This window comes from Elgaria multicarinata, chromosome 12 (assembly GCF_023053635.1).
Source record: "Elgaria multicarinata webbii isolate HBS135686 ecotype San Diego chromosome 12, rElgMul1.1.pri, whole genome shotgun sequence".
NCBI lineage: Eukaryota > Metazoa > Chordata > Lepidosauria > Squamata > Anguidae > Elgaria > Elgaria multicarinata.
In genome coordinates, this window is record NC_086182.1 from 26,285,353 (window position 1) to 26,357,441 (window position 72,089).

The following is a 72,089-nucleotide window of genomic DNA, read 5'->3' on the forward strand; positions in this document are numbered from 1 at the left end:
ATAGGTATTAAAATATCCAATGTACTGGTTTGCTTTGGAAATCCTTTTTCTTTTCATTGGAAAGTTTTAGAAGATCTATTCAAAGCTAATACAGGATTAAAGCGTATCCATCAATTATCAAATTTGCTTATCAATAATTGCTTATCAAATTTGCAGATGACACCAAATTGGGTGGGATAGCTAATACCCTGGAAGACAGAAACAAACTTCAAAGTGATCTTGATAGGCTGGAGTGCTGGGCTGAAAACAACAGGATGAAATTTAATAGGGATAAATGCCAAGTTCTACATTTAGGAAATAGAAACCAAATGCACAGTTACAAGATGAGGGATACTTCGCTCAGCAATACTACAAATGAGAAGAATCTTGGAATTGTTGTAGATCGCAAGCTGAATATGAGCCAACAGTGTGATATGGCTGCAAGAAAGGCAAATTAATAGATTATCACGTGAGGTACTGGTTCCTCTCTATTCGGCCCTGGTTAGGCCTCATCTAGAGTATTGTGTCCAGTTGTGGGCTCCACAATTCAAGAAGGACGCAGACAAGGTGGAGCGTGTTCAGAGGAGGGCAACCAGGATGTTCAGGGGTCTGGAAACAAAGCCCTATGAAGAGAGACTGAAAGAACTGGGCATGTTTAGCCTGGAGAAGAGGAGATTGAGGGGAGACATGACAGCACTCTTCAAATACTTAAAAGGTTGTCACACAGAGGAGGGCCAGGATCTCTTCTCGATCCTCCCAGAGTGCAGGACACGGAATAACGGGCTCAAGTTAAAGGAAGCCAGATTCCAGCTGGACATCAGGAAAAACTTCCTGACTGTTAGAGCAGTACGACAATGGAATCAGTAACCTAGGGAGGTTGTGGGCTCTCCTACACTAGAGGCATTCAAGAGGCAGCTGGACAACCATCTGTCAGGGATGCTTTAGGGTGGATTCCTGCATTGAGCAGGGGGTTGGACTCGATGGCCTTGTAGGCCCCTTCCTACTCTGCTATTCTATGATTCTATGATATTTTACCCATTTTTGTGTTTGGATGTGCATCTACTCTTCAGCCCTTTATCACTCCTGGAGGTGACCCATTGGTGTGGCTCTTGTGATGGCTGATGCAACAGCACCACCAAGTGTCCATCACAACTTTCCACCTATATTTTGAGGAGGAGGCAGGCAGCTCCCTCTAGTGACTTATACTCAGAATGGCCGAGAAGGCAGAAGGGGATGCAAGTACAATGACAACTTGGGCCTGTACTATATTTGCTCCCATTTTCATGGGCCGTAGCTAGACCTAGGGTTTATCCCTGGATTGTCCAGGGGTCAAACCTGTTCATCTAGGTGACACACAGGGGATCCAGTGCTCAGGCGGGGGCGAACCCTGGATGATGATGTACAGCACCATGTACATTGATGGTGCTATATAAATAATAATAATAATAATAATAATAATAATAATAATAATAATAATAATGATCCCAGGATAAACCTTAGGGCTAGCTGTGGCCATGTTTGCTTCCTGCAAACATCTTTAGCCCAAGCTTGTGAGGAGAAAATACTTCTCTCTAGCTGTACTTTATTTTATTTGAAAATGTATATATATTGATGGGTTTCACATGACACAAAACCCCATCATGGATAAGTTAGCCACAGTGAATTGTGTTGTCATCTGAACTCAGACACATTTCCCACAGGGAGCAAAAAAAATTAACTTGATACCCCATGGCTTATTCTAGGGTTTATTTTTACCCATAGTCCGTTGGTGTGTCATCCAAACCCAGCAGAGCTGACCCATAGTGGGTTGTGGAGAGCTGCTCAGCAAGAGAAACAACCCCCCTCTCAATTTTCCCAATTGCACCTGCCCATGCAACCTCAAGCCTCTCTCATCAGTGACTACTCTTCCAGTGATGCTAAAACAGCACTTTGGAGGGATTGCCATTTGTTCACCAACACCTTTAAAAAATAATCTGCACAAATAGGATCATAATTTGTTAAATAATAACTAATAACAGAAGTAACATCGGGGCCTGCTCCTGCTGGACTCTTCCCCCCCCCCCACAGGGCAAACTGCCATCTTGGCCCTGTGGGGAAGAAGAAGGACCGAGGAGACAGGAGCAGGCAGAAGTAACATCGGGGCCTGCTCCTGCTGGACACTCTCTCTCTCTCTCCTCCCTCCCTCCCTCCTTGACTCCTTTTCCTTGTGTGTCATGTCTTTATTAGATTGTAAGCCTGAGGGCAGGGACTGTCTTTTTTGCTAAGTGTAAGCCGCTCCGAGAGCCTTTTTTGGCTGAGGAGCGGGGTATAAGTATAATAAATAAATAAATAAATAAAATAATAAATAAATAAATAAATAAATAAATAAATTGCACAAATAGGATCATAATTTGTTATAATTTATTTTGTTGGTCTTTCAGAGGTGCACAAGTGCACACTTACGGCTGTGCAATATGTACAGCCTTGCCTTGTCAATGTTTTAACTGTCTTGAGAAAGAAATACAGTAGGAAAAATGCCAGGAAATTGACAAGGTGAGACTGAATAGAGGCTACATTCTGGAAATTGACAGTGTTAGGTTGGAAATAGGGGAAAGCTCAGGAGAAGTAGGTCCACCAAAAGTGGTGGTGGTGGTGGTGGAGACAAGGTGATCCTCTCGGTTTCAAGTGTTCAACTGACACTTGTCAGTGTCCTGCTTCCATTCAGCAGTATCCGTACCAGTGGTTGCTCCGAATGGGAGCTGCGAAAATGGGGGTTCAAATGGTCTTTGCAACCCACATTGCATAGCTTATTCCTAGGATGGGTTGTCATGTCAAGCAAATGAGATCACATCACTGTCTTTGTCTTGGTATCAGCATCCAAAACTATTTAACAAAATAGTCTGTGTGGTATATTTGGTTCCGGGCATTGTTCTAAATGCAACACCAGACTGGAGACTCCAACAGCCTTATCTTCTATACCTGATTTCAGCATTGTTGTCCTGCTAAGTTAATGTTCATTCAGGGCCAGCCCTACCATTAGGCAGAGTGAGGTGATCACTTCAGGCAGCAAATCCTGAGAGGTGACAGAAAGGTCTTGGTGCAGAGAGCTGTATGTCACACCCTTGCGCTGTGTCTCCTGAGCTAACCTGCTACCTTCAGGTGTTGTAGAGAAAGTTACTCCATTGCCAGTGCTGAAGAAAGACTCAACTTTCAGTCCAGCCTGCTTTTGCACATAGTATGGGAAGGAGTCACCATCTTGTTCTTCGCTGCAGGCAGCAAAATGTCTCAGGCTAGCCTCGTTGAAATTTCCGTCTCCTTTTTACCCATCCTGTTCCGGTGAAATTGCTAAAGATGTTCACAGCTGATTGCAAAACAATGTCATAAAATAGGTCCAAGGGTCAAAACTGGTCAAAGCTGTGAGGTGTTTGAAAATTAATTTTACAACCCTTTCAAGTCTTTTGTTGCTGCCTCTTAAATTTCATTTCCATGCCCTTTTAGCCCCGGTGTTTAAAATTATTTTTCTTTGTACCTAGTGTATATATACCTGCTAACTGATGATAACACTTCATAGAATCATAGAATCATAGAATAGCAGAGTTGGAAGGGGCCTACAAGGCCATCGAGTCCAACCCCCTGCTCAATGCAGGAATCCACCCTAAAGCATCCCCAAAAGATGCTTGTCCAGCTGCCTCCTGAAGGCCTCTAGTGTGGGAGAGCCCACAACCTCCCTAGGTAACTGATTCCATTGTCGTACTGCTCTAACAGTCAGGAAGTTTTTCCTGATGTCCAGCTGGAATCTGGCTTCCTCTGACTACATCAGCTCTCCTCCATGAAAGTGTGTATGCCATAATAAATCTGTTAGTTTTTAAGGTGCCACAAGACTCTTTCCTGAAACAGTTTCTTCTTCCGGACATCTAGTTTTCTGTGCAGACTCTCCTTGTATGTTTCTACAAGGAGAAGTAATGTTATTGACAGTCCATAGTGCTCTAGTCCAGGAACAGTTTTATCACTGTGACAGCTGTCAGACTGTTGTTTAGATGCAAGAGGCCGCAATCAGAACAGGATGCAAAACAGAATAACTTCTTCCATCTTGGTGCTCCATCAGCCTTAATGCTGCTGTATGAGCAAATTTAAGAGTTTGCATATATTGAACCAATTAACGTATGCAACTCACCACTGGTTGCCCTAGAGAGACATAGAATCATAGAATAGTAGAGTTGGAAGGGGCCTAAAAGGCCATCAAGTCCAACCCCCTGCTCAAAGCAGGAATCCACCCTACAGCATACTTGACAGATGGTTGTCCAGCTGCCTCTTGAAGGCCTCTAGTGTGGGAGAGCTCACAACCTCCCTAGGTAACTGGCTCCACTGTCATACTGCTCTAACAGTCGGGAAGTTTTTCCTGATGTCCAGCCGGAATCTGGCTTCCTGTAACTTCCTGTAACCCATTATTCTGTGTCCTGCACTCTGGGAGGATCGAGAAGAGATCCTGGCTCTCCTCTGTGTGACAACCTTTCAAGTATTTGAAGAGTGCTGTCATGTCTCCCCTCAATCTCCTCTTCTCCAGGCTAAACATGCCCAGTTCTTTCAGTCTCTCTTCATAGGGCTTTGTTTCCAGACCCCTGATCATCCTGGTTGCCCTCCTCTGAACACGCTCCAGCTTGTCTGTGTCCTTCTTGAAGTGTGGTGCCCAGAACTGGATGCAATACTCTAGATGAGGTCTAACCAGGGCCGATTAGAGAGGAACCAGCACCTCACGCTATTTGGAAGCTCAGTGATCTACTCCTATTGTGTTTGCTAAACTAGCATTTTTGGAGGGCTTCAACCACAATCCTATGCAGGTTTTCCCATGCAATCCTGTGCTTGCAACTCCTGGCTTCTGCTGTAATAAGGCCCCATAAGGTTGTCCAGCTCAAAGTGCTGGAGAGGGGCTCTCATCGCCTCGTGGGAGGATGTGGATGTCAGTGACTTGCGCTAATCAATTAACACTATTAAATATCAAGTATTTCCCATGAAGCTGACATTTCTAATCCCCTTTGCTGCCTTCTTTTTTCACACACCATTGACTGAGGCCTTTCCCCACTGAGAGGGGGCTTTTTTTCCAATTTCTCCAGGCTTATGGCTCCCTCCCACTTCAAGATTAGAGTTAAAGACATAATAAAGGGTCCTTTAACTAGAGGGGGAGCGTCGGGTGAAGGAGGTGGAGGGAGGGACGGAGGGGGGACCCTCACAAAAAGGCAGGTCCCTTGTTTGAGCTCAAACTTCATCTACCTCTCCCTGTGGAGAATAAAGAGGCCCTTTCACCCCAGCAACCAGAAGGTGTGAGCTGGATATGTGCTTTCTCGATAGGCCATAGCTGGAAGCTGCCTACTTGTGGTGACATTTTTACCGCAGATTAGACAGTGAGCCTCGAAACACATTAGAGACATGGCCTGACCGGTTGCTGGGGAGATAGGCCCTTCACACGGTCACAAGTTTGAAGGAAGCCGGCTGTATCTATGAAAACAGCCCTCACTGCGGCTTCAGTGTCTGCGTTTTCTCCAGATTAAGGTTAATAAGGAGCCTTCGCCTGCTATCGCTGTATATCCACACTTTTCTCACAGTGGACACACTAGACCTAACAGCGTTGGGAGTCCAACGCTTCTAATATCCCCACCGGAGAGCCTGTCCCTAGTCTGCTTTTGTCCTCGGCTTATTTCCCATTATAAATATCCTCCCTCATAATGTGAACATGGGGGACGCGAATGGGGAGGATTAAGCCCACACAATGAGAAAGTAAAAAGCCCCACTGGCTGCAGAATCAATAACCATCGGACTCCAGTTCATAAAATCCATGCCGATTTATACAGCTCTGAAAAGAGTTGTATAAATTGGTATGGATTTGCTTCAGTCACTTTCAGAAGTCTGGGTGAGTGGGTAAATAATAATAACCAACAATGAAAAGGATAAATTAAGCTCATGATCAGGAATAGGATGCAGTCAATCACATAAATTATAAGCAAAATGTGACTGGCAATTTTGAGATATGTAGTGAGTTATTTAGGGCAGCAGAAGTAAACTCCAATTTATTGCTGTAGTTTTAAACGTATGTGTATTTTGCTTGTTTTTGTGGTTTTTAATCTTTGTATATTGTTTTTTTAAGTGTTTTTATCTTATGTGAACCACCCAGAGAGCTTCGGCTATGGGGCGGTATATAAATGCAATGAATAATAATAATAATAATAATAATAATAATAATAATAATAATAATAATAATAATGGGGTCGTGATTGAAGTGACTTTAAAAAGTGAAACTGCACATGCTCAGAGTATTATTATTATTTTTAAAATCAGGGTTGGCAAACAAAGTGATTCTTTTGTTGTAATATATCAGAAGGAGCTATAAAGCAGTGAATGGCAAGAGTAGTGAGGAGAAATGAACAATCGGTGTGTGATTCACACATGGCCATCCAAAGACACACACACCCTCCCAAATAATCCCATTATATCCAGGGTCTAAAATGACTTAGCTGCACTACTGCCCAGAAAACCTCGTACAGATCACTCTGGCCTTAGCTAGACCTAAGGTTTATCCCAGGATTGTCCCGGGTTCATACCTGTTCATCTAAGTGACACGCAAGAGGATCCCAGGTGCAGGCAGGGATGACCCTGTGACGATCCCGGGATAAACTTTAGGTCTAGCTAAGGCCTCTGTCTCTACCAGAATCCCTGGCGTTTGTGTGTTTGTGCACATGTATGTGTGTGTGTGCAAACACATGTGGCCTTTGACCCCTGAAGTCTGTGTCAACCCTGTGGGTTGAAAAGGCTGTACAGCCCAGCATTAGATGATAGTACAGCTAATCCTTGTTTTTCGGTTCTTAATAGTGATGTCAACTTGGTTTGCAACGCAAATTTCTCTAGCTCATAATTCTCAGATGTATTATGAACTGAGCATCATTTCCCAGTTCTTCTCTGGCACAGAATGTAAAATGAGTCCGTATATAAATGATGACCAACATTCAGGTGTCCAAATCTTACTCTTAATGAATCCCTCGTTGGTTGCTGTAATCTGTGTGACCAGGCCACACAGAGAAGCAGCTCTTTCTTCCTTCCAGTGGGGAAAATAACTTCTATTACGAATTCATTCTTTCAGTTGTTTCTTGTAAATGTCTTATGTAGCTGCTGTCTCGGATCCAGATATAAAATTCTCTTTTGTTCCCGTGCACTTGCTTTTTTGGAATGTGTGCGTGTGTGATTTTCATGTGGTTTCCAGCCCGTGGTTAGTGCAGAAGGCAATATACTAATGTGTACGCACTCTGCACCATCAGCAGGCATGTGCCGACTTAATGCGCCTGAAGAGAACTCTAAGAAAAGAGATGCCCATTTTCTGATTTTTACTAAGAAAGCTTGTAAATACAGAGACAATTTCAACTGGAAGCAAGTTCATCCATCTCTAGTTTTGAACTGAGAAAAACTGCCCTTGTCCCCCATAATTGTTAGATATCTGGGAAGCAGCAGGGCAAATGGCTGAGATATGACACTTTCCTATGTTTGCTGCTCTCAAGAGCTGAGACCTGAGAGTATCAGGAACAGCAAAGGCTAAAAAATGCCTAAGAAAAAGCCTTATGAAGGCGAACTTTCTATAAATGATACGGAGAGCCCTTCTAAAAGACCAAACAGACAACAAGACTTCTGGACGAAGATAGCCTAGCTACAGTTATCCACGCTCTCATAACCTCTCATTTGGATTACTGCAATGCGTTATACGTGGGGCTGCCTTTGAAAAAGGTCTGGAAACTTCAACTGGTACAAAACAGGGCAGCCCGTTTATTAACAGGGACTGGCCAATGAGACCGCATCACGCCAGTCCTTTTCCAACTTCACTGGCTGCCAGTCCAGGTCCTGACCTGATTCAATGTGCTGGTATTAACATTTAAAGCCCTAAACAGCTTGGGGCCAGGCTATCTGAAGGAACACCTCCTCCCGTATGTACCTGCCTGGACGCTAAGGTCATCCTCAGGGGTCCTTCTCTGTGAGTCCCTGCCAAAGGTAGTGAGGCTGGTGGCTACCAGGAGGAGGGCCTTCTCTGCTGTGGCACCCCGGCTGTGGAATGAGCTCCTTAAGAAGGTTCGTCTGGCATCTACACTATATTCTTTCAGACGCCAGGTGAAGACCTTTTTATTCTCTCAGCATTTTAACAGTCTATGAAATCAATTTTAACTTCGCTGTTTAAATTTGTATTTCTGCACTGCTGCTGATTTTATCCTTTTTGTACTTTTATATTGTATTGCATATCATGTTTTTATACTGTTAGTTTTATACTTTGAATGGTTTTAATTTTTGTGAAAAGCACACGAAGCTTTGGCTATTGGGTGGTATAAAAATGCAATAAATAAATAAATTCAGCAGCTGCTGAACTGTTGAATTAAAACATCTACTCTGGCCAATACAGATACACACTATCATCAGTTTTCAAACACTTGTCAACTCCAGATTGTAGAGTTTTGGGGTTCAGGATCTATTTGTTCTGGTCCGTTTTTATTCCCATCGCTTTCCCCTCCCTTTGCCTTGTGATTTTCACATGGCTCTTACGAGTCTTTGGCTCAAGAGTCGCATTATATGGGACTCTCCATACTACACTATAGTTTTTGGCTTTTCCCCCACCTAGAAAGGTCATCCCATATGGATGTTTAGCATTCAGCAAATAAAAGCAGAAGCAGAGACACTGAGAAGCATTTGTAAGGTTCCGGCTGTGAACTTCTCTGAGAAAATGTCAGAGTTGGGGCGGCAATAATAGACTTAATCTGCAGTACAACGGGATTCTCACAGGTCTAAATAATAATAATAATAATAATAATAATAATAATAATAATAATAATAATAATAATAATAATTATTTTAAAAAAACCCTAAAAGGAGCAGAAGCAGGAGGGGGCATGTGCAAACAAGAGATAGAGGGAACCAGTCCGACTGCCAAAAGGAGTTGGGGGAGTTAAAAACCCCAAAATAAAGAGTGCTGAGTTTTTAAGAGCTGCATCCTGTCTTGTATGAAATACGAAGTGGTTTACACAGAAATGTAGTCTCAGAAAGCAAACAGCTTTGATTTTACCCTAGGCGCTGAACGCACACACACTTACGCTCTTACGCCATCTCCAGTCAAGATAGGCCTACTTTGCTAGGCTTTGTTGATTTTAAAGCTAAAGAATGTCCAAAGACATTCTGTGAGCACTCAAGAGAAAATATGTATGCTTTGCTAGACCGTTTTTTAAAAAAATATATATTATTATTTAAAGGGCTTTAAATAAAGGTGTTTGTTGTCTTTCGTCCTCACCACTTCTGCTCTCCTCAAGAATGGCCACCGAGTGCTCCTCTCGCCCATTGGTTCTGAGTAGCTTGGGAACAGGAAAGAAGACTGATTTGGTCAAGTGATACTTGACCACTCTGTTGGCCTGGTTCTATGTATTAAGATGAAGCCAGGATGGAAGAAACTGTGGTGGGAACGGGAAACAAAATCTCTTTGAAGCCTCCTTACTTCAAATAATGCCCAGCTTTAATTCCTGAAGGTTCTGAAGACGAGGCCCACGACACTCTGAGGCCTCATCTATACCAAGCAGGATATTCCATTATGAAAGTGGTATGAATGTGGTATATAAAAGTCAGGAGACACACTGCTGCTTTATAGCAGAATTGAAGTGCACTGCAGGATCTACACTACTACTTTATAGGCGTACTGAAGTGCACTAACAACTGTAGGGGCCCATGACACATCTACACCAAGCAGGATATAACACTATGAAAGTGGTGTGAAAGGGGTATATGGTATGTGTCAGCGGGTCCCAACAGTTGTCAGTGTACTTCAATACCACTTTAAAGCAGTAGTGTGGCTCCTGTCTTTTATATACCTCTTTCATACAGCTTTCATAGTGGAATATCCTGCTTGGTGTAGATGAGACCTGAGATAGCAAATCACTTATCCCTTCCCTCAACCTGCTCATACTGCAGGGATGTTGTTCACATACAGCTCTCCAAAGCAGGTTACTCCACCTGTTTCACCAAGCAGTATTTACTTGATGTGTAGGACTTGTGGTCCTAAATGCACACGACGGATGGACTGCAACCTAGCAACCTCAATTACGCAATGGGCAATGATAATTTAGGTGCAATTTAATTCATCATCATCATCTCTTTTCTCGCTTGTTTTTCCCCCCTAGATGGACAGTCATGTTGGGGTTTTTTCCTGAATCAGAAATTTCCTGACTATTGAACACGTTTAAAGTATGACTGCTTTCTGGATGTTGGTGTGGATGTATTATTATTATTATTATTATTATTATTATTATTATTATTATTATTATTCATTGCTTTCATATTGAAGCAATGCTGAGCCTCCAGGTATGGAGATGTTGGGAAATCTCATTAGACTTACCCATTATCCATAAAATATATCCTCACAAACACAGCACTGCTGCCAAGCCAACGCTGGGGTAGAGTTCCCAATTTGATCTGGTATTAATTATGCTGCATTTTGTGAGAGGATAAATGCTTAATCTTAGAACTGTTGACACTGGAAATGGCCCAGTCTAGCCTGGGGTGGATATTAGGGAAGGGAACTTGGCTTTTGCAGCTATCGCCACATCATGTGTTGCACAAATGTTCACTTTAGCTGTAGGTAATGGATTTCCGACAGCATCTGGGATCTTTCTCTGGCATGTCTAATCTGGAATAATATATGACCCAAGTACTTTGCTGTATAAGGTTTCCCCTCATTTTAAAATCAAATTAATATTGTTCTAATTCTTGGCTTGAACTTTTGGGAAATATACAGTATGATGCCTAACTGGTCCTGTCCCGTTTTCAGTGATTGGGACACAGTCTTCCACGATAGATTGGATTATTGCAACATGCTTTATGTGGTACTACTGAGGATGAGTTGGAAGCTGGTACAGAACAGAGTCTGGTTCCTGTCAATCGCCAGGCAGCAGAGAGCATATTACTTCTATCGTGGCTCTGATGTTCAATTCAAAGCACAGCTTATTGCCTTTAAAGTCCTTAATTTATGCAGCATCTTTTCCACCTCCCTTCCCTTTCAGATGGCCTGGTAAGGTTCTACTGGGGGCCAAACCAGACATTAAACCAGCCACGGAATTAGCAATTGTGTGAATGGATTTTAAAATGTAAATTGTAGGCAAGGAAGCCCTGATCCACATGGATGGAGGTGGGGGGGGGGGAGAGGGGGTAGATAGATGGAGACCTTAACCATTCGCCGTCCACTGCTTTTTGCATCTGGAGGAAAGTTCCCATTGATGCCAATGGTAGCATTCTTCATGTAAACAGCAGGTGGAGGCGATCTCAATCTGAGCCATGGGGGTAGGGCAAAAGATTAAAGCCACCTATCCAGGGTCTTACTTTTGATTGGGGGCAGGGAGCAACATCTGCAATGTAGACTTTTAAAGCCACACATGAAATTGCTAATTGCTTGAATCCTCTGTATTCCTTTTATCCATTTAGTTGGAACTTCTGAATGTTATGTCGCTTTTTGGTGGCGCCGACCATGTTAGAGGATGATCTTTTTCCTACACAATACTGTTCAACTCTTTCATCCACCTGCAACTAGGGGTGTGCACGGACCCCCCACTCCGCTTCACTTTAAGATCCGCCATTTTCGGATCGGCCCGCTCCGCCCCGCCCCCACTCCGCCTGTGCCCACTCCGCTCCGCTCGGAGCTCCGGATCCGAATCGGAGCTCCGGTCCCCCCCCATAGGGGGGGTTACCGGGCCCTGCCGCCATCGCCGCCCATGCGGCGACGGCGGCAGAGCCCGGTAAGGAGGAGGGGGGCCTTACCTGCCTCCGTCCGTGGTCCGTTGCCGTCTTCAATTGAGCCCGTGGTTTCACCAGGAAGTCTGGGCCGCAAGTGCGGCCCAGACTTCCTGCTGGAACCACGGGCTCAATTGGAGACGCTGACGGACCGCGGACGGAGGCAGGTAAGGGAGAGGAGGGCGGGGGGGCGTTACCGGGCCCTGCTGCTGTCGCCGCATGGGCGACAGCGACAGCGGCAGGGCCCGTAAACTCCACTTACCTTTCCGGCGGAGCTCCGGATCGAAGCGAAGGATCCGCCTTCACCTCGATCCTCTTCGCCACGCTCCGCCGGCCCCCCCAATCCTCTTCGCCTCCGCCTTAAGGGCAGGCGAAGCCCCCCGCTCCGCTACTGCTTCTCCGGTCCGATTAGAAGCGGAGCACATCCCTACCTGCAACATCCCCTTTCACATTGTTCAGCTACATTGCCAACTGGGGCTCCATTCACATGATCCTTTGGCAGGCAGCAACCCTTCCCCCCCCCCCCCCCATATAAGAACATAAGAAGTGTCCTTGCTGGATCAGACCAAGGGTCCATCTAGTCCAGCACTCTGTTCACACAGTGGCCAACCACCCATCAGCCAGGGATGAACATGGTGCAACAGGACCCTCCCACCCATGTTCCCCAGCAACTGGTGCACACAGATTGCCTCGAATACTGGAGATAGCACACTACCATCAGGGCTAGTAGCCATTGATAGCCTTTGCTTCCAGGAATTTATCCAACCCCCTTTTGAAGCCATCCAGATTGGTGGCCATCACTACATCTTGTGGTAGTGAGTTCCATAACTTAACTATGTGCTGTGTGAAGAAGTCCTTCCTTTTATTTGTCCAGGATCTCCCACCAATCAGTTTCACAGGATGACCCCGGGTTCCAGTATTTTGAGAGAGGGAGAAAAATGTCTCCCTGTCCACATTCTCCATACCATGCATAATTTTGTCTCCCCTTAGTCTGACTGGATTGACTGCCTGCATTCAATTCAGGCAATCACTCCATCAAAAGCACACTTGAGCCTATACTGTCAGCACTGGCAGAAGCAAGGTGACCTCCCTCACACTTAAGAATCCATGTACTGAGAAGTGTGGGGTTGAAAACTTTCCCTCACTTGCTTGGATATATCTGTGTATGGTGGCAACTGGACACACCAGCATCCTAACTGTTTGATCCCACCATTGCAGCAACCCTTCACATAGAAGTAGGAAGAACCGCCTGCATTAGCTAAAAAGGGGAATATATAAGTATAGCAGTGACTGAGCTATGAATTCCACTGGGGTTCTGGCATCTACTTGCAGATCAACCTGCTATGACTGTTGAATCAAGTTGATACTACCAATTCCATATAGCAATCATATAGAGAGAGAAAGAGAGAGAGAGAGAGAGAGAGAACCCAAATCACCAGGAGAGTAACACGAGACACCAAAGAAAGGGAGAGTGGATTTATTTACTAAATGTTTGGTCTTCTTCTCTTTGTTGTAACTATTTTGTAGAGAAGAGGGATGGAGAGGTATCATGAAATGGAATGCCCATATAGCTGAGGGCAGCCTTGGAGTGTCCAGTCCTACTAGCTTAACTATAGCTTTAAAAGACATGCAGGAAATAAAATCACATCTTTCCAGGAATGTCAGTGAGGTCTTGTCCTATTCTCAAGATTATTCACCTCTATAAGAAGAGGATACCTTCTAATGAAGAACTGGTATTCAGTTCTCCTGAGTTATGAAATGGACACTATTCTGCAGTGCAAATACTTTGGACTGTACATCTAAGATTCAGCAATCACTGAAAGAAGTCAGTCTTATGGGTCTTCATCAATGCCCCTTGGCTCAATCCTACAGAAATGTAATGTCAAAGAATTGATGTTTATGGGTTCTTCTTTACATACACGCTGTGCTCCTTGGCTGCTACCAACCCCAGTCTGGGTTAGTGGGATGAAGGACCAGCTCTCTCGGCCACTCCAAAGACAGAAGTCGCTACAGGGGTTGTTTTAGACTGATCTGTTTGGGGGTCAGGAATCAAAAACTCCAGTAAGATGTCTGAGAGGCAGTAAACCATGTGCCTGAAAGAAAGCAGAAAACAGGATTTTAACGGCACTTGAAAGTTTGGCTGAGATCCCAAGTATGAATGCCCATCCAGATGAAATGGTGACCATTGTACAACCCAGTTGAATCAGCACAATACAGACTAGACTGAAGAGGGGAAATATATGGATGACTTGTGACAGATAATGCTAAACCAGCTACATTGCAAGAATAATAATCCCAAGCACTGATATAGTGTCTTGAGGATGAAAATTCTTCAGTGCAAGAGCTGAATTCCATTCTGAAGAAGTTCAGGGCAGGGGAGGTTGCATTCCAGTGGTGGGCGGGGCTAAAGGCAAAGTGGGTGGGTTCAACCTCTCGCTTTTCCATTGTTACCAATCTATAGTAGGAAGCATGTCTATGCAGAAGTAAGCAGGAGATATTGCGGGGTGTCTACTCAGAAGTAAGCAGTACTGAATTACTCAGCAGCTTTCTCTCTATACCCTGCAAGGGAAAGTTCTTACCAAGAGGATTGGAGGTAAGTGCTTTTCCCCTGCTGAGCACTGAGAAAGGGAGACTTTTACAGCGCTAAGCGGGGCCATGATGTTACCTGTTACCTGTTTATGCTGGGATGTTGCATGGACTCCAGGACTAGGCTCCAGCTCTGCTGGCATTTACTGGTCCCAAGGATTTCTAAGATTAATTCTGTGGACAGCAGAGATTGGCATGAATTCCCAAAGACAATGTGACTCTGACAGTATAACACTCCGTGTATGTAGTGAGGATTTTTTTTTCATTATTTGGATACCAATAACACGCTTAGAACAGAATAAATACCAACAGAAGACAGACATCGCTTGAATCACACCCTTGAAATAGATCTCATGAACTTAAAATCAAATGCATAGTCCAGCCCTCCCAACTCCTGACTCTAGAGGAGAGTTCCTGATAAGACCGATTCGTTAGGACTCTTGTTTCACTTGCACAAAGAAAACCAATAAACAAAAGATGTACAAAACCCCCCTCACTCACCAGGTAGGATTCCCATGAGAATCTGCAAGGCCTGACTTGCAGCTGCTGCCTTCTGCTCCTCTGTCCGGAGAGGTTTGGGCACCATGGGCAGAACTCCCCCGGGCCATATGGATTCCTGCAACAGCCTAAGGTACTGCACCCAGCGTTGAGTGCAGGTCAGATTGTCCACTTGGACTTCCAACCACCTGTAGAGAGGCAAAGAGATTTTGGATCCATATTTGCCATGCACCAACTCTGCAAAGCTGTAACCTCGTGCAACCCAACCGCTGCCATTTAAAACCCCAATGCTTTACAATAGACCTTTCGCACAGGCGGTAAACAGGCTAAAAATAAACACACTGATGGACCCAAACACAGGAGGCTTTCATTTGGGGTCCTTGAGAAAGTATTTTCATGCCAGGGTTTGGGGCAAAAATAGCTTGATTGTGAATATAAAAAGAAAACTGGCCCATTGCTGAGCCATGACGGGTAGTTCAAATGAGAAACCGATCGTGCTGGATTGGGAGCACTTTTGAACCAGACAGCATGAAAAAAGAGAGAGAAAGCAGAAGCCATGGGCGGTGGCTTCCCATTTGGAAATGCATAGCTTATGCATACTGTCATGTGGGTCTGCTGACAGAAGAATGAAGCCATTGCTAAAAGAGAGTGGGTTTAATAACACAGTGCTTACAATGATGGGAGGCAGGGCCAGCATCGGGGTTGGGACTGAGGGGCATCTGCCGGGGTCCACACCCCAACAGGGGGACCAAATGCTCCCCCCCATGTCATCTGTTATAAAGCAGTAGTGTAGATCCTGCCTGGATTCTCACTGTACGCAAACCAGGTCAAAGTTAGGGTGACCCTATGGAAAGGAGGACAGGGCTCCTGTATCTTTAACGGTTGCATAGAAAAGGGAATTTCAGCACATGTCATTTGTAGGCATGCAGCACCTGGTGAAATCCCCTCTTCATCACCACAGTTAAAGCTGCAGGAGCCCTGCCCTCTTGACCAGATATGAAAGGAGGCAACTTTAATTTTTGTGATAAAGAGGGAGTTTCACCAGGTGCTGCATATGCATACCAATGACACCTGCTGAAATTCTTTTTTCTATGGCCACTCAGCGTGGCCCACTGGGCTGTTATGGGATGGACCCACACTAGGAGTTTTTCTTCAACTTTTTTTTTTATACTTCTTCAAACAGTGGGGTTCCTACAAGCCTACTTTGTAGCTCGCTTTTGTGTGTGGATATGCAGCTTTGGGTACAACAGCAACAGAACTTATCATAGAATCACAGAATAGCAGAGTTGGGGCTGATCTACACCAAGCAGGATATAACACTTTAAAAACGGTATGAAAATGGTATTTGTAATGTGTCCTGTGCCTGAACAGTTGTCATAACCATTATAAACTGTTATAAGCAGTAGTGCAGATCCTGCCTTGGAAGGGGCTATAAGGCCATCAAGTCCAACCCCCTGCTCAATGCAGAAATCCACCTTAAACCATCCCTGACAGATGGCTGTCCAGCTGCCTCTTGAAGGCCTCTAGTGTGGGAGAGCCCACGACCTCCCTACGTCATTGGTTCCATTGCCGTGCTGCTCTAACAGTCAGGAAGCTTTTCCTGATGTCCAGCCGGAATCTGATTTCCTGTAACTTGAGCCCATTATTCCATGTCCTGCACTCTGAGATGTTGGAGGAGAGATCCTGGCCCTCCTCTGTGTGACAACCTTTCAAGTATTTGAAGAGTGCTGGATCTTATGCATGGAAATATCAGGGAAGGATGACCCCAACTTCTTCGAAGGCTGTCATTCGCCTTCCCTGCATCCTCAGAAAGGTTGTTTTAAACCCATCTCCCACTCTCAGTATCCTGATGATATCACAACTCCCTGATATTACAGTCCCTGCCTTTCCTCTTGTGCTGGAAAACTTGGACCCAGCTGCAGCTTACAGAGCAAACCAAACTCTCCAAGCAAGTTGCTAAATAGTGTGTGAAAGAGAGAACAACAAAAACAACAACAACAAACTGAAACCACTAATAATAAATCAGCAAATACGAAGCACTCAGAACCCTTCCCAAGAGCCAGCCAAGAGTAGAAGAAAGCAGCTCAATATTTTACTGGAAATGTTACTCCAGCCTACCCTGTAAACGTTTACAATGGTATAAACCGCGAACAATGTGTTCTGTACCCCTGGCTGGAGGACAGTATGATGAAGTGTTTGTTTAGCAGAGCTGCGATCCTTCCTGACCTCCGAGGGATGGGAGAGCAGCACGCTAAAACTCACAACAGCTTTGCCAGTTTACATCTAGCAGAAGGAATAAACGTCTCAGGCTCACCCCTCGCTCCAGCCTCCCCGTAAGATGGCACACATCTGGAGACGGTCAGAGGCCGGGCAAACCTTCATGTCCTGCTTGTAAACCTTCCTGGAGGCATCAAGGATAGCCACCGTTGGAAAACAGGATCATGGGCAGGGTCAGAGGTGGGAAACCAATAGCGCTCAAAATGTTGCTGGACTGCACCAGGATTTACCCAGGTCTCATCTTTTGGACTGAACATGGACTCAGACGGAATGTGCAAGCTTGTAATAAGATTTGTGGACACCCCCCCCCCAAAAAAAATGCATCTGACAGCATGTGCACATTTGAAAAGTGAACATGAAAAAAAATATGTCCGCTTTTGAAAAATGTACGCAAAGATGCTTTAATCTCTGTGTGTGTGTGTGTGTTATTTATTTATTTATTTATTTATTTATTTATTTAAAGCATTTTTATAGCGCCGCCTCACCATTTCTGGCATCAAGGCGCTTTACAATAACATATAAAACAATTCCATTAAAACCCTCAACCCACATTAAGACAATTCCATTAAAACCCTCACCCTCAAACCATTGAAAACTCTCAACCCCAATTTAAACCACCCCCTCCCCAAACTCTTGTGAAAATAAAAACGCCTTACAAAGGCGTTTGAAGCAATTGAGAGTGGGAGCCTGTCTAATCCCCAGGGGCACATTATTCCATAACCGGGGGCCAGCCACTGAAAAAGCCCTGGTCCCCGCACATTCCAATTTGTAGCGGGGGACCATCAGGGCATCCCTGCTCCTGAGAGCGAGTCTGCCAATGGTGAGACACAGGAGAGAGGCGAGTGCTGAGGTATCCAGGACCCAAACGATGCAGGGCTTAATACATGGTCAACAAGACCTTGTAGCGCACCCTAAAGCCACCAGCAGCCAGTGGAGCTCTTGAAGCACCAAAGTGATAGAAGACCACTTTGGGAGCCCCTTGACCAACCTGAAATGCATACATTTCAAAGATGCACACCTCTGGGGAAATATGCACAAAAATATGCATGGATTTCCATGAAAAACAAAGCTCATAATCTCATTTGGGCCAGATCTACACCAAGTAGGATATGACACTTAGAAAACTTTTTGAAAACTGTATATGGAGTGTGTCCTGGGCCCCAACAGTTATCATGACTGTTATAAAACATTTTAAAGCAGTAGTGTAGTTCCTGCCATAGACTTGAGATGCAATCCTGAGTACTTCAGCGAGATCAACGTTTGCTGATTCGCACATCTCTAGGTTCTAGTCGCAATAAACCTCACAGGGTGACTTTGGGCCATTCATCGACTCCAGCCTAAACTACGTCACAGGTTCGTTGTGAGGATAAAATGGAGGAGGAGGAGGACCATGTGACCTGCCTTAGATTCATTGTGAAAGGCTGGAAGAAAAAGGCAGGATATAAATGTAATAATAAATAAATATTTTTACTATTCCTTTTGGAAGTCACCTTGGAAAAAAAAGCTTTGAATTTTTAAAAGGCATGTTTTTTACTTATTTATTTATTGCATTTATATACTGTCCCATAGCCGAAGCTCTCTGGGCGGTTCACATAAGATAGGGTGACCATATGAAAAGGAGGACAGGGCTCCTGTAACTTTAACAGTTGTATTGAAAAGGGAATTTCAGCAGGTATCATTTGTATATATGGAGAACCTGGTGAAATTCCCTCTTTATCACACCAGTTAAAGCTGCAGGTGCCCTGCCCTCTTTTAAATCTGGTCACTCTAGTATAGCTCCTGCAGCTTTAACTGTTGTGATGGAGAGGGAATTTCACCAGGTTCTCCATATATACAAATGACACCTGCTGAAATTCCGTTTTCTATGCAACTGTTAAAGATACAGGAGCCCTGTCCTCCTTTTCATACGGTCATCCTACATAAGATAAAACATTTTAAAACAATATACAAAAATTAAAAACCACGAAAACATGCAAAATTCACATACATTTAAAACCACTATAGCAACTTTAGAAACGGTGAGCCCAAAAAACCCAGAACCAGGCTCATTACATATTGCTAAATGCCTGGGAGAAGAGAAATGTCTTGACTTGGCACCAAAAAGATGACAATGTTGACGCCAGGCGGGCCTCGTTAGGGAAACTGTCCCACAGTTGGGGAGCCACCACAGAAAAGGCCTTCTCTCTTGATGTAAATGTCTGAAATAAATACGAACCAGTCAACTCCCAGAGGGGTGGGGGAAGTGAGGTGGAAGCAGTTGGCACTCTTTGAGGTCCTTCATGCATTTGTGCAAGATTACCTACCCAGTTGCCCGCCACAGGTCACCCAAACCACAACCTTTCTTCAAGGATTAAATTCAAATGAAGTAAAAGCGAAAACTACACTTTAACACTCAACCTCTTGGATCAAATGGTGCATCTGCTTTTGTCTTTTTTGTGACGGTTTTAAAAAACCAAAATAAAGCAAAACAAGACCCTGTACATTTTTGGCTTGGGCTGTGTTAGGAAGCGTTGATGTCCACATTTTATACTTCTGACCCAGCTTTAGGCCACCAAATTCTTCTCCAGTGCAGCTCATAACATTTTAAAGCAAAATGTTTGTCTCCACCAGCTGTGCTACAGGCTCTTGCTGTATGTTCTTCCTGTCCACATTTAGCAAACAGGGTAAGAGTGTGCATGTGGAATGGGGAGGCACAGGGCCTTCTCAGGCATGACTCTGCTACTCTATGAAATCCATCACAAGCTTATATATTTTTGGGAAACCGTACAAAAGCCACCAAGGGCACACTCTTATGCAGATTTAGAAAGGAAAAAAGTCCGACAAATCCCAGAATTCCCCAGCCAGCCATGTTGTAGGACTTTTTTTTCCAGTCTAAGCCTGAAAAGGATTGCACCCTAAAATGGCTTTTAATGACCTTGTAACACTTTCATAACTATAACAGAATCTTTCTCATCCTTCCTTTTTTGTCTAGCTTTGAAATTAATGTTGCATTTTAATTGAGTGACCACGCAGTTATGTGATGGCTGCTTATGGATTTCATTTCTTCATTTGTGATTTTTTAAAAAAGATGACGCAAGTTATGTTTCCAATAAACCCAAAGCCAGTTCACTGAATTCAGTCCAAATGTTTTGTGGAATGCTTTGTGAAACCATGCAGGGATGAGCCTGACTAGGAAGGCCATTGCTCAGATCCTAGTCAGCTGTGCAATTGCTAAAAAGCTTTGACTTTTCATCTACAAATGTAGGAATAAGGGCAACCCTGACAGGGTTGTTGTGAAATAACTATTGTAGAGCACTCCACACATTGAGCATGCAAAAGAACTAGTCATCAATTCACTTCAGAGCAAAGCCACCTGAAGCAGGAGATAGTGAGTGAAGGTTTAGTAAACTGCCCAGCAAATTCTCTTAGTACAGCCTGAAATGAGGGGGTTGGAGTTGGGGTTGAAGAGGGCTGCTCTTCACAATTGACGCATAAACATTTGAAGAAATTAGCATAACGAGATTCAGAATGGCTTTTGAATCTGTTGATGGTGTCTTTTTTTCTTTTCGAGCTAGAAGACTGTAATGAATATTTGTCATGCATTAGATAAACATTGTTTTCTTTTCGGTTTAAGTACTTCATAGAATCATAAAATAGTAGAGTTGGAAGGGTCCTGTAAGGCCATTGAGTCCAACCCCCTGCTCAATGCAGGAATCCACCCTAAAGCATCCCTGACAGATGGTTGTCCAGCTGCCTCTAGTGTGGGAGAGCCCATGACCTCCCTAGGTCATTGGTTCCATTGTCGGACTGCTCTAACAGTCAGGAAGTTTTTCCTAATGTCCAGCCGGAATCTGACTTCCTGTCACTTGAGCCCATTATTTCGTGTCCTGCACTCTGGGAGGATCGAGAAGAGATCCTGGCCCTCCTCTGTGTGACAACCTTTCAAGTTTTTGAAGAGTACTATCATGTCTCCCCTCAACCTTCTCTTCTCCAGGCTAAACAAACCCAGTTTTTCAGTCTCTCCACATCGGGCTATTTTATTTGCTATGAAAAAGTGCAATGCAAAATGTGCCTACGCTGGACTTTTTAATTAAAAACAAACAAACCCATAGACTGGTTTCCCCATCCCTGCGGCAGGGTCTTGCTATTTATTGTTTTACTCTGTACAGCACCATGTACATTGATGGTGCTATATAAATTAATAATAATAATAATAATAATAATAATAATAATAATAATAATAATAATAATAATATTGTCACAACTAGGACTCCCTCAACCAACTCCTCTCACTTTTTGGGCTGCCCAATGGAGGAGCGAACTGAGTTGGGCGGGGGACATTTTTGGCGTTGGAACCATGAGCTGCAAATCTTCTATAGAAATGATTTGATGATAAATATTGAGAAGGAAGAAGATAGTCTTCTGCAGGGCTGTTGAAATGTGGGGCTACTAGGCTGTCTTAGGTAAAGGCCTCCCTCTGCTATCATTTCATAAACAGACTCTGTTCCCCTGCCCTGTGGCAAGCAGACACACCTCTGGCCCCTCATGCTGTAGACCTGCCAAGGTGAGTAACACAGTCTGACTGAAACACCGCTCCGCTGGAAGGAGGGCAGCCAGGCAGCTGTTTTTGTACTTAGTGACAAAAATCCCTCCTTGCCCAGAATCAAGTTTATAGCTTCTGTAATAAAGGAAGAAAGGATCTGACTGCGACAGCTGATGGGTTACAACCGGTGTTGCAAGGAAGCCAGGCCTACTCGGGGAAGCTAAACCACTGGCGTCCTTGGCTCAGGGCCCTTGGAAGGCCTGCATTCAAGGTGAAGTCCAGATTTCAAGAAGGTTCACCTCCTTCCACCTTCTTTTGATCCCAAGAAGAACTGATGCTCAGAGGAGGAAAATGCAGTGCAATCCAAAGCAGGTTGACTCGAAATCAACCCCCACTCTGGTCAAGCTGTGGCTGGAGGGTTCCACCCAAAAACGGGATTGCAAACTAGGATCAAACTGTGGCTTGTTTGATCAAAGTTTGCTCGTTTGGACTTGCCGACAAACTGTCGTTTGATCTGACAAGGAAACAGGCAGTTAAGATGAGCACACAAAGGGAGGAGGGCAGTGCTCGAATTATGGGGGGAAAGATAGGAGGGGGGCTTAATAAAATTCACAAGCCCCATCCTGAATCTCTCCAATTTTTGTCAGGTCGTGCTTATCTAAACTAAGTCCTAATCTACCCCTAGCAGGATATTGCACTATGAAAGCAGTATATAAGAGGCAGGAGCCTCACTACTGCTTTTTGAAGTGCACTGACAACTGTTGGGGCCCGTTGACACATACCATATACTGCTTTCATAGTGCTATATCCTAGGACAACCTTCCTCAACCTGGGCCGCTCCAGATGTGTTGGACTGCATCTCCCAGAAGGCATTCTGGGAGTTGTAGTCCAACACATCTGGAGAGCCCCAGGTTGAGGAAGGCTGTCCTAGGGTGACCAGATGAAAAGAAGGACAGGGCTCCTGTATCCTTAACAGCTGTATTGCAAAGGGAATTTCAGCAGGTATCATTTGTATATATGGGGAACCTGGTAAAATTCCCTCTTCATCACAACAACCTGCCCTCTTTTAAATTTGGTCACTCTAGTATAGCTCCTGCAGCTTTAACTGTTGTGATGAAGAGGGAATTTCACCAGGTGCTGCACGCATACAAAGGACACCTGCTGAAATTCCCTTTTCTATGCAACTGTTAAAGATATAGGAGCCCTGCCCTCCTTTTCATAGAGTCACCGTACATATCCTGCTTGGTGTAGATTAGGCCTAAGAATTTGTTACCCTACAGTAACAAATAAAAGCTAAGATGAAGGGACCAGGCATTCTCTGCCCACCCCAATGATTTGAGGACTGAAGGAGAGAAAGAGGGAGAGTGAAAACACACCATTCAGACTTGCCCAACCTGGCAGCCTCCTGTCATTCCCAGCCAGTTGGGTAAGGCTGATATTGCCTGTTTCCAGTCCTCCAAACCCTAATTGGGCAGATCAGAAATGCGATGCAGGACTGCAGCCCGTATTGTCACTGACCACAGCGAGTTACCCAAAACAAAGACAGGCAGAAACCAAGTCCAACCTTGGCAGCTTGATGCTCAGATGGCTCAGGCAGGAGGACAACAACAGCTGACTCACCTGCCCCGGGCATCTGTTCTCGGCAGTCATAGGACCGACTGGAGCAGGTGCCTTGAGAGAGTCCGGTTACGGTCCAGCTGCACGGGCAGCTTCCCAGGCGGGTGGCTCAGCGAGGCCGCGGGCAGCGTTTCAGACCCGCAGCACTTTATAAGAAGTGTGCAATGATCATGGATGCTGCCAAAGTCTTTCATTGTTGCCAGCTCCTTTGGCACTAAAACGCTCGGAGCCGTGCTCGGAATTGCAGACGGGCCTCGATTTTCAGTTGGATCCACACCAGCCTTTTCAATCGAGAAAGTAAGAAAACTTGTGCTGGATCAGACCAAAATCCCATGAAGCCTAGCATTCTGTTCTCAGTGTGGCCCTACCAGATGCCGACGGGACGCCCACTGGTATTCTTAGGTGTATTGCCTTTCATACTGGAGGTAATACATAGCCATCACGGCCTTATTCCTCCAAGGAAGACAATCCGGCAGCTCTTGTGTGCATGCAGGAAGACATTTGGGCCGGGGATGAGCTCCAAGGCATGGCAGCTGATGCGCACTTTGGAGATCATCAATTCACTCTCCCCATGACACGTTGTTATAAGTCACTATCACATTCCCTCCCCTTGGGATCCGGTTGCAAACAACTTTTCTTTTTGTTCTGAATAACCTGCTAGTGGGCTTGCCAGAGGTACCTGGTAAAGCAAGATGCAAGACTAAATTATTATTTATTACATTTATATCCTGCATTTGTTTCCTCCAAGGAACCCAAGGCAGCGTACATAATCCTCCTCCTCTCCATGTTATCCTCACAACAAGGGCTGAGAGTCTGTGACTGGCCCAAAGTCACCCAGTGGGTTTCCATGGCTGAGTGGGGACTAGAACCCGGATCTCCCAACTCCCAGTCCAACACTTTAGCCACTACACCACACTGGCTGTGGACTGATCCAGCAGGGCTATTATGCCTGTTGATTTAATTGTGGCTCTAGTTTACTGCAGTGGCTAAGAGACTCAGCTAGGAACGCAACAGTTCCTGATTTGAATGTCAGCTCTTTCATGAACTTATGTGGCCATAGATGACTCCCTCTCAGTCTAAACCTATGCCCAGCTGCAGTATGGGTACACAAAACTGATGTACCACACATATTATCTCGAAAAGCACTTAGAACCATGTTATACAAATGCTAAGAATTATTACATCAATGCAAAGTAGCCATGCTTTCTGGTGTTTTGGCCTACTTTTTTTTTTCTTGCTTAATTCTTTTAGATCAGCCTTCCTTGGTGCCCGCTAGGTGTGTTGGACCAAAACTCCGACTCATTCCCTGACAGCACAGGTACAATGGCTGGGGATGTTTGGTGTTGTAGTCCAACACTTCCAGAGAACACCAAGTTGGGGAAGGCTTTAGAATTTCTTGGTTAGTTTTATGATCTGAGCCAGTGTGGCGTAGTGGCTAAGGTGTTGGACTGGGAGTCGGGAGATCCAGGTTCTAGTCCCCTCTCGGCCATGAAAACCCACTGGGTGACTTTGGGCCAGTCACAGACTCTCAGCCCAACCTACCTCACAGGGCTGTTGTTGTGAGGATGGAAATGGAGAGGAGGAGGATTATGTACGCCACTTTGACTTCCTTGGAGGAAAAAAGGCAGGATATAAATGCAATCATTCAATTGTTAATAACCTTGAGTGCAGGGAAATTTATTTATTTATTTATTACATTTATATACCGCCCCACAGCCAAAGCTGTCTGGGCAGTTTACAAAAGTTAAAAACAGTAAACATTAAAAAAAAGTATACAAAATTTAAAACCATCAAAAACATAAAAACAACAGTATCCATTTAAAAACAAAAGTTCTGGGGTCCGTTAAAAAAACAAACTTAGCGTTGTTAAATGCTGTTAAATGCCTGGGAGAAGAGAAAAGTCTTGACCTGGCGCCTGAAAGTTAACAGTGTTGGTGCCAGGCGAGCCTCATCGGGGAGATCATTCCACAGTCGGGGGGCCACCACCAAGAAGGCCCTCTCCCTTGTTGCCATCCTCTGAGCTTCCCTCGGAGTAGGCACTCGGAGGAGGACCTTAGATGTTGAGCGCAGTGTATGGGTAGGTTCATGTCAGGAGAGGTGTTCCATCAGGTATTGCGGTCCCAAGCCATGTAGGGCTTTATAGGTTAACACCAGCACCTTGAATTGGGCTCGGAAACGTATAGGCAGCCAATGCAAGCGGGCCAGAATCGGTGGGATACACACACCTTTTTTAAAGAAAGAAGCTCCCCTTTTTACGAAACATACTTTAGAGCCAATATGCACAGGACTGCGGAGTTAGTGTGGAGTGGACTGACTCCTTTCCCGTCTTGCTTCGGTGCGAACAGTTTGCTTTGCCCGTTCTCATCCGACAACTACCAGCAGGCCGGTAAACCTGCCCGCCCCAGTGAAGAGTCCCTGGGTAGAGAGCTAATTAAACTGGCCACACAGCTTGAGTTAATAACACGCACAACCAACACCAAGAGACCCCCCCCCCTCACCTGTCCCCCTCCCCTTCAAAACAATCTGAGTCTCGGCAAGAAATTGCGGTTGTGAAATCTGCCTGCGTGGAGAAGAGGCTATGGCAATTTAATGGTTGTCGTGGTGACTGGGAGCCCAATTGTCCGCAGTGACTTTACCTCAGTGGGGAACGACCTCCATCACAGCAAGGCCAAAGGACAGATTACAGAGGTGCTGGGAATGAACAGCTGCAGGGGAAAGACCCTGAATAGAGCAGGCTTGGGGGGAGAACTTGGGGGCGGAGGGATGCAATGAGATAACTTACTCCCTTCTCCTACTGACCCAGGCCTGCAGATACAGGGAGGCTTCTGGGTAGGGCTTCGTGTACAGAACGATCTGTGCCAGTATTGACCCAATGGTGCCATATTTTTTTTTTAAAAAAAGAAGAGCCGGAGTGCACTTGCGCTCCAGCAAAAATTAAGGTAAAAAACAAAGAAAAGAAGCCCCGACCCTGCTCCCCCCATCACCCTCAATGTGCCTTCATTCCTCCCGGTCCGGCTCCTTCCCTCTGCTAACCGGAAAAAGCCAGGATGGTGTCAGGATCTGTCCTGTCCTGCAGCACCATCCGGCAGCAGCTTGCCATAGAACCAGCCACAGGACTTCACAGGATGCGAGCCCTGGCTGGTAAAGCCTTGCAGGCTGCAGGCCCAGACCAGCAGGCACTCCCAGGTGGGCTCATATGGAACAGCTGGGAGCTGCCAGGAAAGTCCTATATAAGAGCTGCATTTCACCTTCAGCCTTTGCCACAGCAACATGGTCTCTCGTGCTAGCTGCAGCCAGTTCCTGATCATTTGCTACATCGGATCTTGCCTTGCCAGACCTCTTGCTCGTCTCGACCCTGCCTCTGCCCCCTTTGCTACCTGGTACATGCCTGAACCTTGCTTTGGCTTTGACCATTGACTTTTGCCCCGGCCCTTGTTTGGACTCTGCCTCTTGCCTTGATTCCTGCCCGGACCTTGCCTTCTTGTTGACTGGACTTCTCTTCTGCCTCTGGTCCCACTTGGACTCAGAACCTGTGTCTGACCTTGTGCCTGTTTCCTGGATCTGCCTCCTGTTGGACTCTGCCACCCGAGACCCGTGCCTCACCCCCAGCTTGCTCCACCACTATTCCAACCACCCAAGCCAGTTCTGTCTCCATCTGTCCCAGCCCTGGCGTTCCTGCCTAAGGACCCTGCTGCCCACGCCCCGGATCGTGACAGATGGGTGCCCACACCTTCTGCGATCTCAGGACGATCCCGAGACCGCAGGAAGAATTGGGTTTTCCCAGGGATTATTTATCCCACGCTCGTCCCCTTTTGTCCCCCTGAGTCCCTGTGTGTCATTTGGATTCACAGGGACTGGGCTGTGACCAGCCCAGATTTTCGGGCTGGTGTAGAAATGGCCTAAGATGTCCAATGGACAATACATATGGCCGTATCCCCAACTGGGCTCAACCTGTACAAGGGAGAGGCAATAGGTGCAGCTTCCTTCTAGAGGTGGGCAGGGCTACACCAGCGGACACAGGTGACGATATTCTATAGCATGGCAGGCCCTGTGGTGCAAAACACTGGGAATTGAAGCCAAGGCGCCCGACAGTGGAAAGACGAACATGGATTGAATGGCATTTCCTTTCCAATTTAGTCTGTGGGGGCACAGGGGTTAAATCAGCCTTTCCCTAACCTGGTGACTTCCATATGTTTTGGACTTCAACTCTTATCATTTGCAGCCAGCATGGCCAATGGTTAGGAATGCTGGGAGTTGTAGTTTATGTTTGGGAAAGGCTGGGTTGTGCCCTCATCTACAGCCAGCAGGGTGAACACTTGTTACAGCAGGGGAAGCCAACCTTTAACCCTCCAGAACTCCCATAATTCCTGGCCACTGGCCATGCTGCCTAGGCCTGATGGAAGTTGCAGCCCCAAACATTTGTGAGGCACTAGTTTGCTTACCTCTGAACTACAGGCTCAAGTCCTAATGATGACATGGTCTCTCCCTGTGCCCCATGGAAAAGCACTTACTCTGGAGAGGGCCAAGGCTAGGGAAGACCTCTGCTTGCACCTCCAGAGCACATAAGAAGGGTCATGCTGGATGGACCAAGCATCCATCTAGTCCAGCATTCTGTTCACACAGGGGCCATGCAGTTGCCCACAGGAAGCCCACAAGCAGGATGTGAGTGCAAGAGCACCCTCCTGCCCATGTTCCCCGGCCACTGGTGTACGTAGACATACTGCCTCTGACACTGGAAGTAGCATGCAGCCATCAGGACTAGTAAGCAATTGATAGCCTTTCCCCCCAGGATTTTTTTCTAACCCATCCAAAATGGTGGCCATCACTTCATCTTGTGGTAGCAAATTCCATAGTTTAACTCTGCACTGTGTGAAGAAGCATGTCCCTTTATCTGTCCTGACTCTCCCACCAATCAGCTCCATGGGATGAACCCTTTGGGTTCTAGTTTTACGAGAGAGAGAGAGAGAGAGAGACGCTACCAGCAAAATGATGCAATAACGCACTGAATATATTAAAGCCGGGGTGGGCAACTGGCATCTGCATTTCATACAGCCCAGGCCCCGCTCTGGTATCTCTGCTTGGGCACCCTGACCCCCTCCTCCCACCCCCTCCTCACTCCTTGAAAGTGCAGGTCAGGCTGGATCAGTGCTTTCTAAAGGCGTCCCTCCACGCATCTCTGGCAGCTCCTGGCTAGGAAGAGGGCAGGATTGGTGGGTCATTGCTTTCCTATGAAGAAATGTGAAACACACCAAGTGTTTCTCTAGTGTAGAAAAGAGATCGGCGATCTACCAAATTCTGAACGGTATGGAGAGGCCGGAGGGATTGCTCTCCCTCTCTCTTGCTTCTAGGATTCAGGGCTGGACTAGACATGATCGTTGATGAGCGAATAGGATCCCCTGCAGGGTTTTAATCCATCGACAGCAGCTACAGGGGAGTGTCAACGTGGATCAAGATTGCAGCTGTAGGTGCGGGGCAAAACTTCACCTCCTTACAACTCTCCGCTGCCTGATTAAAGATGCCCACAGCTTTGGGCATCCTGACCCCCTCCCCCCACTCTTTGAAAGTGCAGATCAGGCTGGAGAAAATGTAGAAAAAGGGGCAGGGGGCATTTGGCTTTGCCCACCATTGGATGCAGCCTCTCCTTGGCTTTTCTTGTAGGTTCGCTTGGCGCCTACATTGTTTTCCTTTCGTCGCCCGCTGAAGACCTTTTTATTTTCTCAGTATTTTAACACCTAATTTAACTTAAATTTAAACTCTGCTGTTTTAATTTCATATTTTAACCTACATCAATTTCTGCTGCGTGGTTTTATCCTGGTCGTGCTTTTTTATATTGTATTTTGTATTTGTGTTTTTTAATTGTTGGTTGTTTTATTATGCTCTTCACGGTTTTAATTTTTGTGAACCACCCAGAGAGCTTTGGCTATTGGGCGGTATAGAAATGAAATGAAATAAATAAATAGTGCTTAGCCAACCCCTTGTAGGAAAAAGAAGTTCCTCACCCCAAGTCCAAACCTTTTCTTCCATGCCAGACGACACAAGGAAGCATATGTATAAATCCAGCAGCTCTGTTATTAAGGGGCATAACAGAGGAAAATGTGGATGGGATGAGACGGTGGGGAAGGGCAGGCAAAATAAATGAAAATAAAATTGGGAATAGCTATAGTCCTAATTCCCCCATCTGAGCCCATGGCCTGTTGTCATCCACGAATCCCACCCCTTTCTCCTTTGAGAAGTCCAAGACTGCACTATTTTGCATCTGGACAGAATATCTGTTCTAGCATCAGTGGCAGACTTGAACGAACGGTTCTTACTTTACTGCCAATTTCTCTGCAGAATGTGTGCCTGTAATCTAACCAAATTGCCCTATAAAATTAGAATATAACAATGCACACTGCTCCTAACAATGCATTTATTAGAAATAAGTACATTGGACTGATTTAGTAGGCTGCGTAAGTCTGCGTAGCTTGCATCAATCCACATAACCTTTTCCACCTGCAGGGAAAGCTTTGGCTTTCTAAGTATTGGTATTTTAGGTTTTGACTTCAAGGTAGTGAGTGTCTCTGGGTTAAGGAACCATCACTTTCCACTAGTCGACTTCATCTTTCTGCATTAGATACCTTTTTTTGTTTTTTCTTTCAAAATGAGAAGTAACTGCCCTAATACTGAGCTAACCACCACAAGATGTAGTGATGGCCACCATATTGGATGGCTTCAAAAGAGAGTTGGATAAATTCCTGGAGGAGAAGGCTATCAATGGCTACTAGCCTTGATGGTTGTGTGCTACCTCCAGTATTTGCGTCACTAAGCTTATGTTGCTGGGGAACATGGGTGGGAGGGTGCTGTTGCACCATGTCCTGCTTTGTTGGCCCCTGGATGACAGCTGGTTGGCCACTGTGTGAATAGAGTGCTGGACTAGATGGACCTTTGGTCTGATCCAGCATGGCTCTTCTTATGTTCTTAATATAGAGAGGCCTGGAGGAGGGGGAATATGTCCTCAATCCGGGTTCCTTGTAGCTGGGCTCTGGTGTCTCATCTCCTGTGCCATCAGCTTCCTCTGTGCTCTGATGGCACCATCTCAGCTGCAGCACTAGCCTGCCTGAGCACCAGTCAGCTGATCTCAAGGGCCAATCCCTGTCCACCATGCCCTATAAAGCTCTAGCCTCCAAGCGCCTCCTCTTCAGTCTGAGCAACAGGGCCCTTGCATAAGGACAAGACCTAAGCTCTCACTCCCTGTCCATGATTGCTGATTTATCTCACTGGATTTACGTTAGACAAACAGCCCTGCAAATTTGTTTGTTTTATTTGGGGGTGGGGAGTATTGGCTCAGCCTTAATCCTAAAATCGTTGACCATTCAGTGCTTTTCTGGGAGCATGCAGCTCCGGTGCTTTGAAGTTGAGTTACAATACTTGAACACTGAGAGGGGAATACCATTGGTTTTATTTACTAGATCACAAAGTGGTGAGAAGGTATGCTGTAGTGAGAGCCTGAAATATTTGGCTTGGTTCACACAATTGCCACAGCCCACGAATTCTTTATTTAAGCCATGGTGGCGCATGACAGTGACCGCTGCGAATATTCAAGCCATGGCAGAAGGGCATCGCGGCTTATCGTCACATCTGAACCTAGCGAGGGTGGATTGTTGCCGTAGTTAACAAACCCTCCACTGTTCCTATTTCTTCTGATTCATCATCATCATCATCATCATCATCAGTATTTATATACCACTCAATTATCTAACACAGATTCCAGAACGGTAAACAAAGGTATTAAAAAGAAAGAAGATTAAAAAAGCAAATTAAAATTGTTCAATTTAAAAGTAAAGGAACCAGAAAAACAGTGGCTAGTCAGTTGGGGAAGGCTTGTCGAAACAGTTGTATTCAGGAGGCACCGGAAGCAACCTAGTGTGGCACCTGCCTGACTTCCAGGGGCAGGGAGTTCCACAGAGAAGGGGCCACTACACTAAAGGCTCTTCTCCTGATAGATTCCACTCGGGCCACAGGTCCGACAACCTCAGTGATATGTGAATGATACTAGGAAACCTTCAGCTGGAAAGTTGTTGTATTAAAGCAAAGACTTTGGCTGCACTGGAAGGCGAGCGGGAACCATTTGTCATTTCCTGAAGTTGGCAGCGGAGAGTGCTGGCGGACTCTTTTGAAGGTGTGTTAAGTTGTGCGTCTGTTCTGATGCCGGACATGCATCAACGGTACATCAGCCTGTTCTGAACTACAAATGATAAGGCAGAGTACAACATAACCATGGCTAGCACTGCCCTCTTGTGCCTATCGGTGAGAATTCCAATGCAGTAAAAACTGATAAAAGAAGGATTGGGTGAAAGCTATTGTCTTTTTTTCTTTTGGCCAGATAGCTGTCTGGACTCTTTCCTCTCATGAACACGAGTGTCCCTGTGTCTAAAATGACAAGCGTTAGAACTGAAAACCAGCCTGGAAGTCATACCAGCTGGACATCCCGTCCTCTCCATTCCCAAGGTGAAAAATGCTGGTGGATTGCAGCCTATGCTTCAGCAACACCACCTTGACACACTTCTCTTGCCTCTGGGTTGGCAACTAGGGAGTGGGATGGTGGAGGCATTTCTCAGAGGGCCAGCGTTGGGCCAGGGGCCGTGCTGATTCCTACTTGACGCCCACAAAAAGGTAGCTAACATCCAATTAGAACTTATAAAGCTACAGGAAGATGCACAGTAGAGTCTGCTGATTTTCAGGAGAGGCATATGTGTATAGTGATTTATCAAGCCAGTGGCAGAGTAAGAACACACACACACACACCTTCCGCTGGGTGCATTGGTTATCACACCCCGCTAAGGAAATTCAGGAATCTTTAATTTCCTAACATCTTGAGAAGACTTTAAAAAGAAAAAGAAAAAAAAGGGGGGGGACCAAGAACATTTGGGGTATTAAAAATCTGAATATTTTCTGCATCATATCATCCTTTTCAGCATTTCAAACTTGATTGAATTCAGTGAGTCTAAACCATAGGAAGGTACGCATAGGATTATGCTGTATGGATAGACATGGATATCTTGATTAACCCAGAGTACAGGACACAGACTAATGGGGTCAAGTTACTGGAAGCCAGATTCTGGCTGGACATCAGGAAAAACGTCCTGACTGTTAGAGCAGTACAACAATGGAATCAGTTACCTAGGGAGGTTGAGGACTGTCCCACACTAGAGGCCTTCAAGAGGCAGCTGGACAGCCATCTGTCAGGGATGCTTTCAGGTGGATTCCTGCATTGAGCAGGGGGTTGGACTCGATGGCCTTATAGGCCCCTTCCAATTCTACTATTCTATGATTATGCAATTCTCATAAACAGAAGATGTGACCATACCACTTTAAGCTACATGTGGGTCTCACATGATTACATGTGAGCCCCATCTGTAATCACTTATGTACAAATCATCATCATCATCATCCATTCACCTAGAAAACAATCAGGTTAGAAGCCTTCTCCTTGATATATTAGGTTTTGTGTGTGACGTGAGTTGTTTTTTTACAGGCAGTGGAGGGGATGTAGGGTGACCATATGAAAAGGAGGACAGGGCTCCTGTATCTGTTGCATAGAAAAGGGAATTTCAGAAGGTGTCATTTGTATATACGGAGAACCTGATGAAATTCCCTCTTCATCACAACAGTTAAAGGTGCAGGAGCTATACTAGAGTGACCAGATTTAAAAGAAGGCAGCTTTAACTGTTGTGATGAAGAGGGAATTTCACCAGGTTCTCCATATATACAAATGACACCTGCTGAAATTCCCTTTTCAATACAACTGTTAAAGATACAGGAGCCCTGTCCTCCTTTTCATATGGTCACCCTAGGGGGATTTTGCAGAAGCATTTGATCCTTGTTAGCCCTAGCAGCAACCTGAGAAAAGTCTTGACTAACCTTATCTGCTGTTTGTAAGAACCAAAACTTTACTCTATTTTGGAAGTGGGACGGGGCAGATTTAAGCCAGCTAAGTGATGGTTTCTACCAGGGCTGTCAATAACTAGAAAGCTTTGCTGTTGGCCACAGAGGGGAAGAGTCTGTTACACGTTGGCCTGTTTTAGGACTGTCAAAGTGCCACAGTTACAAAGACCGGCCCGCGCGAGTAGGCACGGAGGTGTGGCGTAGCGTCTGTGAGCCAGCCGCTTTGCAGCATTCTCCGCGGGGCTGAATACCGATCCTGTGTCCGCCAAAGGGGTCAGGAAGAGGGAGTTTGAAAGCGAGACCGACTCGGTGTCACGGCCGGAGGATGCTCGGCTTGCTCCCGGCCAAGCTAAGGATGTTTCTCGTTTATTTTAACTCCTGCTTTGGAACCTGACACCGGCCCCGCTCGGCGCGGTGTGCCCAAATTTCCCTTTAAGACACAGACGCTCTTCCGAGCCCCCGTCCCAGAGGCTGCTCCGCTTGAGCCCTGCTCAGGTTTCCAAGCGCAGACAGGCCAGGATGTGACGAGATGTACTCTCTTTATCTTTGGATTAACAGTTTGCATAGAGCGTGGAAATCAAATGACACTTAGGAAGGAGGCTGGGGAGATGGACTTACAAGGAGGGTGTAGAAATAGGCCTGGTTCAGACGACACTCTGGGCTTTGTGGTTACATTAACCATCTTCAGCTGCGGTTAACGCTAACCACATGTGGGATGCTTGCAGACAACAGTTTTAACCCTTTTACACTTTTAACCCTTTTGTGGTTAAGTTTTCCTTAGCGAGCCTAACCACAATGTGGTTAACAGGGCAGATGGTTAGGGAAAATGTGTGTCAGGTGACACCGTAAACCATGGTTAAGCATTCCGTTAACGAATTTGTGGTTAAGCAGCATGGTTTAGCGTGTTGTCTGAACGGGGCCATAGTTGAGTATTCCCCAGCTTGGGGCATTGAATGACAATTCCCATCATCCCCCAGCCAATATGGCTAGTAAGAAGATCAAAGGTAACAGCGGGATTGGCTTCAGAAAGGGGACAATCACAAGCAGGCCCCAGGCCAGAAGTTCCCCATAGCTGCCCTGTACCACATTGCACAAGTGATAGTGGCAGGAAGGCCTCTCCGTCTTCATTGATCTTCTCTTTTGGAAATCTTGACAAGGCTCTAAAGAAAGTGTCCTACATGGGGATGTCTTTGAAAATGGTCCAGAAAATTTAGCTCGTGGAGAAAACTAGCACAAAAAGGAGCAGATGTACAGGTCCTGAGCCGGAATGTAAGGCCTGGTCTGGACATGCCGCAGAATGAAATATCAGCAAGCACTCTCAGAAAAAGCATGGAAGAATCCCCCAATATGCTACTGTGGCTTTAACCAGAAACAGAAGAAGTTGCCTCATGCCAGTTCTGCCCGTTTGTTCATCTAGCGCATTACAATCTAAGACAGGGATGGACAACTTATGGCCCTCCAGATGTTTGCGTCCACAACTCCCAGCAGCCTCAGCCAGTATCGCCAAGGGTGAGGGCTGTTGGGAGTTATAGACCAAGGAAGTCTGGAGGGCCACCATTTGCCCACCTGTAACCTAAGAAAAACTGGAGGTAGGTGATGTGGCGCTCACAGGAACCTCCCCTTGTGAAGCGCTCGGCCAATACACGTGATTTTATACAAGGGATTTTTTGTTCGAGTAGCCAAAGCGCTTCAAAGTGAAGCTCTGCCCTCCAACTCTGTCCCATCTGCCCCCTGAGGCACTGTTAGATAGTAAAGCCAGAGGGCAGCTGGACTCCGGTGCTTTGATTCTATGCGTTTCCATCATTTGCAAAAAAAGAAGGAAGGAAGGGATGGATGGATGGATGGATGGATTCCATTGCCTCCAGCTTATAAGCGGGGAAGTTTGGGGATGGTAGTGGGACAACCAGAGAAGGAGCTGGGAGTGACTCAACACCGTGGATTACTCTCAGGGAAGGCCCAGCAGGGCCCAGGGGCAGGGGAAAACAGAGAAGGGGTCCCTGTGCATGTGTTTTGGGTGCAGGGTATATGTGCGCATGTGTGAAAGAAAGAGTGTATTTGGAGAGGTGGCTTTGCGACTCAGACCCTACCTCTGCCTTGTATCCAGGTTCCTGGGCAATTTACTCATCTTTTACACACTTTATCCCATTCCCTTTTTCTATGAAATGGGTGTTTTCTGACTGGCCACACCCACAATGGCAGCCATTTTGTCAAACGACTTCTCCATGACAGCCATTTTGTGACATCATCCGTGACACTCTCTCAGAATTCCAAATGTGTCCACTGGCCCAGGCAGGTTGGACAAACCCTCTGCTAAATGGCAGCAGGTTCTCAGGCAGAGAGAAGTTCTTCCCATCATCTCCTAGCTGATCCTTTTAACTGGAGATGTTGGGGACTGAACCTGGGGGCTTCTGCAGGCAAAACATGCGCTCCACCTCTGAGTTATGGCCCCTTTCTCCGAAATCACATCATCGTAAACGATACCATGAGCAGATTCTCCAAAAATGGGATTAATACCTTTCCCATAGCTGTCCTGGAATTTTATTCTTCCAGGAAGTCTATTTTTAAGTTACTAGTTCTCAAGAGCAGCCGCCTCACAGGACCGTGAGGGAATCTTGCCAAGGGATGAGGCTGTCTTTCTCTTGACAAGTCAATCCCACCTCCCGTCTGTTCTCAACTCCTAACCCTATCTCCAGCCTTCAAACGGCTGTGCCGCTTGGGTGTCGTATTTCTCACAGATGTACCCATTTCCCCAGTGCCACACTCCCTCCTTCCAAGTCACGTCTATTTTCTCTGTTGGGGCTGTTGGCCGTTTCTCATGTCTGCCTTAACAGCTTGTGTTCTGTGGATCCGGTTCTGTACGAATTAGGTCTACCTTCAAATTAGACCAGGATTTGACAAATGCCAGAGTTCTGGAACATTCCCCCCAACCCCTTGGTGTTCATACCTACCCAGTGGGTGGCAGGTTAGTGCTACTCCTTCTTCTGACACAGTGGTGTTCACTGCCAAAGAGGACAGTTTGAGGGCAGGGCCCGGAGAAGCAGGGCAGACGCCTTGCGCTCTAGCTGCCGGGCCTGTATTTTTATCCCTCCGCTGACTCACAGGCTCAAAGAAAGAGAATGGCATGGCTGGCATACTCACTGCTATCTCACCTGACGGTGCCAAAAGCCGTGAATAGCCAGGGCACGCTTCGTCCCGCCTTTGAAAACAGACCTAAAAAGTCCCGAATTTCCTCCCCTTACAGGATTAGCCCTCTCAACGATGCCGAAAGGAGACCATTCCATGAAATGAGGCTGGATGGGGATGATTCTAATCTGCATGCAGACACACAGCCCTGCCTGACATTTCATCCCCTTTGCAGTCTGACCCAGACGCTGAACCCAGGGGGAAGCTAAGCAGATGCAGGTGTGGGGCTATGCCAACGAAGGGGGCATGGCTGTGGCAAAGAGGGACCCTGGCTCGATTCTTAATAGCCGGGATCACCAGCAGGTTTTGCTACTTGTTCGAATGGTGTCCCCTAATACACCCATGAGTGTCGTCAACTCCTATTGTGAAAAAAAATTAAGTGAAGTCTCCCACTCGCATGGGGTGCAAAGTATAACTCATCCCCTGATCCAGGGGTCCTGTGGCAGTATACAAGCCCCACCTTTACACACACACACACACACACACACACACACACGGCTTGTCAAAAGCTCATGCCCTTTACTAGCACTAATAGTAAAACGCCCAGACTGGTCCAAAGAGGCTTGTTTACAGACTGAGCAATGAGACCACCTAAGTTGCAATCTTTTCTTGGCTCTGAATGATCTCATCTCCTGGCTGACTGCCCCCTCCCCCCCACCCAGCCCCAACCCCTCAAATCTCCATTAGCCACCAAAAAAGGATTGCTCCACATTACATAATTGGTCAGGACTGCCTCTTCAGACGGGGCGTACTCCTTCCATCCTTAGCAATACCTTTTTCGGTCATCTACTTTTTCTCTCCTGGCCGTTGCCACAGAACCCATCACAGGGAGAGATTTAGAACAGACACCCTCCGCGAGTTTGTCTTCCCAGTCATGGAAAGAAGGATTAAAGGCGGAGATGTTGCTTACAGGGGGCGTGTTTAAGGCGACGGAGGGTGCCCTTTGCCGACACCAGCAGAAGGTACGAGGCAGGTGCTGCCGTTTGCAGGTGCAGAGGTGAGGGCCAAAGGCTTATATAAAAATAAAGACTGGGGTTCAGTTAAGGGGAGGTTGTTGCAGATGAAAAGCAGTTAATCACTTTCACCTGATGAATGGTGACACCCACACCCACACCCATGATTGTGCAGCTGTTCAGCAGAGGCCTGGGGACATGTCATTCCAAAGCATGGCCTTGCATGGGACATTTCTGAAGCTCAGCCCCATGGGACTCCAAGTTAAGGTAGGCATTTAACGTGGGACGCCTTTTCCCCTTGAAAATAAACAAATAAATAAATAAATCCCAAGTTCACATGCCCAGCGCCTCAGGCTTATCACAGCCTGGCATATTCGCAGGCAATGACATTCCGCCGAAGGGCCTCGTGCCTCTAAGCATCTCTCTCAAGGGTATCGCCTTCCAGCGTGGCCAGTCCAGTTTTTAAAAAAAGCCCGTTCAGGAGGTGCGTCTCACTCTTCCCGACCCGATTTTCTTTAAAAAGAAAAACAGCATTCCAGCGTCTGTCAGCGTCCCCTCAAACCTTGATGCTTTTTTGGCAGCCTTGGCCTGGGGTAAGCTCAAATAAGCCAGACCGCTCCCGTTCGGTCCCTCACACCCCAGACGGCTGGCCTTTGGGCCTATCTGCAGCTTCTGGGTCTCAGAACCGCCCAGAAAGATTTGAGAACCAGGGGGTTGAGGCCTGCACTGGTTGATTAATCGACTAAAGCTTTAACTGACTAATCGGGCGAGAGGGCATTTTCAGCAGTGCTGAAAAGCACTGCTCTTGCTTATATTTTGGAGGGCTGTGGTACATTACTTTAGCTGAGAAAGAAACAAAAACGAAAATGTCCTGGTATTATCTTTGGAAGCCCTTCTGAGGTGTGGCAGGTGACAATGGATGGTGTTGGGGAGCTTTTTCTCCCTTGTGATGCCACATTTTTGGAACTCTCCCAAAGGAGGTTTTGCTTGGCCACCTACATTGATATCTTTTTCAGCACCAGAGATTTTTATTTTCTTTTATCATCCCAGGCTTTTAAAATTTGATTTTTTTAAAAAATAAAATAAAATATTTTTTTAAAAAGATGTCAGTTTTATTCTACTACACTGAAGGTGAAGCATATTTGGTGGGAACCTGAGAGAAGGCCTTCTCTGTGGCAGCTCCCAGGTTCTGGGCCCCATGCCAAGGGAAACTCACTTAGTTCCATCTCCACGGACCTTCCATCAAACAGGCAAAGATGTTTTTCTTCAGACAGGCCTCAGGTCTCATAAGGTCTCTTGCGATGGCCACTGTAAACACGCTAAAACTGGCTTGTTTTCACTGGTTTCACTGATTCGTTTCACCTGCTGTTTTAATATTTGTATTGCTATTTTACACCATGTTTTATCGCTACTTGCTGCATTGAGCACTATTTCGCAAGAAGGCAGGATCCAATAAAGAAATAAAATGTTTTACCTTGTGAACTATCCTGGAAATTAGAGACTCAGGTGTAACATTTACAAAGTAACAAAGCAGTACAGGTAAGCAGGATCTGTTGATTCCACTCCTTCGCAGCAGATTAATACTAAGCGTTTGTTTTCATTCAGCGATTCCCTGTTCCGGCTTTTCTCAGCCCTGTATCCTCCAGATGGTTTGGACTTCAACTCCCATCAGCCACAGCCAGCATGGTCAATGGTTGGGAATCTTGGGAGTTGTAGTCCAAAACATTTGGAGTGCACCAGCCTGGAGATGGTTGCCATATAAGACCGGGATTTACAGCAAGCTGACCAGATACATTCAATGTCCCTAAAGGCAAAGCCCACGCAGGACTCAATGAGCTACAGATGGGTGAACAAGCAACATTTGAGATGGCCAGGATGCCCAAATAGTGTCTCATGGCTTATCTCATGCCTGATTCCCCTATGGGTTTGCGATCGCTGCTCATTCTGCAGCAATAGGAAATTTGCGCAAATCGAGCAGCGATCGAACAGGAGGTTTGTGCAACGTTCCCCAACTTTTAACTTTTCTCCGTAGTCTAAAGTTGAGGTGATTTAGTATACAGAGGAAATTATGCAAATTAGGAAATTAACACAAATCAAACCGGGAATTGAGAACGAGACGAACACAAGCGGGTGATCGACAATTTGCGAACATTTTCGGCGGAGGTTCAAAATGAGCATGCTCACGTGTTTTGTGAGCAAAACCAAAAATCTCATGAATCTCTAGAAGGAACTGGATCTCACAAATCTCTGGACCCAAGTTCCAGTGTTCTGCTTTCTTGAGTTGCCTAATAGGGCCTTACCTTTGGATCAGGGTCCCAAACACCAAGTGCAGAACCTTCTGCATATTCTCCGTGCAAAGCCAGCTCCAATGATCAACCATGATCAAACGGAGGAGGTCCAGAGCGACGTCAGCCAGCAAGGTCTCCGACTCTGCCATGTCAAGATAGAATGTAAGGAAAAACTACTTTACACCAGGTTAGACTATTTGTCCGTTCAGTTATCATCCTTCCACTAAAGAACAGGTCAGGCAGAGAAGGATGGCTGACCAGCCAAACTTGGCTCTGCAGTAGCCTAGGAAATTACTCCAACCAAAGTCCACCAGGTGGGTCCATTGCAGCCACAGAAGACCAACTCTGCCTGTTTAGGGGATGGAGAGACACCTTTTCATATGCTGGACAGTGGACTCTGGTGGCCCCTATTTCTGTGGGGTGGTAAATCCATTCTGGGTTTCAGCTGAAACTCTAAAGGATCTATCCAAGGTCCTGAACCTAGTTTGGGGGGTAGGATTCTGCACTTTTGATAACTCCTTTAGAATTCTGACTGGTTCTGACTGAAACCCAGAGCGGATTCACTGTCCCACTGAAATAGGAGCCGCCTGCCTCTACCACTCCTGGATGAGTACTCCATGCAACAGAAAGGTTTGAATTCAACCATGGTTTGGGTAGTCACTGTGCTGTCAGAAGTCCACAGACATTATGTGTTGCGCTGGCTAATGTGGGCAGTATGGAGCATCACTATGTCTTGTGGTAGCAAACTCCACAGTTTAACTACGCATTTTGAACACTTAAAACTGTTAAGAATTATCATTATCTACACAGCTATGCAATGAATTTGTGTCGGGGTTATACCAGTTTAACTGTCATGGCTTTCTCCAAAGAACCTTGGGGGATGGTAATTCAAGATCCTTAACCGACCGCTCGAAAAACATCACTTCCTAGTGTTCCTTGGGGAGAGGGATGGACAACTCAACAATTTTAAGCCTGTGTTATTGCTACAGCGTACGCCGAGTTCACTCTTGCTCCCTATTCCTTGCCTTCCACGCTCTCCTTTTGATTCATGTCACTCTGCTGCCACCTTATGGCGCTGTCTGGGCTCAGCTATTTGCCAGATCAAAGGGAGTTCAGGAGAGGAAGGAACACAGAAAGCGGTCTTATACCAAGTCAGACATCAAGGCCATCTAGCTCATCTACGGGCTACACCAATGGGCACTGTTTCTCCAGAGTTTCAGGCAGGGGTCCTGCCCTGCCCTACCCAGAGATAACATAGGGTGACCCTATGAAAAGGAGGACAGGGCTCCTGTGTCTTTAACAGTTGCATAGAAAAGGGAATTTTAGCAGGTGTCGTTTGTATATATGGAGAACCTGGTGAAATTCCCTCTTCATTACAACAGTTAAAGTGCAGGAACTATACCAGAGTGACTAGATTTAAAAGAGGGCAGGGCACCTGCAGCTTTAACTGGTGTGATGAAGAGTATATATTTAACTGGCATCTGAAGACTGGAGCATATATCTCCGAACTTATTTCATCTTCATTGCTGCCTCTTTGTTTCTGGGCTCGATTTGAAATGCCAATATTTAAAGCCCTAAACACTTTGGGGCCCACCTCCTTTAGAAACCATCTACAGCCCTGCAAACCTGCTTGGCCTTGGAGACTGTTCCGTGAATGCATGAGTTCAGGAGAGTGAGGACAAGAGGCAAGGTCTTTTTGATGGTGGCATCATGACTTCAGAACCCCCTTCCAGTGAAGATTTACCAGGCTTCTTCTCTACCCCTCTTGTGGCAGATGGCAAACACTTGCTTTTAATTAGACCATATGAAAAGGAAGACAGGGCTCCAGTATCTTTAACAGTTGTATAGCCAAGAGAATTTCAGCAGGTGCCATTTGTATGCATGTCACACCTGATGAAATTTCCTCTTCATCACAACAGTTAAAGCTGGAGGAGCTATGCTGCAACTATACTGTGGCCAGATTTAAAAGAGGGCAGGGCACCTGCAGCTTTAACTGGTGTTATGAGGACATTTCACCAGGTTCTCCATATATACAAATGACACCTGCTGAAATTCCCTTTTCACTGCAACTGTTAAAGATACAGAAGCCCTGTCCTCCTTTTCATACAGTCACCCTATTTTAATCAGTAACTGGCTGCATTTGTGAAGTTCCCAAAAGTTTTAGCTCTGCTGCCTCTTGATGTTTTAGAATTGATGCCTTACTACTGATGTTGTGTTCTGTTTTGGAATGGTATTGTTTAATTGTTATCTATTTCCTGCCTTTTTTTGTTTTGTTTTTACTGTAAGCCACTGGTATAAAAACAACCAACTAAAACTAAGCTAAGTTGCAAAAAAGCACTGAAAATTGACCAAATCTGCAAAATTTCTCATACACCCACCATAAACTGTAGCCTTGTTTTCGTAATCCCAGGAAGCAATCACACACACACAAACCAGGAAGCTTTATCATCCACGGCTGGCATGCAGCGTTCAGCTCGAAAGATTTGGAGTCATGTACACCTACTACACTTGACCAATACTTTTGGGAAGTCATAAGCCCATGCTGGCTGGGGGATGATGGGATTTAAGTCCAACACACCTGGAGGCACCAGGCAGGAAATGAAGCTGGAGGAGTAATTGTGAATAATTAGATAGGCCTCCTTTGAATAAGGCAGCTGCCTACACTGTCTCCCAGTAGCATGCAAGCAGGCAGGGAACAGAACACCTTTTTACATCAAGAGAAGCCTCAGTCTTGGGTGGCCATTTTCAGAGTCGGCAGTGAGGGAAAGGGTCAAGTGTTCATAAACGGAGGGTGAGGCCTCCCGAGGATAAGCATCCTACTGGGAACCATCCCAGTGAAATGGATTGCTATGCCTCGGCCTCAATTACTCCCTTGCCTTCTATTTCCCCTGCCCAGGTCACTCCGAAAGGCCCATTAAGTCAGCACGTTCGCGTTCTGAGCATCTTTGAAAAACCACATCCACAACATCCCTCAGAGCCTTCCTTTCCAGGACATTCCGGGCTTTCCATGGCCTGAGACTTCGCAGGCCCTAGCTTCCGTCTCCGGTTTCTCCCTAAAGAATCTTCTTGACAGAGAGAGAAAGCATGGAGCAAGGTGGGCCAAAGCAGGTATCTCTCCTCTCAGAGCAAGGAGAGAAAACCCAGGGATGGGGAGTGCCTGGGAGGGGGGAGCAGGGAGGTTTAATCTTTTAATCTTCTAAGATCCCAATGAAGAGCTTTCCATGGGGAGAAGTAAGGCGTGTTTGTATGTGTGTGTGAGAGAGAGAGGAGAGAGGGCAAGAAAGGGGGAATATGTGTATTAAAAACATATAAAACTGATTAAAAACATATAAAACTAATACATTATTAAAATAACAGCCAGATATCTTAAAATTTGATTCAGTAGGCCTGCCGGAAAAGATCAGATTTTATAGCTTTTTTAAATTCAGACTGTTAAGTTGGTGAATTTATATCCCGCCTTTTCCCTTCTCGCAAGGAATCCAAGGCGGCTTACATGCTCCTCTCCATTTTATGCACACAACAACCCTGTGAGATAGGCTAGGCTGAGAGGCAGGAACTGGCCCAAAGTCACCCGGTGAGCTTTCTGGGGACTAGAACCCAGATCTCCTGAGTCCCAGTCTAACACCCTCACCACTACACCAAACTAGCTCTCCTGTCTGTGTGTCTGGCTATGTATTGGCGTATCTGCGTATGTATCTGTTGTGTGAGGCAGTGACTGGTGTGAAGGCTCTGTGTGTGTGTGTGTCTTTGCCCATGGCCACTGCTGGCACGAGGCCCCCGAACTGCCTTCCGCCACCAAAAGCAGCTCTCGGGGACAAAAAGGTTGACCACCTTTTTTATAGGTTTACAATCATGGTCAAGAGATAGCACAGGAGGTAAGCAGGCCCGAAAGCAACTGTCTAATTGGAGATGGGACCCACCAGGCTCGCTGCCGTCCTCTGCTGGCTGCTGTGGCATCTCTGCGGGCTTCATGTCCAAAAGTGGCACATCTTGGAGAGCGTCCATAACTCCGTCTCCTTCACTTTCTGGGCTCTCGTCGAACATCGCCTCCATTAGCTGCTCCTGCTTCTGAATGAAGGACTCCATTCCCGCCAGGGACAGGAACTCCGAGACCTAAGAGGAGGAGGAATATGTCATCTTCTCAGCATGACTCGGCGGCCAGGTGGGTGTTTGCGAATATTCCTCCGGCTTTTCTCAGATAGGTATACACACTTACAGTAGTGCCTTCCCTGAAAGAATACGCAGTCTTCTCTTGGGCTCCGGGCACATTCAAAACTGGAGCGATTTTACTGGATGGAAACCTCAGCCTAGGCCTGGGGAAAGAAGAAGAAAACTACACATTATTGTGATTTATTAACTGCTCTTCCTTCAAGGAGCTCACACATCTATGTTGCTTGCCGATGGCTGGTCTCTGAATGTGAATCCGTTCAAGTATTTTGGACCCTGTTCCAACAACTCTTTGAGAAACTTAGTTATGCTAGCCACGTCTTACTGTGGTTACCACTAACCACACGGAGTTCTGTTGCACATAACTGCGGAATCACGGTGAAGATGGTTAGAATGAGCCTGTTCAGAAAACACCTTAAACCCTTTTGGTTAAGCAGCAGGGTTTAAGGGCTCTTGTGCGATGGGCTTTGATAAACCCTACTCACTCGCTAACCACAGTCGGACCATCTGCAGCAGGGTTAGAAGCTCTAACCATGGCTTAAAGGGCTGTGGGCGACAGCACAGCTTGTGGTTAGCGCTAACCCCGGAGAACCACAGTTTCGCTAACCACAGAGCCTGAAGAGTCACCTGAACAGGCCCAATGTGGTTATACAACAACCATGGTTAGGCAAATGCCTTGCACATGACACGCTAAGCCCTCATGGTTAGCCCAAATTGGTTAACCACCAACTTCCTGACTGTTAAGAGCAGTACGACAATGGAATCAGTTGCCTGGTGAGGTTGTGGGCTCTCCCACACTAGAGGCCTTCAAGAGGCAGCTGGACAACCATCTGTCAGGGATGCTTTAGGGTGGATTCCTGCATTGAGCAGGGGGTTGGACTCGATGGCCTTGTAGGCCCCTTCCAACTCTACTATTCTATGATTCTATGACAATGGAGCCAGTTACCTAGGGAAGTGGTGGGCTCTCCCACACTAGAGGCCTTCAAGAGGCAGCTGGACAACCATCTGTCAGGGATGCTTTAGGGTGGATTCCTGCATTGAGCAGGGGGTTGGACTCGATGGCCTTGTAGGCCCCTTCCAACTCTGCTATTCTATGATTCTTTGTCGTCTGAACAGGGTCTTTGTTTTCAACTTGGTAGGAACACAGAATGCTGCTTTATACTGAGACAATAGTTGCCTAGTATTGTCGACACCAACTGGCAGCTGCTCTCCGAGGTGTCAGGCAGAACTTTTGACAGCGCTAACCGGAGAACCCAGGGATTGAACCTGAGACCTTCTGCACGCAAAGCAGGTGCTCTATCACATTGAGCCACTGCCCCCGGCAAACAATACGGAGCACGCTGCTATTAGCCCTTTTATCTATTTTTAATGACACACAGAAGCAGTGATCGCAAAAGGACCTACTTTTGCTATTATTAGCAGTGGTAAGGTGGAAATAGCACAGCACTGGAAAATAAGTAGAGGCTACGCTGTGGCTAGATAGCTTCCCAAAATTTACACAGCTGCCCGAGTTGCAACAGTTAACAAAGGATAACAGACAATTTAGGATAAAAGACAATCAAAAGACAAAGGATGAAAAACAATCAGAGGGACAATTTAAAAAGAGCGCTCCATGAAAATGTGGCTTTCCTTTATAACTTATATTAATAAAAGCTCCACAGAACAGTATCCACAAAATATCCAGTGATATTTCTGGAAGGGAATAATAGCTAGAAAGACTAGAAACTGAAAACAGGGACATTACTGGTAGCAGTTATTTTACAATCCTATATGCCATTTCATATCTGATAGTCAGAGTAAGGCAAACAGCACAGATTGTCCACTGCTGTTGTTTTGGTTACAAGTAAAAATCGAAAATCGTCACCTAACTTCAGGTCAAAACCGAAATTAAAACATTTATTAACGACAACAAGCCAACAACAACCAACACACTGTGTTTTTGAAGTATGCTGGGAGTTGTAGGACTTTCTTTTCTCTGTCTTAACCTGAATAGGATTGTGCTTTAAGTAAATTAGCTGCAGTCTCCAAATATGGAGAGGCCTGAGCGGTTTGGAGAGATATTGCAAAACGAAGTAAAACATTTAGTTTATTGCTAAAGAATGCCATTTCCCTGCCAAGGTTTATTTTTTTAAATGCCATTATCTCTCTCTCTCTCACACACACACACACACAAACATACCCCATCCCGTTTGCTCACTTTCCAGGAGTGAAATCTCTTTCCAGGAAAACAAACAAAAAAACTTTAGGTATGAATACAAGCATTACAGCTCCCCCCTACTCCAGCAAAGACTTCTTGACACGCCCAGTGGGCTCAAGTCGCTTTTCGTAATGGAAGACCAGTTGCTGGGGAACATGGGTGTTAGGGTGCTGTTGCACCATGTACTGCTTGTTCATGCCTGGCTGATGGCTGCTTGGCCACTGTGTGAACTGAGTGCTGGACTAGATGGACCCTTGGTCTGATCCAGCATCAGGGCTCTTCTTATGTTCTTAAGAAACTTAAAGCCAACAGTATTAGTTAACTAGTCTTCCAGCTAAACATGTCAAGTGATGGTTGGTCTCTGCATCTAGTCATCTCTGAAGATCACATCTTGCTTGGGCTAAACAAATAATATTCAGGATTTAAACCCTCATGTGTATGGCCAAAGAATTATCTTGTATTTATCTTTGATTTGTTATTACATTTATATCTCACTTTTCCCCCCTCTTGCAAGGAACCCAAGGCAGCATGCATAATCCTCCTCCTCTCCATTTTATCCTCACAACAACCCTGTGAGGTAGGTAGGTTAGTCTGAGAGTCAGTGACTGACCCAAAGTCACCCAGTGAGCTTCCACGGCCGAGTGGGGACTACAACCCAGATCTCCCAAGTCCCTACACTACACAACTATCTGTAGCACACGCTACGGATTTGCACATTTGAATACCCCCTCACACACAAAAAAACCCTGAATGTAGAAAGCTAGCATAGCAGGATTCCTTCTCCCTATCACGCTTTGTATTTTTTTTCCCCCTATGTGCTTTCTGAGGTGTTGTTTTCTTCTCTAGAGGGAGCAACTAAACACACAACCTTCCCATCTGCAGTTTGAAGTGGTACAGCTAGTGATGAAAAAGCAGCCCTGGCTGGTTACCTCACATAGGCTCCTGGCTGCCCTATGCCTATTGAGATATAAAGTAGTGACAGGCTCATGGGAAACCCTGCATTACTTAGAGCCATCACTGCGTATAACGAAGCGTTGCAAACTACTTTTTTAAAAAAGCCGCTCATTCGACTGCTAACTGTGTAGATGGTGTCATGTCTACTTTGGCCCTAACAGAAGGATTGAGCCTCAAGAGCACCCTTACTTTGTAGCCTTCTTCCCATCCGTCTGTGACTTCCCATCCACCTCGGCTTCGCTGAGTTCTTCCGTAGGGCTCTGAGGCTCGGACTTGGGAAAGGCTGTTTTTAACGTGTCCACAATGGCATTCATTACAATCTGCAAGAGGGAGAAGAGGGGGCCCTTCAGAAACAGCTACGAAAAAACAAAGCAACTACAAAGGAGAGACCCTCAGCATCTTAAATATATATATATATATATATATATATATATATATATATATATATATAAAATTATTTATTGCATTTGTATACCGCCCCATAGCTGAAGCTCTCTGGGCACTTCACATAAGATAAAAACACTTAAAAACCACAAAACAAGCAAAATACACATGCATTTAAAACCACTATAACAACTTTAAAAACAATGAGCCAAAAATCCAGACCCACAGTCATTACATATTGCTAAATGCCTGGGAGAAGAGAAAAGTCTTGACCTGGTGCCAAAAAGATGACAATGTTGGTGCCAGGTGAGCCTCATCTGGGAGATTGTTCCACAGTTGGGGGGCTACCACAAAAAAGGCCCTCTCTCTTGTCCCCACCCTCCGAGCTTCCCTCGGAGTAGGCACCCAGAGGAGTGTAAAAGACATGAGTGCTCTATCTGCCCCCGAGAGACCAACACTTTACCTGAAAGTCAGGTTTTACCCCCCTCTCAGCAGTATCCCAGACCGCAGCTAATTTACTTAAACTGCAAAACCTATGTATATATGCATATGCAAATAAGGTTCATGGAACATAGGGGATTTGTTCTTCCAAAGGAACATGCACAGGATTACACTGTCAACTCACACCGAACTCAATGGGAGACACTGAGAATGGAGAGGCAACCAGCATCTACACAGCTCTAACCCTTAATATACCAAGCCCCACCGTGGGTTCTGCATCTTGGTCACACCATAATGTGATGGAACGCTGAGCACTGGCTCGTAGTTATAAAGATTTTTTTCCCCCATCCTCTTTTTCTAGAAGCGCTTTCGACTAGGAACACACTACCTTGTCAATCCTGGAGACCACGAAGGGCTTCTTGACAAAGGCAATTCTGGCATCTGTGTTCAGGGCCAGGAATTCCTGCATCTCCTCACTGTTAGCAATCTCGGGAATAGCGCACAATTGCTGGAAAATGGAAATATAGTAAGCTTAGGAGCAGCACAAGTGGGTGCATTTTAAGAACATAAGAGAGCCGTGCTGGATAAGAACATAAAATATGTTCTATATGGTTCGGGTCCAGATTATTTGAAAGAACGTATTCTCCCTTATGAGCCTGCCCATGCTTTGAGATCTTCTGGAGAAGCCCTTCTTTCAGTCCCACCATCTTCACGGGCGCGCTTGGTGGGAACATGGGAGAGGGCCTTCTCGGTGGCTGCTCCGGTGCTCTGCAACTCTCTTCCTGGGGAAGTTAGGCTGGCTCCCTCCTTGATGGGCTTTCGGAAGCAGGCTAAAACTTTTTTTGTTCAAGCAGGCCTTTGGAGAATAATCCAGCCCTCCATCTATGTTAATGTATTATAATTTTGTTGTGTATTTTTTAAAATTGTTTATGGTTTCGTTTCCCTCCCCCCGCCCCATGTATATTTTAAACTTTGTAAGGCCGCCTTGAGGCCCAGCATTGGGCAAAAGGCTGGATACAAATAAATATAATAATAATAATAATAATAATAATAAGAAGAAGAAGAAGAAGAAGAAGAAGAAGAAGAAGAAGAAGAAGTGATGGCAAAAATGTTGAAATGGATGGAGAGGACAATAAAGCATGGCATCATGATGGACAAGAGATGAAGCTTAAGGCTCTCTCTGAGTTTAAGACAGCTGTGAAGACTAGTCTCTTCTGGCAGGCCTACCGAGATGAATTTTAAAATGCTGCGATTGTTATTTTATTTGTTTATTTATATTTATTTATTTGTTACATTTATATACCGCCCCATAGCTGAAGCTCTCTGGGCGGTTTACAAAAGTTAAAAACAGTACACATTAAAAGTATACAAAATTTAAAACATAAAATTTAAAAATTGTATTGGTTTTATGTGCTTTTTAAACTAATTTTATGTATTGTATTTTATTTAGTGTTGTTCTCCGCCTCAATCCAGAGTGAGAGGCGGGTAATGAATAAATTTATTATTATTATTATTAATTATTGTTATTATTATGATGCGCTGCATAGGAACATGAGAACGTAAGAAGAGCCATGCTGGATCAGACCGAGAGTCCATCTGGTCCAGCACTCTGTTCACACAGTGGCCAACCAGCCATCGGCCAGGGATGAACAACCAGGACATGGTGCAACAGCATCCTCCCACCCATGTTCCCCAACAATTGGTGCACAGTGGCTTACTGCCTCGAATACTGGAGATAGCACACAACCATCTGGGGTTGTAGCCATTGATAGCCTCCTCCTCCAGGAATTTATCCAACCAATTTATCCAACCAAGGGTTCATCTAGTCCAATATTCTGTTCTCACAGTGCTGCCCACAGGAAGTCCACAAGCAGAACATGGTGCAACTACACCCTCTCACCCATGTCCTTCAGTAACTGGTGTATATAGGTATACTGCCACTGATCCTGGAGGCAGCATAGCAGCATCAGGACTATTAGCCATTGATAGTCTTCTCCTCCAGGACTTTGTCCAATCCCCTCTTAAAGCCATCCCAATTGAAAGCCATCACTACGTCCTGCAGCAGTGAATTCCATAGTTTAACAATGCACTGTGTGAAGAAGTCCTTCCTTGTATCTGTCCTGAATCTTTTAACCAGGGTTAGCAACAGTTGCACCTAGCACCAAGCCCACGTAATGTGGGACATTATTCTTAAACTCTAGTCCACTGTTTTAGATAGCAAAAGAAGACAATGGCTGCCATCCCTCACCTCCTAAATGACTACCTGCCCATTGATGGCATTGGCACAAGACATCAAGCAGTTGCAGATTACTCCTCGTGTTACTACACGGGGAGGGCTCATTCGCCTTTCCACCTCCTGCCCTTTACTGTCTGGATGGTCCCATGGTTAAAAAAAGAAAAAGAACTGTGCTTACGAAGACGCCTTTGAAGGATTTATAAAATAACAACAACAATAGCAAAACTGCCACATCTATTTAATTTACAGGACAGGAAGAACCAGTGCCCACCTTCAGGAATGACTCTAAAAGGCTTTTCCTGGCTTCTACTTTGTCGGTGTCCATGTTGCCAAACGGAAGATCAGGGAAGAGCTTTTTTGGACCTTTTATATCTGGAAATTGAAGAGAGAGGGGAGAACCTTATTGCATCATGAAACACATTAAATCTATCCTGCACAACATTAACAACATAAGCTGGAAGGGCCCAGGTTTCCCTCCCACAATTTATTTTCCAGAATCCCTCATCTTGGTCATTGGTACATCTAGGGGTGAGCATATTACCCCAACATTAAAATCACTCCACTGGCTGCCAATTAGTTTCCGGGCAAAGTACAAAGTGTTGGTCATTACCTTTAAAGCCCTAAATGGTTTGAGTCCAGGTTACCTGCAGGATCGCCTTCTCCCATATAATCCACCCCACACACTCAGGTCCTCTGGGGTGAACTTACTTCAGTCAGCTAAAACTAGGCTGGCATCAGTTTCCCAGAGGACCTTTTCTTCTGTCGCCCCCAGATTGTGGAATGGCCTGCTGGAGGAGATTTGTAAAATTAACTCCCTGTGTGATTTTAAGGTAGCTTTAAAGACTAGCCTTTTCCGGCAGGCCTATCCAGATCAATGTTAAATCATGAATTTTTAAGACGCATTGATTCCTGTTCTAATGTTGTTCCCCGCCTCAATCCAAAGGGAGAGGCAGGTAAGAAATAAATATATTATTATTATTAATTATTATTATTATTATTATTATTAATTATTATTATTATTATTATTATTATTATTATTATCTCTAATAGTTTCTCTTTGCAGCCAAACTGGGTCTGTGGCCGTTTGAAGACTAGCGTTTCCTTGCAAGCCCTTCTATTTAATTTAATTTATTTCCGTCTTGCCCTTCAACTCCGGAGAGTTCTCAGGGTGGCAAACCAACTCATTAAAAACACTAGCCATCAATATTAAAATATGAGCACATCTTGTACCCACTTACCTGTGAGTAAACCCCATTGAACTCAATAAGACTTACTCAGCGTAGTCATGCCTAGGATTGGGCTGCATAAAAAGCTTCCGCAGAAAGCATCAGGGAATACCAACTTTTTATGAACTTCCGTAGGTCCGCCTTCTCCTCCAGTCTGGTTTGCAAGTTCAAGAATTCCCGGTATCGCCGGTTCACAGTGTGGTAAGCCACTTGCTGGAGAGTGCTAGCATTGTCACTGTCCAACGTTGTTTCATACTGTGGGAAAGAAAAGACTATCCATTATACAAGGAGATCAGATGACTAGAGGCTGGTTATTTATCTTATTTAATCTAACAGGGGTTAGGTACCACCTCCATATAATTTTATAATAATTCTCTTTTATTCTCACTGACATATTTCGCAAATTGTCGGAGAGGTTGTGGGGGAAAAGGAACGTATTTACATAAGTGGTGGGAATGTAAACATGTGCAAAAGTTGTGGAAGATGGTGTTTTCGGAGATTGAAGAAATTGTTGGAATGAAGATAGAACAAACATCAAGAGTTGCATTACTCTCACTATATGAAGATTTAAAACGTAGTAAAGAAATTAAGGAATTGATAATGAATTTGCTGACTGCAGCAAGGTTGATTGTAGCTAGGAACTGGAAGATCCAAGGTGATTATTGTATTGAAGAGTGGTATAAAGAAGTATGGGAGATTGCTATCAATGATAAATTAACATGTAACATTAAAGTGAGAAGATGTATAGCAAAAACGAATGATTTTGAGGAAATTTGGAAACAGTTCCTAATATTTGTGTTTTCTATGGGAAGTGGGAAACCACCAGCAGAAGAGGTGTTAAGATTTTGGAAGCAGGAATGATCCCGAAGGGAAGGGGGAGCACTTGTTATTATGTTGAATTATGTTGGATTATGTTATGATAAAGTATTATATGTTAATAATTATATATCCAAGTAATTTGTTAGGTATTGGTATGTTAACTGTTATGTTGGTTTGTATTTTATGTAGTCAAAAATAAATAAATAAATAAATAAAAAAGATGACCAGAGGCAACATGAAAGCACAGAAGATTGCAGAGGGAAAGCTCAACAGCTCAGACCTCTCTCATTCGCCAAAAAATATTTATTTAATTTCCATACTTCCCAATAGCCAAAACTCAACCACTGTATGAGCAGGTTACCTTTACAGTATACAGGGTGTAGGGATGGAAGCCTGTTCCACTGTGCTCACGGGCGGTGATGGTACCAGTTATCCGCAGGTTTTGAATGATGACTGGGCCGTCCGGACTACTGAGGGGCTCAAAGCTGAACGTGCCGAGGGGAGCAGTAGGGGAGGAAGAAAGCAACCCTGGCAGCTGAGCTAAGTCCTGAGGGCTGTGCGCCAAACTCTCAGAAGACACCAACTCTTTGTCCAAGTAGGACGGCCGCCTCAAGAAAGTCTTCTCCGAGTCCTCCAGAAGAGCTGTCAAGGAAGCCAAGGTCTCCTCCTTCTCGGATACAGGTACAATCTGGATATCCGGGCATGGGTTCAAGAGGGTGGCCCGGACACTGGCTTCAAAGCTAGCACCAGCATTATCCTCCACGCACCTGGCTCTGACTGCTAGACCTTCCTCTTGATCCATGCCGTCAGGTCCCTCCAGAGCCAGGGAGCCCGCGAGGAATTCCTCGGTAGGCATGAGGACAATAGGGCCGGAGTCTTTTCCTAACTCGGACACAGGAGACTCAATTTCCATGTCTTCACAGGGGAAGAAGGACCCCAGAGTATCTGGCTGAAGGACAGGCATAGACGTGCTACTAGCTCTCCTTCCATTGATGTCAGTGCTCAGCTCTCTGCTGATGGGTTCTTTCCCCTCTAGCAGCAGACCCTCCAAACCATCCAGAGTGTCGCCGACCGAAGGCTCAGAACTCCTTGGAGACCTTGCCCTGGCCTCTGGAGTGGCTTCCAACTGGGATGCCAGTGGCAAGTAGTCGGGCATGGCAGGCCGGGAAGGGGAAAGAGCCAGGTCCGTCGACAATATCTCCGCCTTCTCTTTTCCTCCAGCGCCTCGACCACCGATCTTGGAGAAAATGGCAATCAAGAGCAGGTTGAGCCAGTCGGGGTCCGCCATTTTGTTGATCATGGGCAAGAGCACGTTACAGGTCACCAGCTCCACCACCACAAAGCGCCCGGTCCTGGTTTCCAGGTGCGGTTCAGGAACCAAGACCCGCAGCAGCAAGTCCACGATGCGCCTGGCGTAGTCCACCTCGTTGGCTGGGCTCCGGACGGCCACATGAGGCGGTGACAGCTCACAGTATGCTTGCCACAGCTGACTGGCCCTTGGTGCCAGGTCTCCGGGGTCCCCCGCCGCCTCCTCCACTTTTTCCCGGGCCTTCTTGTAGGTCTGCAGGTGGCAACCGCCCAGGAGAAGCACCTTCTGGGTCAGGGCTTGCTTGTCCACCAGCGCCATCCTCCTCTTCAGCTCCATGGCCAAGCCCAGCATCCCCTTCTGCACCTCGTCCTCAAAGCCCTGCTCGCCGCTCACAGCCCTGTACCAGGAGGACACGAAATCCCGAACGATCTTCCGGATCATGTTCTCGATCTCCGCGTCCAGCTGTTTCTCCGCCTCAGGGTTCCGAGGGCAGCTTTCGAGGAGGAGGAACCTCTCCAGGTGGATTTGGTTGCTGGTCCCCATCACCGCTCGGGAACCCAACCACCCGCCCAGCAGGGCCAACAACCCAGACAGGAGGCAAAGCAGCCAAACATTGACCAGCAGGTGGACCACCAGCAGCGAGCCCAGGACGGCCCCCACGGCAATCAGTTTCCTGTCGCCCAAGCCACCGCCTGGGCAAGCAGCAGCAGGTTCTCTGATCCTTAACATCTTCTGCCTTTCTCCCCTTCCTCCTCTTTAAAAACAGTGCCTCGGCTTCACGGCTGTCAACTCAAGCCTTCTTTCTCATTGCTTACCAAAGTTGGAGTTTACATGGATCATTCTCATATATATATATATATATATATATATATATATATTAAATTGCCTAGCCGGTTCAAAGCAAAAGTTTTGGCCAGCTCTTCTCTGCCTAAAAGGGGCGAGGAAGCAGAGGGGAAACTTGCAAGAAAATTCCCCCGCGAGCTGCAAACGGCTGGTGCGCTCTCCCGTGCGCGCCTTCTGCATCAAGGGGCGCAAAGAGGCTTCTGCAGAAAGCAAGCAAGGGAGGGAAACTCTACGAAGAAGTCATTCTCCGGGCTCAAGGCAGCTAACGCTCCACCACCGAATCCGAGACCCTTTGTTTTGCATCGACTCTGCCAGTTAGCAGCGGGCGCGCGGAACCGAATCAAAGCGCTGCGTCACGGGCGGGTCAGTTTCAGGGCTTTCTCTCCCTCTCCGGCGCCGGCCAAAGCGCACCACCGCCGCCGCCGCCGCCGCGCAGTTTGCGCAGGTGCCCGGCTGGGTCCCCAAGAGACGCATCGCTTCCGAGACCAACGGCGGCCGCCGCGAGCGCTTCGGTCTGGCGGGGGCGCCGGTTGCAGCCTCTTGCGAGCGCTTCCTGGGTCTCTCCCGGCTAAAGAGGCAGCAAGAGAGGAGGCGGAAAAGGCCGTGCGGTGCCTTTGCGACGGTAGTGCCATCTGGCGATCGCAATGGAGCACCGCGAACAAGGGCGGGCGGGCTGGCTGGCGGGGAAGGGTAGCTCGCTTCTGTCTGTTGCCGCTGCTACTGTTGCCCCTCTTCTCCTTATTTGCCTCTGTATCATCCCTGTTTTTTTTTGGGGGGGGGTGATCCTGGTAACAGGGCCGGTGCCAGACTATTTTGCGCCCTAGGCAAGGTGAGCTACTTTCACCCCCCACCCACGCACCCCCCAAAAGTGCCAATTTTGATTTTTAAGAACAGATGTTTCCTGGAAAAAAATAAGAAGCACAAAACTTGAAACTGCTAAATTTATTTTAAAGTACAAGAAATACATCATGCCAATTACAGCAAACAAATTGGAAAGGAACGTCTATGGGTCTAAAATGCATTATTTGATAGGAATATCACCTTCAAATCATCCCCCCCCAACTCACACACGCTCGCAGACACACACTCAGCATCACTCACTCCAAACAAACACGCAAGAACACATGCATTCACTCAAAGACCCCCATGCATCCCATTCACCCATACATTCTCTCTCCCTCTCTTTCTCTTCTGGGCTCATTCCGGAAGTCCGAATGTGGAGCTGCCCCACCCGCACCCCAGCGTCCCTGGCTTTGCTTCGGCTGGGCAGGTGTGGGGCTCCATCTCTCCCGCCCAGGCCCAGCTGAATCCTCAGGCCAGGCCGGTTCACAGCCAACGCGTCTGAGTGCTGCGTTGTGCACGGCGCCCCTCTTAGCTTGGCACTCTAGGCGGCCGCCTGAGTGGCCTCTATGGTAGCACCAGCCCTGCCTGGTAAACATACAGGCCTTTCACCATTTGACAGATGTAAACACCCCTCACCCAGGAAGTATGAACCCCCCAAGACCCTCTCGCCCTATCAATTATTCTATTCCTACAAACCAAGAGCAAGCTTGTTTTCGTAGCGAGGGTCCTAGGTGACCAAAATGACACCACTCTCGAACAGCAGGCTCCGGAAAAACACACACAGGGATTGCAGCATAGGAGGGAAATCTTTAGAACAACCCGGCTTGCAATGCACACACACGCACACACACACATATTCAGCTTGCTCAATGGCCTCGGAATGGCTAGCTGTTGCTTGGGGGTGGGAGATAGAATGGAGTATCTAGGAAAGGACATGGCTGGTTGGCTGGCCTTCTACACTGTAGCACTTCATTGCAGTTCTCACTTGGGTATTCTCATTGACTAGGGACAATTCATGCGTTGCAGTCCCTGCCTCACCGGTAAAGCACAGTTCCTATTTTGTTCTTCTGTTTTGGGAGGATGCCCTGTTATCACTGTGTTGGTTCTTTGCTAAAGTGATCATTCCTCAGATCCAGCTCCCTCCATAGAAGTTAACAGCACAGTTGCCCATGTCCCACTGCGTTCAATGGGACTGACTCAAAAGAATTGCCGCCTTTGTCACCAGGGGTTTGTTTATGTGCCTCTTGCGCACTGACATGTAAGTGTGTGTGCATGAATGCTACAGCACCAGTGCCTTTGTATCTGATGCAGTATTTTGAAAGAGTGAGCATCCTATTGCAGGGCCGTTGCGTTTTTTGGGTTTTTTGGGGGGTAGTTTATATTTCACCATGAGCCTCGTGTGGCGCAGAGCGGTAAAGCAGCAGTTTCTGCAGCTGAAACTCTCCCCATTGCCTGAGTTCGATCCCAGCGGAAGCTGGTTTCAGGCAGCTGGCTCGGGTCGACTCAGCCTTCCATCCTCCCGAGGTCGGTAAAATGAGTACCCAGTTAGCTGGGGAAAAGGTAATCACGGCTGGGGAAGGCAACGGCAAACCACCCCACTATAAGGCCTGCCAAGAAAACGTCAGCGAAAGCTGGTGTCCCTCCAAGAGTCAGTAATGACTCAGTGCTTGCACGAGAGGTTCCTTTCCTTTTTCCTTATATTTCACCAAAGGTACACACACACACACACTGCATTTTAATATGTGCAAACACTCTCAAAAATTCAATTCTGCCCACTGACCCAAAAAGTTTGGGGACCCCTGTAGTAATTTGTTTTACTTTGCTTACTTTAAATGGTTTTATACTCCCGTCTCCCGCTTTAAGATGGCAGAGTGTGTTTTTTATGGCCGATTAGAGCTGAGGAATTTTGTCCCAAAGTCCTGCCCTGACACAACCATTGCTCCCATGCAACCTGTCATTGCAGTGAGAATCTTTTCCCGCACCCCTGCACAATAACCTGTTCCTGCTGCAAACCTCCCTAGCAGGCCCTCTAATGATGGCTGATGCAACTGGTGTGAGATTTTAAACTGGGGACTTCCAGACCCTCTGCTCCTGCTCTGAGCCACTGCACAATGACAGCACTGGCAATCCTAGCAGTTCATTAAGTGTGTGTGTGTGTGTGTGTGTGTGTGTATTGGGGGCTAGTATCAACAGCAGGCAGCAGAACACGTTATACAGACCTATATGGAAATTCCCTGGAGTGGTTATTCCCAAGCAGGCAAAGGCCAGGCAGTGCAAAAGCTCAACATGTCAGGGTGGAGAATCCCTCCATAGGGTGGTAATCTTTAATCAGGAAATGATCTCCTTTTGCTGAAAAATTATCTACATTTCAGGGAGAAAGCTGAAACGGTGGGTGAGGCAGGGAATGGAGTTAAAGGGAGTTTTTTGCTGCTGGGGAGAGGGAGGAAGGGGCTTTCCAGGAGATTTTTTTTAGAAAATTGCCTTTCACATATTAAGTCTCTTTTGGAGTCTCCACTTCATTGCACACAGTGCATAAGAAGGAAAGAACGGTGGCTTCCCTATGGAGGATGCTGAACACAGAAGGACCTCCTGCTCAGAAAAAACCATCCAAAGACGCGGAGTTTTAGAATGGAAGGGGGGAAAGTTTCCAAATTCTGTCCAGGAGCAGGTAATGTCTGTCTTAAAGGGGATGAGAAACAAAGGAAGCTGGCTTATGCCATTGGTCTATTTAGCTCAATATCTGGGCGTGTTGCAGTGACTGCCTAAAAATAAAGTTCTCTTGCCGTTGTCAACTTTTAACTGCCTCTTGCTCCTGTGGTTTTTAGCAACAGCTTTCTAACGAAGCGTCACAGCTTTCCCACTATTTTCCTTTACGAAGCCCAAGAAGCTAAAAGACTTTTTCTCTTTCCAGAAGGCGTTAATGCTACTCACGTTGGGAGTTTGAGCTCCAATATGACTCCTCTCCTGGTAGCATTTACTCTTACTGGAAGGTAACAGCTGTCCAGCAGCACGCTGAGCAAGGAGGATTTGGAGAACCTGCACAAGGCAAGGAAGGAAGATGTGCTTTTCCGTTTGTGTCCAATGCTGTTTTTTAAAAAAACATGCAGGTCTAAAGACTGTGCCATATGCAGTAATTTTGCTTATTGTAAAATGTGAAAATGCTTGGGAGAATGTGCATTCCTCTCAACTGCATTTTCTCTCTTTAGCCTGTGTGGGTGGGTGAGTGGGTGCATTTCAGGTGCATGCTTGGAAAACTGCACATTTCTTGTGTTCAAAAATGCATACTTTTCCTGTTAAAAACAGAACAAAAACATGTTCATGCTCAGAAGCAACAAGAATAAAAACAAAAAACGAGATGGGATGAGCATTGAGGTGGAAAAACCTCCATGAACTCGAACATCTGCCCTAACCTCTTCCTTCAGGACTAACCAAGGGAGAGCGAAGATTAGGCAGTAGCAATGCCAGCAGCTCAGAATGTTACATGAAAATGCTTGTGAGAATAGCAACGCCGGCAGCTCAGAATGTTATGTGAAAATGCTTGTGAGAATAGCAACGCCGGCAGCTCAGAATGTTATGTGAAAATGCTTGTGAGAATAGCAATGCCGGCAGCTCAGAAAGTTATGTGAAAATGCTTGTGAGAATAGCAATGCCGGCAGCTCAGAATGTTATGTGAAAATGCTTGTGAGAATAGCCATGCCGGCAGCTCAGAACGTTATGTGAAAATGCTTGTGAGAATAGCTATGCCGGCAGCTCAGAACGTTATGTGAAAATGCTTGTGAGAATAGCAATGCCGGCAGCTCAGAATGTTATGTGAAAATGCTTGTGAGAATAGCCATGCCGGCAGCTCAGAACATTATGTGAAAATGCTTGTGAGAATAGCTATGCCGGCAGCTCAGAACGTTATGTGAAAATGCTTGTGAGAATAGCCATGCCGGCAGCTCAGAATGTTATGTGAAAATGCTTGTGAGAATAGCAATGCCGGCAGCTCAGAACGTTATGTGAAAATGCTTGTGAGAATAGCAATGCCGGCAGCTCAGAACGTTATGTGAAAATGCTTGTGAGAGTAGCAATGCCGGCAGCTCAGAACGTTATGTGAAAATGCTTGTGAGAGTAGCCATGCCGGCAGCTCAGAACGTTATGTGAAAATGCTTGTGAGAATAGCCATGCCGGCAGCTCAGAATGTTATGTGAAAATGCTTGTGAGAATAGCCATGCCGGCAGCTCAGAATGTTATGTGAAAATGCTTGTGAGAATAGCCATGCCGGCAGCTCAGAATGTTATGTGAAAATGCTTGTGAGAATAGCCATGCCGGCAGCTCAGAATGTTATCCATCAGCCAAGCTTAAGGTGGCTTCTCTTTCATCCAAAGAGACGCCATCAACAAGTATGTAACTTTCAGCTGGGAACAGCCCCTTTGGCACATAGCTGGCTCTTGACCTCCCAAGAGAAGGCAAAAGCAGCACCAAACACCAGGGAATGCTTTCTTGTAAGAATGTTTTGCATCCGGATGGGAAACATAATGAAACAATTCCCTCTAAGGAACAAGACTTTGCCTTAAGTGATTAAGATAGGCATCACCATCATTGGCACCTGCTCAACAGGGCAATAACTTTTAGAATGCATTTTTCCATCATCTCCAGGCAGCAGAGGGAATAGTCCTGCTGTTTGGGGATGATGGTGGTTGTAGTCCAACTTCTGGAGGAAGGCTGATTTGAAGAATATTTTTTCTACTAATAACTAATAGCTGTTCCTAAACAGCTATTTGTTGTTGTTTTTAATGGACCCCAGAATAGCTGTTTTTACAAGGATACTGTTGTTTTTTTATGCTTTTAAACTTTGTATATTTGTTTTTAATGTTTACTGTTTTTAACTTTTGTAAACTGCTCAGAGAGCTTCGGCTATGGGGCGGTATATAAATGCAATAAATAAATAAATAAACAATTCACTTGTTCTCTTATCCTAAACTGCAGTAATCACCCCAACGATTGTGATGAAGTATGCGAAAAGGAGATGGCAGAGTTATTCTACTTGGAGGGAGGATCTGAAACCATCAGGATCTGAAACCATCTTTGGAGTGGGTTTGAGCGACCCCAGATAGATGGGTTGTGTAAGCCCTTGTTCCCTCCAGAGCACTTTTTTTAAAAAAAAGTATCTTGCAAGGAGAGGTGGATTTCTGTAAGACTTTTTTTTTTTTAATACGTTGACTGAGCAACCATTTCTTATGTTAAAGTTATTTCAGCCAGAGAGACTGGAAGGATGTGAAAGCAAATGCCAAGAGATTTGGAAAGTCATTTTGATCTTGACACCTGAACTGACAAATGACTTCATTTTGGACTCAGGAGGATGCCGGAATGATTTTAACTGCTGGATGAGGGAGAAGAAGAAGAAACCAGAGAAGAAGGTAGTGGCTTCTAGTTAATCTGTCGGTGACTTTTCTTGCCAGGATGACTTTTGAAAACTGGCTGGGAGCCGTTGATCCTGCAGTGCCTGGAAAGCAGGCCAATTAAAGAGAGATTAATTTGCAACCGTTTACAAACCACGAATTTGACAGTCGGTTATGAATGCATAAATGGGGGAGCTGTTTCATGTTGAGTGCTTCATGTTAGAAGGACAGGAGCATATGGTTGGCTGGAGCAGGTGAGAGACTGCAGAATGTGTGTGGGGGGGAGAGACTTAGGCTTGTGAGATCTCTCAAGCACAGCTAGTTGCTTTCTGTTGTCCATGTTAGAGAACAATTCAGAGCTCCTGGACATGGAATAGGAGAGGGCACCATCTTGTTCTTTGCCTCAAGCAACAAAACGTTTTGGCCAGCTTGCTTAGGAGAAAAACTAGGAAGCAGGCCTTGTATTGAGTCAGACCATTCGTCCATCTAGCACAGTACTGTCTACTTCAGGGGTGCAAGATCCCAGGCCTGCTGGCCTAATCCAGGTCCCCGAAATGGCCATACTCCTCCTCCTCCTCCTCCTCTTCTTCTTCTTCTTCTTGACTCTTTCTCACTCATGGCAGTTTTTCTGGACAGACATGATGGGCATTGCCAAGTCATGCTGTCTTTTACAGATTCAGGATTTTCCTGACAATTGAGCTTGTTTTAATTATGACAGCTAATTTTTTGTGTAGTTTTTTTTTTATGTGATGCCGGTGATTGATGTGACTAATGGAATAATAGTGACCTTTTCCTGTTGCCATAGTTCTTTGACTTCCTTGGCCAGTGGTGTATATTTCTCTCTCTTTTCCTCTTCCTTTTCAACAACATTTTTTGTCATTCAGTATTGCTATGTTGATGAGGTATGTGGTTCCTCCCCCTTTTTTGTCTATGACTGTTATGTCTGGTCAGTTGCAAGGTATTGTTTTGTCAGCATGAATTGTTCCGTCCCAGTATATTTTGTGATCTGCATTTTCCAAGATTGTTTTGGGTGAGTATGTATGGTGTAGGTTGTTTGATGAGGTTGAATTTGATGGCCAGTTGGTGAATTATTTTTGCAGCTGTATTGTGTCAGTCCGTACAGTCCATTCCTGCCAGAATTTTACATCCTTCTGTTACATGGTTTATTGTTTCTTGGAACTGATGGCATTTCCTGCATAGGTCTGTTGTTACATTATTATTATTATTATTATTATTATTATTATTATTATTATTGTTATTGCACTTTTATCCCACCCTTTAGCCAGAAAAGGCTCTCAAGATGGCTTCCAAAGATAATTCTTGACAGTCCCTGCTCACAGCCTTATAATCTTAAAAAAAAAAAAAATGACACAAAAGGAAAGGGGATTGGGAGGGAGGAGGGGGAAAAAAAGCAAATTTAGGCACAAAATTTTCAGAAGGTCATGGACACCGTGGAAGAGCTGCCACTTTCTCTCTTCTCCCTCTAATTTGTTGTTGTTTATTCGTTCAGTCGTTTCCGACTCTTCGTGACTTCATGGACCAGCCCACGCCAGAGCTTTCTGTCAGCCGTTGCCACCCCTAGCTCCCCCAAGGTTAAGTCTGTCACCTCCAGAATATCATCCATCCATCTTGCCCTTGGTCAGCCCCTCTTCCTTTTGCCTTCCACTTTCGCTAGCATCAGCCTCTTCTCCAGGGTATCCTGTCTTCTCATTATGTGGCCAAAGTACTTCAGTTTTGCCTTTAATACCATTCCCTCAAGTGAGCAGCCTGGCTTTATTTCCTGGAGTATGGACTGGTTTGATCTTCTTGCAGTCCAAGGCACTCTCAGAATTTTCCTCCAACACCACAGTTCAAAAGCATCTATCTTCCTTCGCTCAGCTTTCCTCATGGTCCAACTCTCGCAGCCATAGGTTACTACGGGGAATACCATTGCTTTAACTATGCGGACCTTTGTTGTCAGTGTGGTGTCTCTGCTCTTAACTATTTTATCAAGATTTGTCATTAGCCTCATACAAATCCAGGTGAGATAGAGGGATGTCTGAATGCTGCTTCCTTTCCCTCTAATGGACACAGCAGCGACAGTTGGTAGCAGGAGGGAGGGGGGCTCTTAGCTGAATCTGGATGCAGGCACTATTCCCTTAGCCCCACCTCCTTACCCTCTGACCAAATATCAAAAGAAACCTCCCCCCCCCCCCCATCCCAGTGCCAGGGGAAAAAGAAAGGAAAAAGAAAGATGTAGTTGATTGACAGAGTTTAAGTAGCGTCTGTTTTGGCCCTGGGATGCCAGTTGCTGAGCCTTTGTTTATAGGCTGGCTTGTTGCTACCCTTTCAGATCCCAGGACGTCTTTTCTTAATGAGCGGTGATTGATTTCCCAAAGTTGGCTTATCAAACGGAGTTGACAGGCCACTTGCCAAAGCCGCAGGCTGCAGACTGACAAATCGCTCTCCCCAGAGATGGGGCTACGATTAAAAATAATAACGACAACGTGGCAAGTTTGGGTATTAATGATAAGAGATATATTTTCTTCTTTATGGAACGCTAGGGAGACTGTTAAGGGGAGCAAGTAGGAATCAGGGCTAAAATAACAGTAACTTTGCTGCAAGATGAAAAAGCAAACAGGCAAATCCCAGACATGCTTAATAGTGAATGGGAAGTGGCAATCAACGTTGGATGAGGAACTAATGGGTATTTAAATATTTACACCCTTCTTAGTTAAGCATGGCTTGGCTGTGTCTGTCAGGCGACAGAATGGAGGCTGGCAAAAAAACAAAATGAGAGTGAGGGAGAGAGGGAAACTCCATGAGAAGTTTGCTGGAAATTTGGCTGCAGGTAGATGCAGAACAAAAACTTCATTCATCCCCAGTCAGGGTGCTTCCAGATGGCACTATTAGTGGGCAGTTGCCCTGCCTCATTCATGGCCTTTTACAGGGCATCCAGTCATCATCCACTAACACAAAGGGGAAGGTATCATACAATCATAGAATCGTGGAGTTGGAAGGGGCCTTTAAGGCCATCTAGTCCAACCCCCTGCTCAATGCAGGAATCCATCCTAAAGCATACCTGCCAGATGGCTGTCCAGCTGCCTCTTGAAGGCCTCTAGTGTGGGAGAGCCCACAACCTCCCTAGGTCATTGGTTCCATTGTCGTACTGCTCTAACAGTCAGGAAGTTTTTCCTGATATCCAGCTGGAATCTGGCTTCCTGCAACTTGAGCCCATTATTCCGTGTCCTGCACTTTAGGACGATCGAGAAGAGATCCTGGGCCTCCTCTCTGTGACAACCTTTCAAGTCCTTGAAGAGTGCCATCATGTCTTCCCTCAACCTTCTCTTCTCCAGGCTAAACCTACCCAGTTCTTTCAGTCTCTCCTCCTCATAGGACTGTGTTTCCTGACCCTTGATCATCCTCGTTGCAGTGCAGCTTGGTCTTCTGCCACCCTTTTTTAGATAGCCAAGTGTATTCTCTCAATTGTGAAGCACGCAACTCACATTCCTGTTCCTCTCCGAGCCTCTGCTATTCCATGCGTTACAACCGCTTCAGCATTCCTTTTACTTTAGAACCACGATAAAACTCTTTTCCAGCATTGATTTTTTTTTTAAAAAAAAGTACTCTGAGGATGTGCAATTTTGTATTATAAATTCACTTAAAATTGAGCAGCATCATGACTACAGGAATAAAATGGAGTTTGCTTCTGCTGCTCTCATCACCTGTAATCCTCTGGTTTATCATTTCACACTGCACCGGGGGTTCAAGCCCAAGACTCTGGCCCAAAAGTCCAGGCCTAGTTGCTCTATTGGGTGCAAGACCTTCTGTAAGTGGTACTCCAATATACAAATCTCAGGAGCTAGGCGCTTTGGCCTTGAGGGAAGCTTGCTTCTGAAAATGATCTTAAAAGATTCTTAATTTGACCATTATTTACCAGAGGGGGGGGGGGCTTTTCTAATTCTGCATCAGCTGTGACCTGTACAATACACCAGGCTTCGTTTTCAGTCTAAATAGTTCCATTAATCTCTGGATTGTTGTTTTGTTTTCCTCTTCTCCGTGTGTGTGTGTGTGTGTGTGTGTGTGTGTGTGTGTGTTTTATTTTTTTTTAATGCATGTCTCTCTCTCTCTTCTCACAAAATCAATAACTAAAGCTATGCATAATAATGACAGCCTCTGAACCATTCTGGCTTCTGGAGAGCATCTCAATGTTCAGTTTTGCCAGTAACGAGCCTGTTTGCTATTCATTAGCCAAGTGAATGGAGAATTATGTAGATCATAATAGCAGCGGGGACATAACCACATTTTGTTGATCGGATCCTAGGCTGCTAATCCCCTCTCGTGAAGGGTTTATGTTTTAATAAACTGCAATGCAGGCCTCAGAAAGTGGGGGCCCGCTGGGTTAAAAAGCAATTGAGACACAACCATGCCATAGTGGAAAATAAAATCCCAAGTTGCTTTTTGTTTTGGTTTTGTTCTCTTTCGTTCAGTCTTGCCCACTTTCAGAAATTTAGGGTGCAATCCTATCGGGGTGGCTATAAACCTCCCAACTTGGAAGCTTACAACCATCGAATGCAGAGTGGGAAGGGAGGCAGAGGGTGAACTTCACCTCCACAGACCTTTGGCTCTGCATTTTATTTTATTTTTATTTTATTTATTACATTTATACACTGCCCCATAGCCGAAGTTCTCTGGGCGGTTTACAGAAGTTAAAAACAATGAACATTAAAAACAGATATGCAAAATTTAAAAGCCACCAAAAGTATAAAACAACAACAATATCCATTTAAAACATGAGACAGCGTTTCAGCTAGATGGGCTTTTTATTTATTTTTTTGCCAGTCTAGCTGAGGCATCAGGGAGAGGAAGGGAAGGAGGCTGGGGAGGCCAGAGGATTCCTCAAAAGCTGGCCTCCCCAGCCCCCTCCCCTCCCATGGGAAGAAGCCTTTTACCTTCCCCACCCATGCCAGCTCAATTCTCTCCATGCCACCTGTGAGAAGGGGAGGGTGGACTCCTGGGTCTGAGATCAGAGTGCTGACTCCAGCCTCGGATCCAGGAATCCGAACTATCCTATGCTTCCCTGCATATTCCTGGGTAGCTGTCCAGACCCAGCGGGGTCCACCGCTGACTCCAGTCCCACTCCCCCCTTTGGATATGTGACTGGGTCTGGGAATAATCATTTCATTTACTATGACGTCCTACTCAGGCCCCAAAGTGGGCAGCTCTTGTGGCATTGGCAGCAGGAAGACCAGTTCTCTGGCAGCTCAGAGGGATACCCTTTGTGGCTTTCCTTGGAGATGAGTTGCCCGAACCGAGGGCGAATCTGGGGCTACATAAACAGAGGAGCCATTTCATCGGTCTCCTTGCAGACTTTTTTTTTTTTCACTGCTTGCTTTCCTGCCTTTCAGCTTTCCTCCGAGCCCTCTGATATCTGAACTCATTACATGGGTGCGTTCCCTGAGCCCTTGTGATCGAATCTCGTTTACTTCAATGGATTGACTTGCATTTGCTTTCAGTTTGTGTCGAACTTGCTTTTAGATCACGCATCGGTGTGTGAAGCAGATTTCTCCAGCCCAGCCTTTGTACCTGCCCATTTCGTGGGTGCAAGCTTTTACGAAAGGAAGCACAAACCGGAATGGCCGTTTATCATTGATTTTCTATTAGAACGATTGCTAATTGTTCTGGCTTTAATGTAAGTGACAACAAGGAACCGTGTTGGTCTGCTGACGAGCTAAAGACTGTGTTTTGCTTTTCAGGAAAAAAGGGAACCTTGGCAGACACAACCCTGAAGTTTTGTCTTGTATGGAGGCAGGAGAATGACATTCCCATTGTGAGCCAAGGACTAAGCCAGGGGCAGGACTAAGCCAGATGTTTTAGGCTACAGCTCTCATAAGCCCCAGGGGTTGTCTATACAATCTAATACCCCGTTGTGACTGCGCAGTTGCACCCTGTCGTTTATATGATGCAGCCGCCAACTCGCAGCCAGGTCAGACTTTCCCCTGTGAAACTGCGCTTTTTCTAAGTGTCGATTTAGGAGTTGCCCTGATGTCTGTTGCCTGTCAGTGGTGGCTTTGGTTCGGGTTAATAAACTGGGCATAGCTCCAGGCGGATCCCAGTGAAGTTTAAGCATGGGAATGCAGGACAAGAGGCAGGAGGCAGGCTTGACAGGACGAATGGCCACAACGGTGACGTTAAAAGGGAAGTAAAGTAAAGGCAGTTCATACAAAATGTACTCCCTGAATAAATGAACTGAAAGAGGCACAGCACTGCCAGAAAAAACTAAAGGTTTTCATGGTTTTGTCCATCGGTTTGCTGCCCATGCCTGCCGTATTTAGCATTGAAAGACCCTGAAGTCCTAACCTTTCCTAACTGCCCTGTAGATCTCCGGCCCTCTGTGAACCCCATTGAAAAAGAGACCATGCTCCCCGGCCTCTTGAGAGTTTTTTCCCCTTTTCTGCTGTCTGACAACGATGCTCCGTTCCCCCCCCCCCAGCCCCCGTGTTCACTCCTGCCATTTAACTCTTTGAACTTTGCTTCACAGCAGCGATACTGCGGGGTTTAGGTGGAATCAGAGGGCAAAGTGGAGCTGTATAGACACGGACCCAGACAGCATGGCCAACATTCAGTGATTATGGGAGTCCAATTCCAAAACATCTGGAGGGTATCAGGTTGCCTACCCATTAGAAATAAATTAATACCGACACATTCCTCTCCTCTCGAGAGATTAAACACAGAGTTGGAAAAATAACGGAGAATTGCATAGTAACTGCATAACTTTGCTTGTTAGCCAGGAAGATGTAAGAACCCCAAGAAGAAGAGGCAGCTTTTTCAGAACAAGATAGGTGCTTGTTAGGTGGTTAGTCCGGGGTGTTAGCATTGGCAGAATTGCAAGGTTTGGAGACAGGCGAGAGACTTTTAAATACGGGCAAAGGCTATTGAATTAAAAGAACAGACAAACTGTTTTAGTTTTTGATACCTTTTTAGGAATCCCCAGTGAGGAAAGGAGGAAACAACAACAGGGTAAAGAAAAAATGAGAGAGAGAGAGAGAGAGAGAGAGAATGAGAGAGAGAGAGACTCATTATAATATGAAGGACAGACTCAAAATGAAAACTTGGTTTATTTTTCAGCGGATACGCTGCATTATTTTTTAAAATGGAATGAAGTTAAACTGCTAAGAGCCATAATGTAAATATCTATCTGGTTTTGCATGTTATGGGATTGGTATGAACTCATGAATATGCACGCACACACACACACACATACAAAGAGAGAGAAAGAGAGAGAGAGAGAGAACCAAGCTTGCTATTTAAAGTCTTCCTCCTGATAGGGCACAGGGTGTTACAGACCTGGATTCTGGGGTGCTTTTTCACAACAACAACAACAACAATAATATATTTATTTATTTGTTACCCGCCTCTCCTTCTGGATCGAGGCAGGGTACAACACAAATAAAAACTCCATAAAATACATACAACTAATTCAAATGTTTAAAACCAGTGCATCATTAAAAGCAGCACACCATTAAAAAAGGCGTCTTAAAATTCAGCTGGGTAGGCCTGCTGGAAGAGAACAGTCTTTATGGCTTTCTTAAATTCCGGAAGACTGTTAAGTTGACGAATCTCTCCCGGCAAGCCATTCCACAAACTGGGAGCGGCAGAAGAAAAGGTCCTCTGGGTCATAGTTGTCAGCCTTGTTTTTGTTGGCTGAAGTAAATTCTTCCCAGAGGACCTGAGTGTGCAGGGCGGATTGTACGGGAGAAGACGATCCCACAGGTAGCCTGGACCCAAATCATGTAGGGCTTTGAAGGTGATAACCAACACTTTATACTTTGCCCAGTGTAATGTGGTCACCCCTGGTGACCACATTACACCAGTCTTAAAATCTCTTCACTGGCTGCCAATTAGTTTCTGGGCGAAGTATAAAGTGTTGGTTATCACCTTTAAAGCCCTACATGGTTTGGGTCCAGGACTTAGAAGGACTGCCCCCCCAGTCCTTCTAAGTCCTGGGGGGCATATCATACTTTTGCTTGAGAATGATTGGATCCATCACAACCCAAAAGTGGAGGCTGGTGTCTTCAATGTCAGGGTGGCAGCACCTTGGGTGGCTCCTTCAGAGCTCTGACTGGGTCTGACCGAAACCTGGAGCAGATTCACTACCCGGCTGACGTCGGAGCCACCAGCCTCGACTGTACCATGATAAATCCTTTACTTGTTAAGGTGCCATAAGACATTTTGTTGGCTTTTCTGCAAGAGGCCGTATTAACGTATCTGCGGTCTTATCCTGAGTAAAACAATCGGCCCATTTGAGGGCCAAGGTAGACATGACACCTTTTATGCAATGAGCAATTGTGTAAATTCTGCTACTGTTGTGGTTATCTTGGATCAAGCATGGGCAAGTTGTGGCCCTGCAGGTGTTCTTGGACTTCAGCTACCATCATTCCTCAACACTGGCTATGCTGGCTAGGTCTGATGGGAGTTGTAGAGTCCAACAACATTCCTCCAACCTTTTTCTAGAGTAAATAGCATTGGCGGAAACCCAATGTGTATCAGGACCCTGGTGGGGATAGTTTCATCCTTCCACTCTGTTTCCTCTAAATACAAACAGTTTGTACCCTACTCTGGATTAGGGCTGCATTGGAGACCCCTACCATCCACTAGGGTCCTGAAGTGGAAGGGAGAGACACACCTATTTACTCAAAAAACAAAACAGAAAACCAGACAGTTGCTATTTTCATGACTGGTGTCACATCTAATTTGGCTCTGAGTCAGGGGTGGGGACCATGTGGTCCTCCAGATGTTGGATTGCAACTCCATCAGCCCTCACCACAAGCTATGCTGGTAGGGTTGTTGAGAATTACAGTCCACCAACATCTGGAGAGCCACACGGTCCTCAGCCCTGCCCCAAGTACAGTATCTTCTACTCTCCCCCTGGCAGGAGCTTGTCCAAGGTCCTTTAAATCAGGGATGAAGAACCTTAGGCCAGGATGGGGAATGTGAGGCCCTCCAGATGCTTTTGGGTCATCTGGAACAACTGAGGGGTCGCTCCAGTCCTCCGGCATTTCCTAGACGGACATGCTTCCTTCCCCCAACCACTGATCATTTGATGGCTTCCCAGGTTGTGTGCACCTTTTCTCCCATTCTAAAAGGTTGACGTGCCTCCCGTGTGGCTTAGTAAGAGTGTTAAGATAAAGTAGGTTGGTAATTTTGGTATTTTGGCTTGGCCTGCTTTGCCTATAGCCCTGTCCACTTTGCTTCCTTGCCCATCTACCACTGGAATACAGCCCCCAAGAAGGGAGGGGGCATAGCTCAGTGTGGCAGAGCACCTGGTTTGCATGCAGAAGTTCTCAGGTTCAATCCCCGGCTTCCCCAGGTAGGTCAAGGAAAGAACCCTGCATTGGCTTAGATGGGCCAATGGTCTGACTCAATGTAAGACAGCTTCCTATGCTCAGAAATGAAATTTGGCCCTCAGGGTGAATGAGGTTCAAGGAGGTACCAGCAATTAAACCTGGGAGTTTTGCATTCAGCCACTGAGCTACGGTGACTCACCCAGCTACACTTCCAGAATTTGACTGACGGAAAGGACTCCCATGCATGACTCTCTTTCCTGTCTTCACTTTCTTGTAATGTCGTGGCCCACCTTTGCAGATCCTAGGCCCTCCTGCACTGCTAATGCCTCATTAACAAATAAATTTGCTGCATTCGGAGTAATGATGCGTACGGATGGAATGTGTGCACACTGCAGAGTTCCAAAACATGCTGTGCACAGAACTGGAATAAGGCACAATGATGAATGTGTCTTGCAAAAATACCACGGCACTAATTGAAGGTGGTTTCAACAGAATATTCAATTAATGTTCTCTTTTCATTCGTAGGCGCTCCGTAAAGTGGCTGCATTGTCTCCCGAGAATCTGCATTACCATGCATCAAATAGATGAAAATGAGCTGCTTTATGGGCTTCTAATTGAAAATGGATGCGCTAATTGTATTAAGATCTTGATGATGCGAGGGAAATGGGTGCTGTAGAGGAAGAGGAATGGAAGACTTCCATCACTATCACCAGTCTGCATTCATGCCATAAAACAGAGGTGATCCTGGAAAAATGTGTTTGACAGCTCCATGATATTTTTCCCCCAAGTGAAGGTGGATGAGCATCTAGCAGAACAGCCCGTTATTCTAGCCTTGTTGGGTGTATCATATAGAATCATAGAGATGGAAGGTTCCTTCTAGGCCATGTAGTCTCTAAAACCCTGATCAAGACAGGCAATCCAGAGCTAGAACATCCCCAACTGATGAATGTCTAGTCCTCCAGTGATGGAAAGTGACACACCCTTCTAGATAATAGGTTCCATTGTTGAAATGTTTTTACTGACAAGTGTCCGGTCCAGTTTCATATACCAAAGCTGACTGGATGGGCAGTTGATGCATTGTCCCCATATTGAGGGAGGGAGGAAGCAGCAGCCAGGCACCTCTCCATCGTGCCTGGGTCAAGCTCCAGCTGAGAGCCCCCCTCCCTCCTGCTACCAACTGTCACTGCAGAGACCACCAGTGACGGAGGAAGCAGCAGCCAGGCACCTCTCCATCGGGCCTGGGTCCAGCTCCAGCTGAGAGCCCCTCCCTCCTGCTACCAACTGTCTCTGCAGAGGCCACCAGTGAGGGAAGCAGCAGCAGCCAGGCACCTCTTTGAAAACTGTATATGGAGTGTGTCCTGGGCCCCAATAGTTATCATTACTGTTATAAGACATTTTAAAGCAGTAGTGTAGATCCTGCCATAGACTTGAGATGCAATCCTGAGTACTTCAGCGAGATCAACGTTTGCTGATTCGCACATCTCTAGGTTCTAGTCGCCACTCGGCAATAAACCTCACAGGGTGACTTTGGGCCATTCATCGACTCCAGCCTAAACTACGTCACAGGTTCATTGTGAGGATAAAATGGAGGAGGAGGAGGACCATGTGACCTGCCTTAGATTCGTTGTGAAAGGCTGGAAGAAAAAGGCTGTCTCTGTAGAGGCCACCAGTGAGGGAGGAAGCAGCAGCCAGGCATCTCTTCACCGTGCCTGGGTCCAGCTCCAGCTGAGAACCCCCTCCCTCCTGCTACCAACTGTCTCTGGAGAGGCCACCAGTGAGGGAGGAAGCAGCAGCCAGGCACCTCTCCACCGTGCCTGGGTCCAGGTCTAGCTGAGAGCCCCCTCCCTTTTGCTGTCACCTGTAACTGCTGAATTTTCCAACTAAGATTGTAGTACCTGAATTTGCTTTCCTTTCCCCCCCTCCTCCTCCCTCCCAATCCCCTTTCCTTTTGTGCCATGTCGTTTAGATTGTAAGCCTGTGGGCAGGGACTATCAAGAAATACTTTTGTAAGCTGCCATGAGAGCCTTTTTTTGGCTGAATGGCGGCATAAAAATGCTTAAATAAATAAAAAATAAATAAATAAAAATATTGGCAATGGGACAGTGTCCTCTACTACTCCTGAAGGCAGCAGTCTAACTTGGGTCACACGGGGCATACAGCTCTCTCTTCCATCTATTATACTTCCCGCACTGCAGTGCTCAGCTTCCAATGGAACAATGGTGGTGGTGCAACTAGTTTTACCAAGGAAACTGAGAACTTGGGACTCATCAACTAACTGAGTCAACCCATCAGTCCATCTATCCCAATATTGCCTTCTCTGATTGGGAGTGATTTCTCAAAGGAGAGGTCATTCCCAGCTGGCCAGCC

The 72,089-nt window shown here is 46.0% G+C and overlaps 1 protein-coding gene across 1 annotated transcript; it reads right to left on the bottom strand.

The window, feature by feature from the left end:
- Window positions 1-13,211: 13,211 nt before the first annotated feature.
- On the bottom strand, window positions 13,212-54,058 carry SNX19 (sorting nexin 19). Its single transcript, XM_063139171.1, has 11 exons — window positions 52,382-54,058; window positions 51,318-51,456; window positions 50,247-50,347; window positions 48,128-48,247; window positions 47,104-47,234; window positions 43,813-43,909; window positions 43,517-43,709; window positions 39,609-39,738; window positions 14,836-15,020; window positions 14,421-14,508; window positions 13,212-13,841 (listed from the first exon to the last, which is right to left on the bottom strand). Exons 1-11 carry the CDS (start codon window positions 54,056-54,058, stop codon window positions 13,706-13,708), a joined length of 2,997 nt encoding a protein of 998 aa, XP_062995241.1. The 3' UTR covers window positions 13,212-13,705.
- Window positions 54,059-72,089: the final 18,031 nt, after the last annotated feature.

Excerpts from the sequence above, each read along its gene's own strand:
- SNX19 (XM_063139171.1), bottom strand. The coding sequence starts at position 54,058 with ATGTTAAGGATCAGAGAACCTGCTGCTGCTTGCCCAGGCGGTGGCTTG. Across the intron at positions 43,910-47,103 it reads GATGGGAAGAAGGCTACAAA|GCCTAGGCTGAGGTTTCCAT; the intron begins GTAAGGGTGCTC and ends TTCTTTCCCCAG. Across the intron at positions 43,710-43,812 it reads CTTTCAGGGAAGGCACTACT|GTCTCGGAGTTCCTGTCCCT; the intron begins GTAAGTGTGTAT and ends TCCTCCTCTTAG.